Here is a 70,774-nt window from a genome sequence, read left to right as displayed (position 1 = left end):
TGACGCTATAGGCGCGTCTGCTAAGTCATGCTGTATAGAGCCCAGCGTAACCTAGGCCCTTTCGGCTCTGATCCTCCACGAGGAGCAGAAACCACCCCCTTTCCCCATGCCACCCCCACGGTGCAAAATGAAAGCGAGCTGTGGAGAGCGCCAGGTTCACCCCATTCCCGAACCCACTCAGCCCCATCTCTAGTGACTCAGAGTGGAAGCCGCGCTGCTACAGTATGAGAGAGAACGAGACCAAACCACAAGCCAGCAGTGCGGTTTCACCGCTTTTGTGCGAGCTGCCGAGGAGAAGGAGTTGCAGCGGGGTCAGAGGAAGCAGGCCGCAGAGCTGCCGATGCCTCCCTCCCTCCGCCCCGCATTGGGGTAGGCGGGACAGGCCCGCACAAGAAAGTCAAGATGGGGTGGGGGTGGGGGTGGGGGTGGGCGGGTAAGGCAGGGTTGGGAAGCATGAGATCAGAGAGGTTTGCATTTGGTTTGGGATTCACAAAAGTGGTTCTGATTATGCAAAAACTGAAAAACCCTGTGAGATCTCATGGTTTCTCCCACTTGAGTAGAACTTTTTTGGAGGTGAAACAAAAAAAACCACCTATGATAGATTTGGGGCAAAACTTTAGTTTGTTGGAGGTTTGAAATTTCACTCCGTTGAAGCTCAAGGTTTAGCTGGAATTAGAGGGGTGGTGCAAATCGCTCCTCTCCCCTCCCCCAGCCCCCTTTCAATAAGGTTATAAAAAAGGACCAACACACCTAGTGCTTTGCACCCACCGATAAAGCACTTTACAAGGGGGTGTCATTATCCCCCTTTTACAGGTGGGAAAACTGAGGCAAGGAACTGACTGGCCCAAGTCATCCAGCAAGTCAGTGGCAGACCCAGGAATAGAACCTCAAGCTGAGGCCGGTGCCCAGCACTGTATGTGTCTCTCCGCACACAACAAGCAGCTTGCTTTCTAACTTTGGCATATTGGGTCCAGAGTCACATCCCAGCTGCAGCAGGCCTTGCTGCCTGTCGTGTTGGTCACGCGGACCCTTGCTGACTGTAGTGATTAAGAACTGCCGGCAGATTGCGATGCAGCTGCTCAACCGAGAACGGTTTGGTGTGGAACTGAAAAGCCAAGTCTCCAAAGCTATCACACGGTGCCGAGATGCAAATCTGCGGCTAGCAGCATCTTGGAAAGGTCCCTTTGACATATCAGAGCAGGATCATGAAAGGATCCGATGAGATAGACAAGTAACATCACCAGCTAGCACGGACGTTTTGATCACCAGCTGGGGGTTCAACTAGGATGATCGGACTGACAGCCACCTGGGGCAAGACGTGCATGGACCATTACTCTCCCAAGAAAGAGCAATGCTCTAGCAACTTTTGGAAGATGCTCCCAAGGACATCCCCTAAAGAAAGCATTCGGCCATGCTGGGCCTGGTGGAGAAGAACATGCCCAGTGGGGTGCACTGGAAGAGGATGGCATTAGGAAGGTCTTGGCTTTGTTCATGGCATAGACAAGGGGGAGGTGGGACATGGAGAAAAGCCCATGCTCAACAAGAGGCGGCACTTAGCCACATTCGAGCTAGAGATGGGTTGACGGAGGATGTTCGCTGCTTGACCAGTCTGCAAAGGCTGCCCCTGACTGCCCTCCTCTCAATCGTTTTTGCTAAGAGAATCACAACTGACACAGTCTTGTGTGTCAGTGGTGTCATTGTCACGCTATACAGAAGCCTAGTCCCTCCTGAACTGGAGGCGTTTCATAAACAACTACAACTGTCGCCAAATGTACAAGCTTCCACACAGCTTGAGTTCCTGCTTTATCACGCTTGTTTACCGGGGCCACACCCTGCCTGGAATGCTACAGCAGAGACATCAAGCAGTTGAAGAATTCAGCAAGTAAACAGTCACGCAGTCACCATTTGGTTACAGCATATTAGCTAAGTCAGCCGTATGTGGTTTAGGGGCTCTGATAATAAAGGGCAGATACATATGCTTCCTTTCAGGAGAGCTGGTTCCCCAAGACTCTGATCAAGATATCCAGATCTCCCAGAAAAGTGTTTGGATTTGGATCAACCATGAAATTCACGTCTGGATTAAATATCGCCCCCCTCCCCATACGTAATCTCCAAATCTGAGTAGAACATTTGGGATCCCAGGTTCTGGTGCAAGGCCATTGCTACTTCATATCGTTTTATTTAGAGCTAGGTATGAAACGCATGCAAAGGGTACTCCACGTCCTCACCCAGCTGAGGGATGGGAGCAGCAACATGCAATCTGACTAGCGGACTAGTCCATTCGCTTAAATAGTGGCAGTGTGTGCTGGGGAGATGGAGGTCCTGGATTCAGTCCCTCCGAGCAGGGGCTGTTACGTAAACAGAGAGGAAATATACTGATTTAGGGCTTGTCTACGCTGGTGTAGACGCAGCCTGGGGGCTCAGGTCATTTGCGGGTTTAAACTAATGTAAATGGTGGATTCTCTGTAACGTGACGTCTTTAAACCATGATTTGAGGACGTCAGTAACTCAGCCAGAGATTATGGGTCTATTACAGGAGCGGGTGGGTGAGGGTCAGTGTCCTTCAAATGTGCAGGAGTAGATGGTCATGATGGTCCCTTCTGGCCTTAAAGTCTCTGAGAAGCCAGCTGCTATGGGAAGAGAAAACTCAAAGATAAGCCACCCTAAGGCCCAGCAGCAACATCTTGGCTTGGACTGAGAATCCAGAGCTGGGGAGAGTCGTTCTGGAACAAGAAACAGGTTGAGAGGCCTGAGTGAGGTTCTCCCTTCATCACCAGGCGTTGCTGGCTCACCCCAGTGCAGAAGTCTCGGCTCTGTAGTGTTTTGCACCTGTCGCTGAAGAGGATCAAAGTGCTCTAAGCACGTGCAGCAGTTTGGAGGAAGATCCAGGAACAGAACCCAGGTCACCAAACTCTCACGCCATGGCCCTACCCACTGGAGCATGGCACCCACTTCTAGCCAGCAGCAGCTTCCCCTAGCCAAGAGCGGGGAAAGCTGACGAGGCAGATTCTGGCTAGCGACAGAGTGTGCCTCCAGAGACACCGCCTGCCCCAGAGCCCTGATCCTCCCCCGGGGGGACAGAGGGAAGTTCAGGAGTGACCACGCTGGAGCCATCATCAGAGAGTTCGGCCCAGTGTCTCTGGGACTTTGAAGTGGGGCAAGTGCAGGAGTGGGTCTCTCCTCCCCCCTCCCCAAATAACACCTCGTCAGGTATGTTTATGAGCATCCTGACTCATCGGCCCCACCCCCGATGGAAACCCTCTCTGACTCGGCCCCCGGCAGGCAAGGGATGAGTAACAGCGGCTCAAACAGCAACAGCCCTGGGTGTTTGAAATTTATCATGTGATTTAGAAAAAGAGAGGAGCCTCGGGTGAATCAGGGGTGTGGGGGAGGGAGGGAAGGGGGGGGGGAGGGTGTCCAGATCGGGGGTGGTGCAAATAGTGGTTTAAAAAGTTAAGACACATGGGAGCTAATTCAGCTCTAGGGTAACTCCACCATCATGGGGGTGGGGAAAGGGGAAGAAATCAGCTACCGGGGTCCCAGTGTACTTGGCACTGTACATACACATTGCCAGGGATGACCCCCCCTTGCCCTGGAGAGCTTACAAGCTCCGGGGACAAGAGAAACAAAGAGGCAGGAACAGAACCAGCGTCTCCCAACCAGGCCAGTGTCCTACCCTTAGGCCATGCTGTCCGGGCGCCCTCGTAACCAGAGCAAAGCTGTGATCTATCTAACCCGTGTTCCCGTCCCAGTGGCTAATGTTGGTGAGCCATAGGTATGCAACCCCCCCACCATGCTATCATATGATTGAGGGGGTGAATTTCTTACCCTTCCTGGGAGGGTCTCCCCTCCTCCTCACCCTGCACTCAGTGGGGCTCGCTCGGTTCCATTTTTCTGCAGGTCAGTTGCTACCAGAGCATGGAGGGGAAAGAAAGACTAACCACTGATCTGAGGGAAACACAACCCAAACGAGCCAAGCCATCTTCCCTTCCAGTTGAGCACAGCACCCCCTTCCCCCTGCCCCGGGCTGGGCCAGGAGCTCATTCCAGATGGATACAGGCCAAGACTTGTGAACTGCGTCTCCTCACTCCCAACTTGGGCCACCTTAAAGGGCCAAAGTCGGGCCTCCAGCGTCACCTGTGACTTGAGAAAGTCCCACCTCTTTGGCTGTCCATGTCCATTCAGTGCAGCCCTCGGGCGAGTTTGCAGCGCACGTGAGAACAGCCCGGGCGGGATATGCCCGGATCCGGATCACAGGGCATCGCACACCTCCAGCCCACTCACCTGTGCCCACGTGGCCTGGCACCACCCTTCCCCTTGTATGTTTCCCTGCAGGCGAGGGACAAACCCTGATGTCTTTCCCATCCCTTATCTCTGACAGACAAGCGCCGGGCTCCCCCCTCCCCTCCCACGCATCCCGCTCCCCTTCCCCCTGCAGAGAGTTGCAGCCCCACTCAGCCCTGTGGGTTCTGGGTTGTTGGTTTTTTTTTTTTAGGCTCTCTCAAGATAGAAAGATTAGTTTCTGGTAAAGGGTGTTGTGCAGCTGCCGCTGTTGTTTCTTCAAAGACGGAGCCTTTATCCTTCACACCATCTCACTGGCCCTTTTCTCCCACCCCACTTGGCAGCCTCCCCGGAGAATCTCACAGGGTGGCCTTGCGCAATGAGTGGTGGGGGCGGGGAGACAGAGCGAGCAAATTAGCAATGCAGGGACATTTCCTAGCATGGAAACCAGCTCAGTGTGTTGTGTGGGGAGGAAGAAGCCCAGTGTTCCTCTGTACCAGCCCTTATTTCTTATGGTCCTGGGTCTCCAGATCTGCTTTGGTCTCCTTGGCTGGGATTCGAGAGAGCCTCTACCAGAGCACGAGGCCTGGGAGGGATTTCCCAGGGGATAATCGAGGTGGGTAGTCCAGCTGTGTTAGGGACAGAGACAGGCCCAAGATGCAACTGGCTACATACAGGGTGTGATGCCCCTTCCTCTCTAGTAGCTGGTGCCACCCACTGTTGGAGATGGGATATGGAGCACAGGGGGCCCACCTGCCTTACCTGGGCCAGGTCGATCTGTCCCACTGGATCAGATATGCCCAAGGTAGGAAGCAAGCAGCTTGTTTTGGGTGGGGAGGCCTGGGTCGTGGGCTTCCGGGTTCTATCTAGCCTGATGGATGACGTAGCCAGAGTCACTCATAAGCCCCATCTGTTGAGACGAGGCACTCCATGGCAGCAGGTACACACAACAAGCTTTGTATGAGATGCAGATGAGTTGATGGAAGCAGCAGAGATGTGGGAAGTCCACACCATCCTGGTGCCCCCAAACACTACCATGGGGCACAGACTTGGGCCTGGGGGGAGTGGGCAAAGGGGGCCGGCGCAGTCCCCAGCTAGCTTGGAAGAAGTGATCTGGTCCAATCAGAACAAATGGGGAAGTTTCAGTTTTGGAGGAAGAAGTGGCTTGAACGTGTTTCCGCTTGTTGGGGTTCCACTGATGGGGGGGGAGAAGGGGGGGGTTATCCACAGCACAGAAAGCAACACCAGCGAAGCAACAGCATGGGGATGCCAATGCAGATACACAACAGCCATGCAACGTAGTTTGGTCATGGACCAGATTGGGTAGGTGACTTCCGACCAGCTCGGTACTGACCTGTATTATAGTAGTGCCTAGAGCCTCAGTCCAGGATCAGGGTTCCGTTGTACAAGATGCTGTATGTCCCTGCCCGGAGGAACTTACGAACTCTAAAAGTGATAGTATCCGAGTTCCTCACAGTCACGGATGGATTTTATCCTGGCCAGAACACTCCTTGATGTAGGGAGGCGTTATCTCCTTTTTACAGATGGGAGCCAACAAGAGAGCTAGAGACAGGCAGAGACCCGTTCTCCCGTTCCGTGAAAACTTGAGATTTTGGACGTGTGTGTCCTGAATGGGGACAAAGTCAACCACGGTGAACAGTTTTTATTTCAGCCAAACTGTTGCAATGTCAGCCCATGTTGTTGGGGGGGGGGGTTAAATATTGTACTAGAATGGGCTTAAGTTTCACCATGAAACGTCATTTCAAACCAGAACGTGGAAATGTTTGCTTCAAAAATGGGACATTTCAACAATTTTGCCATTTCAGCCTCCTCCCCTCCAGCTCCCGCCCCGCCTCCAAAAAATTTTTTCTCCAGTCGAGAAATGCAGCTAAACTGACCCTTTCCGAGAAAGGGAGTTTTGGTTTCAACTAATCAGCTTTTTTTTGATGAAAAAAAAGAAGTGTTTCATCAAAAAAAAAAAAAAAAAATCCCGGTCAGCTTTCTAGAGTGCTCTGCTCCTATCTGATTTAGGTCAACAAAGTAAGGAGTCAATATCATCATTTTCACTAGGGTTACACATGGGGTGGCTGAGCAGTCCCTCGACCAGTGAGTGTACGTGACGTGGCTAGCATCACACAGCGATTGAAGCCACACACACAACCCACAGCTCCATCCTCCAATCGCTAGAGCATGCGCCATCCCACAGGGCATGCTGTACTTTGATTAAGCAGAAAATGGGCCTCATCCTGAGACCTAACCTCCCCACCCCATCCTTACTTGGCAGTCATAGAATATCAGGGTTGGAAGGGACCTTAGGAGATATCTAGTCCAACCCCCTGCTCAAAGCAGGACCAATCCCCAGACAGATTTTTGCCCCAGATCCCTAAATGGCCCCCTCAAGGATTGAACTCACACCCCTGGGTTTAGCAGGCCAATGCTCAAACCACTGAGCTATCCCCCCCACCCCCAAAAAAAATAAATAAAGGGGAGGGGTGTGGCACTCTATGTATTAAATCATAGACTATTAGGGTTGGAAGGGACCTCATCTAGTCCAACCCCCTGCTCAAAGCAGGACCAATCCCCAGACAGATTTTTGCCCCAGATCCCTAAATGGCCCCCTCAAGGATTGAGCTCACAAGACGGGGTGTAGCAGGCCAATGCTCAAACCACTAAGCTATCCCTCCCTCCACCATCATTGTGGTTGATGCCCAAGGAAGGGCTCCAGGAGCCAACCTAGTAGGAGTAACTGTTTCTAAGGCACAGGCGCCTACCACGTGTCTGTTACGCTCTTTCCTGTCCCGTTCCTCTAGTGTTAGCCCCTGTCTGGATTGCATTTGCTCAGGCTTGCTCTGTGCAAATAGCATTGGGTCCCAACGGAATCAAAGCCGCACAAAGCTGTCTCCTCTGGGAGAACTCTCCTGTGCGAAAGAGACTGGAGAGAAGATGGGAGCCTGGAGAGAACCAGGTGCAAAAAGAAAAAGAAGAACAAGGAAGAGCTGAAGAGGCCCTTTTATTGAACATCTGTCCCCTGGGTCTCAGCCCTCCGCAGCCGAAGGAAGTGAGAATTCTTTATGAAGTGGAGCTGGTCTATTTAAAAGTCACTTTCATTTTGTTCTGTGATCCTTTCAGAAACCGCAATGGCTCATTTGCCGGAAGGGTCATCGTTGGTTTTCTTGCTACCTGGCTGACAGCGCACGACGGATGTGCTCGTGACATGCCGCCGCGACGCTAGTCGGGTAGGAGGGAGCTCCCAGAAAACTGCTGGGGCCTGCAGCTAGAATCAGCCGCGGCAGGTTGGGTCTGATGCTGCTGCTATCCTTCCGTAACACCACTCCCGGGGGTGGGTCAGCCCCGGACCACTGCGTCTTGAAGCATCAGTTTAGGCAGCAGCGGATTAATCAACTGCTGTACGTGGTCCCGCTACCACTAGAGGGAGCGTAACACTGAGTGGGTCACAGGTCTACGGGCATTTCATTGGCCGCTAGAGGTCCGGAGGGAGGGCACAAAAGGGGAGGAGCCAGAACTTTCTCTGCAGCTCATACGGTTCATTAAACTCGGTTGTTGTTTTTTCCCCCACCCAGCCTGCAAACTGCCATTGCTGTAAGATCCAAACGCAGCCAGCGCCAGGTACATCTTCCCTTCATTTCACTTTGGCCCCTCGAATGACATAGCAGGTCTTACCTTTCCGGCCTCAGCCGCTGCTCCTCCGGAACTGGGCCACATTTCCCTCCCGGGCTGCCGGCTCTCAGGGAGGGCGAATAGCTTGGTCCTGCCGCCCTTCCCTTCCGGGACAAACGAAGAGAGTCCAAAACATAAAACAGATCTTCTGCCTTCCCAGTGCTCTCTAGTCCTTCAGCCCCATCAATGCAGGGTGTGGGAACCGCCCTTCAGTGCCGCAGCCAGCTACAGCTTTCTCCTCCTGGGGACGAAGTCATCCCCCCTCCCCAGGCTGATCAGCTCCATAGACCTCCCCCCCAGGGTCTGCCCTGGTGCACTGCCAGCTCATGCACGGATGCCGCTCTGCCAGGGCCAGCCAGCAGCCCTCTCCAAGAAGCCAGCACTCACTTCCCTCCCAAGCCCCGTCTAGGCTCCCTTTGCCCACCTCACCCCAATACAAGGTCTGCTACATCAGTGGTTCTCAACCAGAGCTCTGGGGCCATGAGCAGGTTTCAGGGGGGTCCGCCAAGCAAGGCCAGCATTAGACTTGCTGGAGCCCAGGGCAGGAAGCCAAAGCCCCACTGCACGGGGCTGAAGTCCGGGGCCCTGAGCATGGGGCTCCAGGTAAATGCCTGGCTTGCTACCCCCTAACACCAGCCCTGGCTTTTAGATGCAGCAAAACAGCTGTTGTGGCAGAGGTGGGCCATGGAGTTTTTATAGCACGTTGGGGGCGGGGGGGTCAGAAAGAAAAAGGTCGAGAACCCCTGTTCTAGATCCTGCCTGGCTTTTAGGAAAAGCCCAATCCAGAATTCCAGATCTGAGTCCATTCTCTTACGCTCTCAAACTATCTGGCCCAAGAAAGCATTTGCATTATATAGTCCTGCAATCACCTGATCGCAGTCACATGTGCGCTGAACTACACTTCCCATCAGCCCCTCCAGACTACAGCCCCCAAAATGCCCTTGCTCTGGGCTGCACAAAGGGTGCAGTCCCAGCCATCCTTGGGCGCCAATAGGTCATTTTTAATGGCCAGTCACACCCAATGGCTACACGTACACCAATGTGCCTCTCCTCCAGGGGGTGGAGACAAGGCAACGCCCTTCCCCCTGGGCAAAGCAAAACAACCCACGTTCCTCCAAAGGTGCCTCCTCTGTCCTTTATAGCAGGGCCATCACAACCCTGCCCCTGGCTTGCTTTGGAGGGAGCTCCTAGTTAGCTGCATTGCCCAGTGAGGAGCCCACCGGGCAACTCAGGAGCCCTGGGTTCTCTCCCCTGCTCTGCTGGGTGACCCACGGCAAGTCACATCCCTGCTCTGTGACTCAGTTTCCCCTCCCACCTTTTGTCTGTCGCAAGCTCTTCAGGGCAGGGGGCTCCAGGCCCTACCGTAACAGAAATAATAGCAGGGTCGGAACCCAGCTGAGACTCACCAACCAGCCCTGGCTTTAAGCCGCTACCCCTCTTAGGCTGGGTTTGAACTGGTGCACTGATAGCTCTGAGCCAGCCACCCCCCTCCTCAAAGGCTTAGAACAGGTTCCGTTCTGGTGTCAGTCCTTATTCTAGCCAAACTGCGTCCCAGATCCCCCTTGGTTAATCAAAAACAACGAGGAGTCCTTGTGGCACCTTAGAGACTAACACATTTATTTGGGCCTAAGCTTTCGTGGGCTAGAACCCACTTCATCAGGAACTCAACCTGAGAGAGCACGTGGGGGTGCGGGGGGAGCAGCACCATCTTCCCCAAAGAAGGAATAAGCTGATTAACACGTCCCCTCTCCCTTGCAATGCGCTCAGCCTCGTGTTCTGTGAGGCTGGGCTCCTTTTTCTCCCCTCCGAGCATGTACCAGCCACTAATGAAGTTCTAATTAGCCCGGCGAAGTGATTTCCATTAGCACGTCTGATTCACAACCCTGGGCCCCCCCGAAAGAAAAACTTCATTAACGCAGCTCTCACCTGCCTCCGGAGGCGGCAAGGTGTTGGCTGGTGGGAGGAAAAGATCCTGCCATCAATCTGCCTTGATGCCACGTGCGGCTCTGCTGATGGTTCAGCCTGGACCTACCATCGCATACTATGACCAGTAACAGGGGCGGGGGTGTTCTTTGAGTTCAGTGGGTGTCAGGAGGTCAGCCAAGCTGATCATGACGGGCCTTAAAAGCTCTGAGTCAGGCCCCTACAAGCTCTGGAGGCGCTGTGCTGCAAGGGCATTGGGAGGCCTGATGCGTTAAAGAGCGGGAGGCGCTCAGACGATGGGCGTATTGTTCCCAGCGAAGGGGGGAGGGGGATCCCCTGGAGGATAGCCAGACGTCCGAGCGACCACAGGAGCTAGCTGCTTTGTAAATCCCCCTCCCACGCACACACCCAGTTGCTGGTAGCAGGGGGCTGATACCTTTCTCCCTTTGGAGGAGGTTTTATTACAAGCTCTGTATTGCAGTAAGACTGGGCTATATGGACTCCCCTAGTGTGGGGCGGGGGGGTCCAGCCATAGCCCTGGTGCTCAACACTTACCGCACTGTGAGCCCACGGTACAATAGAAAGAAACCCCTCCAATCACAGAAAGGAGGTGGAGCAGGAGGGGGTCATGCCCCCCCCCCAAAAAAAACCTGTTTGTGACCTGTAGGCTGAGAACTGATTCATAGAATATCAGGGCTGGAAGGGACCTCAGGAGGTTATCTAGTCCAACCCCCTGCTCAAAGCAGGACCAATCCCCAGACAGATTTTTGCCCCAGATCCCTAAATGGCCCCCTCAAAGATTGAACTCACAACCCTGAGCTTAGCAGACCCATGCTCAAACCACTGAGCTATCCCTCCGTCCTAGAAGGGGATAATAAGCATGCTGTAGCATGGTCTGGCTTGCTGCGGGATCCCCAGCCTGGCCAGCCACACTGACCAGCTAAGGACCAGGGCACCACGAACAGCCTGCTGGCGGGGGGGCAATTCTAGGCTCAGAGCTGTTCCTAGAGGCCGCTTGTGGCGCACGGACTCTTTGCAGGATTTAGCGAGGGCTTGTCCACAGTGAGATTCCCCTGCTGGGGCAGCACCAGTGGTGCCAGCAATGCAGCCGTGTGGCCCGCCCCGTGATAAACCCCCCAGCACCACCACACGCTGCGGTTTCCGCAAATCTCTCCCTCAACTTGCCTGGCTCCCAGGTGGGGACTGGACCTGGGACTCTGAAAAAGCCCCAGCTGCTACTGCTTGAGCTAAAGGAGTCACTCTCTGATGCCAGGCAGCTAGCAAATATCTTATGTAGGGGTCCAGCCACCAGAAGGAGACAGCAGCCCACGCAAGTGCAGGCAGGTGGTGCTACCACTGTGCTTAGAGCAACACCGAGATGATTTCAGTCTGGCAGAGGCCTCTAGATCAGTGGTTCTCAAACTATCGTACGGGTGACCCCTTTCACACAGCAAGCCTCTGAGTGCGACCCCCCTTATAAATTAAGAACACTTGGTCATATATTTAACACCATTATAAATGCTGGAGGCAAAGCAGGGTTCAGGGAGGAGGCTGACAGCTCGTAACCTCCTATGTAATAACCTCACGACCCCCTGAGGGGTCCCGACCCCCCAGTTTGAGGACCCCTGCTCTAGATCCTTTCTCACAGCACCTTTTCCCTCCCACAGTAGGAGGCGCTAGAGGAGAATCAGCCGGGCTTCCTTCTTAAAGGGACAGTACACCCCATCCCTGGTCCTCCTGGGGTGGGGGGTGGGCACCTCCTTGTTGCAGTCACACAGAGAGATGGGAGATTGAGCGATCGACTGCCTTACGTTTGGAGAAGGCCAGGTAGCCACACGTGCAGCCGGGGGCGAGCGCAGACAGGCTTGAGAGCTGCAGGTTTCCCAGCAGAGGTGCCAGGTCCGAAGGGGCTTCTCCCAGCTGCAGGAGGAATGGGGCTAACTGGCCAGCCTTGAGCATCGGCAGCGTTAAGTGTTAAGTGTTAAGCATCGTCCCGTGGGGCACAAGGACTCGCCCCAATGAACCAACCCAAACAGACGGGAAGCTTGTCTGTTTCGGCCCTGCCTGGGGCAGACCGATGGGGCGCATGCCGCCAGCCGCGCCCTGCAGCGGTCCATAGCGACGGCCAGCTGGGGATCTCAAAGCTCTTTAGGGTGACCAGACAGCAAATGTGAAAAACTGGGATGGGAGTGGGGGGTAATATGATCCTAAATAAGAAAAAGACCCCAAAATCGGGACTGTCCCTATAAAATCGGGTCACCTTAAAGCTCTTCCTTAGCTTTAAGGAACTCACCCAACACCCCTCAGCAGCTAACCCATTGGACAGAGCGAGGGAGGGAGGCACGGGGTAGTGGAGTGATCGGACTGAGGTCATATAGCGAGCGAGCGACAGAGCCAGGAACAGAACCCAGGCGTCCTGACTCCCCGGGGCGGGGCCTGTCCAGCCCTGCTGTGGTGCAGGCGTTTGTGCCTCCCCTATTCAGAAACTGCATGGGCCCAGTTCAACCCCAACGTGCATCTAATTTGCTGCCGAACCTCGGAGGAGGCGTTGCAAAGACGCAGGATGCCAGGGTGCAGACTGGCCCTGGCCACACCCCTCCCTCCTCTAGCCCACCCATGCCCCCTAACCGCTCCGCCCCCTGCTCTCTGGGGCTGCTGTGCCCTCTGACCAGGCTGTCACAGCTGGGGGGGGAAGCCAGCCTGTGGATCCCCTGGTGATTTTAAGCGGGAGCCTCCTTTGCACCGACTCTGCCTCCCGTCTCTATAAAGGGACCGATGAAAAATTGGCTCCCCAATACCTCCCCCCCCCCCCCGACCACCTAACCACCAGACTCTGGCGATCTCTGCGGCACACATCAGCGCCCGCACCTGGGGAGTTTGCTGATTGCACCAGCTCTGCTCGGGAGCTGGCCGAGGAGGTGCCTGTGTGGCTCGCTGCACGCTCCCCGCTTTCAGCTAGCTCCCCTGCCACGGCGGCACATTACTTCCAGTGGTTACACCACAAGCCCCGAGGCCAGCTGGCTTCACGAGCTCGCAGGTGTGGGGGACCCAGCGGCTTTGGGGTTTTTTTCCAAGGGGCGAGCGATCCGAGGCCCGGCTGACCTGCCCCTCCACTGAGGTAGCTGCTTGCGGCCGTGCAGAGAAGGTTCATGGTGGCACCTTTCGCCCTGCCTGTGATCAAAGCAGGGAGGGTGCAGAGCACAGGGGAAGGGACTGCGGGCTGCACTGTAATTAGCACCGTGTAATTAGCACATCTGCCGGCTGCCCTCTTGGCCGAGGCATCAGGAGCTAACCCAGGGCTCACCAGACCTAGGAGCATGAGCTGATGGGGGAGCTAGACCAGATTCCTATCCTCAGGGGGGTGGCACAGAGGGGGGAAATAACACAATGCAGCCAGAGGAAACATCTGCCTTTTCAATCCCACCGGAATCCCACCTCCTAACCATAGCCCCTGTGGTCTTCCCATTGTGCGGCCAACCTCTAGGGGACGAACTTCCATACCAGAGGCCGGGCTTTTCAACGGAGCCCTAGGGAGCTGGGACACCTCCTTCTCCCAGCCACGGCGCTCAGGCCCGACACGCAGTGCTCGCCGTCACCGCGGGGCACCGTGGCTGTGTGGTGTATAGCTAATGAGAGAGGGTTTGGTAGAATACGGTGGTGCTTTCTTTGTAAGTGTCCTTTCAAGCAGGAGGGAATATGTCATGTATAGAATTGGGTAGTGTTCCTTTAAATAGTGTGGGAGCTAAAAAAGTCTCTCCTCTTTCCCTCGCTCCAGCTAGCTAGATGGGCCCCTTTCCCCCAGTGTCTGAGCACCTTGCAAGCTTTCCCGTATTAACTCATAGCCCACTATGGGGCCGGGCAGCGCTGTTATCCCCATTGTACGGGGGGGGGGGAGGGGAACTGAGGCACAGAGAGGCTAAATGATGTCCCCAAGGTCGCACAGGACCTTGTGGCTGGGCCTCCCTGTCTTCTACTGCAGAAGCCACCAGCCCGACCAGAGAGGCAGGGTGGATACGCAGCCAGGCTTTGCGTGTCCGTGAATAGTTTTAGTAGAGTTATTTGGAACCCAGCTGCGTCCATGTGGTTTCTTTGTAGCCTCAGGGCTGTGTTGAGAGCAATGGCCCAGCTCTGAGAAAATGCTTGGAAGTGGTTTCGGGGTTCCCCCCGCCTGACGCTTTCTCGGGGCGTCCGGCACTACAAGGCACCTTGTTACCCTTCTCCCTCAGCAAGAGATTTGCTGCTGCTAAACAGGGAAAGCGTAGCAGGGACGTAGTCAGCAGGGTTGACACCCAGCTTCCTGGGTGGCTCAGATTCACGCTACGGGCACTGAAAAACTGGATTGTGACGTGATTCCCCAGCGAGAAGGTGGGAAACAAACCAACAAAGCAAAGGTTACAGGTTTTTTTCCCTTGTTTATTTTGGGTGAAGGGACTAGAACAAAGGAAAGCATAAGGTAAACAGAACAGCATTAAGGGCAGAGTTTTGAGAAGTTGATTTGGGGTAGCTAACAGATCGGGGGTGACAGGGAGTTGTCACCCCCAGTTTGGCACTGGCAAATCTCTCTCTCGCTGAGGCAGGGCGGCGACACAGCAAGCTAAGGTTTTGGGTGCCGCCAAGAAAGTGTCACCCCCTATTTCTGATGTCGCCGTTAGGGAGTGTTAACCTAGAATGCTTCGCAGGTTTAGCTTCTCGTGTGGGGGTTGAAAAAAAGACAGCACAAACTGAGGGGGGAAAAGAGTGGAAAGTTATCATCCACATGATGCTCTGTTTTGCAAAGAGCTCAAGGCCGGACGTAGCACTGCTCAGCACCCAGAATCGGGGCCAGAGTTTCAGAAGAGCTCAGCTCCCATTCAAGCACGGAGGGGACAGTTTTCTAATGCACCAAAGGCCCTGTTAACGCTGCACTGTGATTGCAGCTTTTGTAGCCAGACCTGAGCTAGCTTTCATCTAAGTAACTCAGACACCAATAGCAGTGAAGCTGTGGCAACATGACCTGTAGCCTGGGCGAGCTGCCAGACTATTGCCTACCCCGGAGCCTGGGCAGGAACTCGGTTGGCTAGCCCAGGTTGCCATGGCTTCACTCCTCTTGGTATTTCAGCTAGCTAGCTCCAGTATCTACCTTCCCACTGCCATGTAGACAGGCCCTACGTCACTTAGGAGCGTGAAGTCCCATTGACTTTCCATTTGACCAAACCGAAGTAAGAGCCAGATTTTCAATAGCGTCAGGACTAGAGCTGGTCAAAATGCAGAACTCCCATTCTGTGGGAAATTCTAACTTTTCCTTTCGTCCCGAATCAGAATGAAAAATGGAAATTTCCAAATTTCCTGCGACACGAAATTCACAAGTTTGTTCAGACCGCATCCAGGAGTTCACTTCTGTTTGTAATTTCTGCTCAGGCATCGTTCCTAAAGAAACTTTTATTAACCCATTGGGTATTTCCATCTTCTTGTGGTTCCTTCAGACTTACCTGGATGCTCCCGACCTGCCCAATTCAAAGCCCACTGAAGTCAACGGAGTCTCTAAATTGGCGGCCGTAGACTTTGGCTAAACTTGATATTGTTATGGACGAGAGTGGAAAGCCTCAACAGTTTTCCCATTGAATTCAACAGCATGAGGCTTTCACCCAGATCCCCAGCTGGAATCGGTGTCACTCCATTGACTTCAAGGCAGCAACACCGATTTATACTAACTGGGGATGTGGTCCATTGACTTAAATAGTGCTACTTTGGTTTACACCAGCTGGGGATCTGGCTTTCTCTCTCCATGTTCTTTCTTCAGGCATATTCTCTCCTCCATCGCCTCTGTTTCGCTCGGTATTTTGCTTACCAAACATCTTGTTTGCTACACGCTTCCTCTGTGGTTTCAACCACTATGTGCTTTGTAGCCTCATATCTCCCCTGGTCTTGGGGCTTGTGTTTTTACGCTTATCTCCTCTTCAGCTGCAGACCAAAGTGCTTTATTCTCCCCAAAAGAGGACAGGAATTCATTTGCACCATTGTTCCGTGGGTTCAGATTCATAGATCTGAAGGCCGGAACCTTTCCTGTCCCCCCCCGCCCAGTCTAGATTTCCAACACCCTTTCCAAAAAACATGCCCGCCCAATTTGCAATCCATTTTGAAATGCTGCATCCCTGCAGGTACCACAGCTATTTGTTTGCTGGAATCAGGTAGCCGGGGCCGAGCGTACCTGATTCGTGCAAACGATGCGTGCAAAAAGCGGGTTTCATTCCGCCGCCCGTGTGAAGTGATGCACAAGCAAATGCTGAGGGTGCACTATCGTGCGGCTGGCAGTTGCACAGTCGGCATTTTGCAAGTGGACGTGACCACTGAGCTGTGCTATAAATAGTAGCTTGTTTCTTTGTTGTGGTGGGTCAGTCTCTCCTCTTTGCACCTTAAAAGGCCAAATCCCAAGCCAAGGTACGGGGCTGTAACTAGGGCACTGGCAAAGAGTCAAACCACCTGAGCGCTATCTACTGTGGGATTTTAGTCACTTCTCCAGCCTGGGCCTCTGTCCCCCTCCCACCCTTTGTCGGTCTTGTCTATTTAGACTGTAAGCATTTGGGGGGCAGAGACTCTCTCTTACTATGTGCTGGTACAACACCTGGCATCCTGAGGCCCTGATCTCCACCCCTGCCTCTAGCTGCTACTGTGATACAAGTAATAATAATATCCCTGCTTGGAAGTGGATAGGCCCCTAGGTAAGTACCCTGACGACCACACTTCCGTCTTGAAAAGCAGCAGCGATTTACGATGGATCTGGCTGCGTTTCTTAAAGCACAGCAGTACCCCGGCTTCCTGAATTGTAACCCCGAGCACCAAAAATGTGACATGCTGCAGTTCCCTCAATCAACTCCAGGGGGCGCCGCCGTGCCCTGATTCAGCCCCATTCTCCCCCCCCCCCCCCCCCCGCCCGCCATGGGGAGTGGGGTTCCATTGAAGGGGCTGGAAAAGCCGGGCTGTGTAACGTGGGAGGGGGAATCTACCGCCCAGCAGCTTTTCCCGTCATTGACTTCAGTGGGCTTTGGATCAATGCCTCACGCTAGTATGGAAGTGAGATCGGGGGAGGGGGTGTGTGTGTGGAGTAGTCAGCATGTTTATTTATCGTGCTCTTCCCGCTCTCCCCCGGGGATGTGAAAGGTTCCAATCCAGCGGTGAGGGCGCATGGCAGGGTCAGGGCCGGAGGAGGTAACGCAGGGAGCATTCTCACACAGGCTTCCCACCTAACTGCCCGGGGACTTGCAAAGCTTTTGCTTTTGCTTTTGATTGTCCTATTTCCCTCCCACCCCCCCGCCGCCGTGGTTTTAATCTTACTGTTGTGAAAACACCGCAGTAAATCTGAAACAATCCAGCTCTGTAGGGCCCGGTTACAAGGTCGCTTCAACTCATTCACCTTCCCCGGCCTGCGCTACTAACATCAGGTCTTTGTAGAGGCGCAAACACATGAGCTGGTCCACTCCCCAGCACTGGGTGAGAGGGAAGCGGTGTGGATTCGATTCCCACCTCTGCCACTCCACTCACCTGCTGTGTGAATTTGAGCCTCATTTCGGTGCCTCTGTTTCCCACACCCACACCAAGACTGGTCTGCAGGGTTCTTCCCCATGATCCACGACACTGCCAAGCAGGGAGGTTATTAGGTTACGTCGACACTTAAACTGCTATATAGGCCCCGCTGTTGCGTGTCACTGTAGACGTCATTACAGTGATGGGAGAACCTAGCGCTGTCTGTACCGGAGCAACGTAGCTGGGTCGAGCTAACTTTTTAGTGAAGACCGGCCTTGTTGTTTGTATTAGGGTGGTACCTGAGATCAGGGTTGTTGTACTAAGGCAGAACATGTCAATGTTGCTGAAAATTTTTTGAGTTTCTCTGGTGGAAAACTGAAAAGAGGGATCCCCTGGAAGACGCTTGTCAATTTCACATGCCGCCTGCTGGGGGAAAGTGAAATTGACAACAGCCTTCCAAGCAAGCCTCGGGGAAGCCAAAAGATTCCATTGTGGTTCTCCCCATGCAGATTTTATCTGGAAATCCCTCCCTTCCTGCAAAATTTTTACATTTTTGACTTTTTTCATTCGGGACAGAAAATTAAACAAAAAAAAAAAGTCAACTTTTTCTCAGGAAGGGATTTCCATTTTCTGGCCAGCTCTTGCTCAGTCCCGGAGACCATCAGAGTCACCCCACTCTAACATAGCCAAGACAGACCCTCATGAACCAGCTGTTCTCACACAGTGAATCAGGTTCCAGCCCACCCAGCTGAAGCCTGATCCAGTGCTCACTTGGTGTGACTCCACGGACCTCTGTGGGGTTAGTAGTTTGACTCCAGTGTAAGCTAGGAGCGAATCAGACCCATTCCCTTTCCCTCTCCCTGGGAGACATGCTGTCGGTGATATAACTTCCCTGCCAGCTAGAGATGGGCTTGAGCTGGAAGCAGAACCCAGGAGTCCTGTGCCCGGCTCTGTCCATTAGACCATATGCTCTCGCCCCCACAAGTTAAAAATAGAACCCAGGAGTCCTGGCACCCAGTCTTCTGTTCTAACCACTAGACCACACTCCCTCCAAAAGCCAGGAATAGAACCCAGGAGTCCTGACTCCCAATCCTCTACTCCAAGTACTAGATCAACACTTTGTCCCCGACCAAGCAGATTACGTTATCCTGGGGAATTTAACTGCAAAAGCGAACAAGCCAGCGCTGACCCACACAGCCCAAAAGAGAAGAGATTTTGGCTGCCAATTGATGTTTCAGTCTATAGGTAACTTTTATTCGACTTATTCTGTTTCACAGAGCACAGGATCTCTTCAAAGAGAACATACACAAAAGGAAGATACATAAAGACCAATGTCTCTCCACGTTCCCCTGAGCTGGGGATCTCAGGGGCTCGTGTTTGCTGGGTCAGTCAAGAGCATGCAGCACAGAACAATGACTGACAGGCCGCTTGGATCTCCCGATTGGGTGCTCGGTTGGGAGAGGGGCGGAGATTATACCACATCACATATTTCTGCTTTGGATTGTTGGACTAGAACGGGGGTTGGGGGGGTTTGAAGTAACAGGCCCGGAGCAGCCTACAATAAATGACACACCGAGAGCTCGCTGCAGACCACGCATGGGGAAGGGGTCGCTCTGGGCTCTTCAGACAGAGCCGTGCGTTGTCGCATCAGGCTTTGCGCCACAATGCAGAACGCATCAGACCCCTGGAGACGGACCTGGGCGGCCCAGCCCAATCTCCCCGCTCCATCATTTCTGCTTCTCGTTGGCTCTGAGGTAGATTTCATGTGGATGTGGGACAAGTGGTGTCAGTAGTGGGGAAATTAAATTGCTCGCGGGCACTTCTCTAGCCCTTGACTCCTCCCCCCCAAGTGCTGGCCCCTCCCCCAACCTTAAAGTGACATGACTTCAATATGGCTGGAATCCTCCGCCTGCTGAAAATGCTTGTCTTGCCTGTGATCCACAGCTTGTGGGCGAGCGTGTTATCAGAGCATGGAAAGGAGTGATGCATCAGCCAAGGAGGACGGGGCCAGCTCCTCTGTCTGTGTAAATTGGCGAGGCCCCATTGACGCCAGAGGGGCTACACCGATTTTTGCCAGCTGGCCTTCCAAGGAGACCCAAGCCCTTTCAGCCCCCGCTGACTTCTGTGGGACTTGAGGGTGCTCAGAGCCTACTTGGAATTTTTCTGCAATCTCGCAGGATTGGGCCCTGTTTGCCCAATGCCACGACTTCCGGCCACAGATGCAGCACGACATGAGATATGGGGGGTGAGCCATGAGTGGCGGGGTGTTAGCCCCCACCTCCCCAGAATGCACAAAACCGGTTTGAATGCGTTTTCCCAAAGGCCCGCGTCCCCTTTAGACTCGGGCACCTTACACGGGGGCACCGGCGTCAGTGCTGCTTGGAAGCGTCTGGAATTGCTCTCTGATTCATAGGCTTTGGGTACGTCTACACTGCGACGAAACACCCGGGGCTCAGGCTGCAGGGCTGTAAGACTGCACTGTACATGGCTGGCGTTAGGCTGGGGCGCAGGCTCCGGGACCCCACCGAGGGTGGAGGATCCCAGGTGTCGACACTGCAGCTTTATAGTCCCACAGCCCAAGCCCGAGTCAGGTGACATGGGTCAGCCACGGAAGTTTCTCTGCGGTGCAGACACACCCATTAAGGCCAGAAGGGACCAAAATGATCCAAGCTCCTGCGTGGACCTACCCCTGGGTGGCTTATGTGTCAGTTACACATAACTCAGGCCAGAGCGCCGCACCCAGTGATTTCCACATCAAGCCCATCAGTAAATTCCTGGTCCTATAATTCTGGCATCCGTCCACCCTGGATCGCCAGCACCATCAGTCGGTAACGAACCCCTCGGCCACCCAGCATGTGGGGTCAGAAGCTCATCATCACACCAGCCAGCCCCCAGGGCACCCGAGCCACAGGTTGGCCCTGCTCTGATCCCTGTTAAATCACAAACTCTTCTTATGGCAATTTGGAAACCTCTAAATTCCAGGGGTCTCTCGGTTCCACGGACAAACCCCACAATCCAGGGCTCAGCTAGCCGTGGAATTGTTCCATTTGTGGATCCTCGTATTCCAGCCTTGTCCCCGGTCAGCTTAACGCGCCGTAGTGAAACTAAACGAGAACGGGGCACTCTTGTTGTGGAATAAAAGGGTCCAGGCATGGGGGTTAATCGGGAACAACTAATACACTTTCCGTTTACACTGTGCTTTAATCCGCACTAACTTTCAAGTATGGACAAGTCCTCCCCTTCTGAGAGTTTCCTCAGACAAGGAGCTCGGGATTCCCCTTGGGCCCGGAGAATCCTCACCCTAAGTAAACCAATTTCACACCACACCCACCCCCCAGCACACTTCGAGAGTGGGGCCCAAACCCTGCATCTGAATACCCCTTGAAATGCCAGGGATCTGGTCGCTCCAGATTAACGGTTAGTGGTTTGGGCCCACCTCTAGGCCGAGCATTGGGGTGAAAGGGCCGGTTCGTTCTGAATTACATTTTCCACTCCAATGCCGGAGGGCGAACGCCACCTCCCAGCCCACGGCGCGGCCAAGAGCAAGCGAGATTCTCTTCCTTCCCTTCCCCGCCCCAGAGTTTGGACGAATGACACCAGCCAGAGGAACAGCCGATGCCTACCCAGAGAAGTACTGCTACAGCTGCTAGCGTCATCAGCACCCTGGTAAATGACAAAGGAGCAGGGGTTTGCCCAGCACAAAAACTATCTCTGGGTCCTGCTAGGAGATGCGGGGCTACTTTCCAAAGCATCTTCACTGTACGGGCACTTCTGATGAACGAATGACCCCATGTAGTTCCATTGAGACAGTCCCCATGGGGGAAATGGGGACAGCTGGCCAGTCTGAATGGGCTTGGCGTAGATCAGTACAACGCAAAGATGCTTAGTAAGGCCGGAGAGAGACAGTGGATCTTGGACCCACGCAGGTGACCGCTGCGGAACTAACACGATGTCGTCACGCCAGTGTCACAGGCCGTCACGAGACTGCGGGCAAGGTGAGGGCGTGACCACTATGCGGGACACAGAGAGGATCCTTGATACACGGTAACTAGCTACTCAAAGCAATGAAGGAGGAGTAAACGGTACATCGAAGAGAATATAACTACACCAGGGACGTATCTAGGCGCCGCCGGAGTCGATGACAAAACCAGCCGTTGACTTTGAGGAGACCAGGATACGGCCCCTAGCCGACATTAAGTTCAGTGCAATATTATGGGATGTCCATGCTACACCTCTAGAAAGTGGGTTTCGTTTCTCAACAGCGTCACTGAGAGAAGGGGTGGTGGGATTTTAATGTAAAAGACTGGAAAGATGCTTGAACTAGCAGCCAAAGGCCAAGGCAGGTTGGTTTGAAAGCTCTCGGGGGCCCAACAGTGACCAAAGCTGAAGAGAACCAACCGCCCTGGAACAATTAAACCCCTGGGGAGAGAGACTCAAATGGCACCGAGATTCCCGCAGACAGGTGCATGGAAACTCTGTGCCTCTCACGGAAGCAGCTTTCAGAGTGGGGGTGTGGGCGGTGTGGGGGGGGGATCCATCCTCCATCAATCCTCCCTGAGATCATCCAGAGAAACCAAATGACACAGCAAGAGCTGTAAAGGAAGCAGCAGTAAAAGGCAAGCGACACCCTCTGTAAGAAGCCACTACCGACGGGTCTGCCCTCCCCCAGTGCCTGGACCAGAGCGTCCCCCCGGCTGGCACAAGCATCACCAGGTATTGCAGATCCTGGGGGCACGGGGGGGGGTGGGGGGGAAGAAACCCACTTAAAACCAAGGTGAGGGAGAGGTGAGTCTCTTACAGTTCAGTCTTTCCTGCAGCTACTGAAGACTTGGAGGTATTTAGGGAGCCGTGTCGCTCCCCGCGTTTTCATGCAGCATCCAAAGGGGGCCAGGGCTGTAAGGAAGTCAGGACGAGGAGGAGAAGCCTCAGATCTTACTGTTCTCCAGGTGCGAATCAATGTGCTTTATCAAAGCATCGTCCGGGTAGCCGATAGGGAACGCCAGCTGGCAGAGGGGGCAGCTTCGGATGTCGGAATCCACCGTCTCCATCAGCAGCTGCGGGGCGAGAAGGGGCAAGAAATGACCTTTCTGCAGAAAGGAGGGTCCCAGCTTCCTCCCCAGAGCTGCAGGGCTGGGAGCCCAGCTGATGATGATCAGCGGAGTTCCGCTGAAGTCGATGGAGCAGCCCCAATTCGCAGCAGCCGGGGCCCAGGACTTCCCGCTGAACTGCTTCCCGCCCCCAGGAGACTGTTCTGCAGCCCACCCGGCCTCCCCCTCAGCAGGCTTTCCTGGGATCTTCAGCCTGAATTTCCCTCTCATTAATTTCAACCCACTCCTTGGGGGGTTATGCCCCACCCTCCCCCTCCTGGCAGCTTTCAAGGACGCAGGTGTCAGCTCCCCTCAGTCACTAGGGGGTGCCTCTCCCAGCACTTGCTGTCCACCGCTGGGGTCCACCAGGCACAGCTCAGCTCAAGGTTGGAAGCCAAAGTTCCCCACATTTCTTATCTGGTTACAGGCTTTCCTGAGGCCTCCAGCACCACAGTAACCAACTGCCTCAGCCATGGACTGGACTGATCCTCACAAGGTAGGAAAGTATCACAGCCCATTTTACTGATGGGGAAACTGAGGCACGCAGTGGTTAAGTGACTTCCCCAAGGTCGCGCAGCTCGGCGGCGGCACAGCCAGGACCCGAACACAGCTCTCCCCGTCCTTAGCCACAGGACCGCCACTCCTCTTCCTCCCTGGGTCCTACATTCTGGGTCAGACCCATTACTGAGAAAAGGGGCCAAACGTCCCCGAGTCTGGGGGTTCGGCTAGGCCGTCTCAGACCAGGCTGGAGGTGGCACTGCTGCGAAGAAGCTCGCAGCGGGATAAGCAGTGGGTTCGGTAGTAACGGGGGCTATCGCTTACGTTGATCGACGGCCAGGACTGCGCGTGCTCGGCCCTGGAGTAGGAGGCAGCTGTCCGGTGCGCGGCGGGGTCAGGGATGGGGAAGCCGGCGCAGAAAGAGGCGCAGCGGATGGTGCCCGCCTCGGGACTGGGGGGGCTGGGGACACCCCACTCGTCTTCGTCCGAGGACTGCTTCTCGAAGCGCAGATGCTCCTCGAAGGCGTACCTGGCGCTCCCGGGCCCGCCGGCCCCCCCGATGTAAACCTCGCCGTAGGGACGGTGCTTAGGCAGCGTGGAGGCTTCGGGCTGCAGCCACAGGGAGTGGCCCTGCCGGTAGACGGCAGCGTCGCTCACCTCCGAGTAGCTGCGACGCCCCTGGAAGCTGGCTTTGATGTGGTGGCTTGGGGGCTTTGAGTACCCCAGATCCATCATGTTCCTCTCGCTGGCGGGGGGCGCCCGGTGCTGGGAGGCGGGGGACGGGCAGGAGGGGGCTGGGGAGCGGCGCTGCTGGGCGGGGGACTGGCTCGGGGGGGGCGCCGGGGAGCAGCGCTGCTGGGCAGGGGACTGGCACGGGGGGGGCGCCGGGGAGCGGCGCTGCTGGGCGGGGGACTGGCTGGGGGGGACGGGAGACCGCCGCTGCAGCGCGGGAGACTGGCACTGGGGGGCCGGGGGCCGGCCTTGCTGAGCTGGGGGCGGGCAGGACGGCGCCGGGGAGCGGCGCTGCGAGAGCGGGGAGTGCCTCTGGCCTGCAAAGCAACAGGACAAAGACAAGCATGTCAGCAAGGGGACACCCCCTCATGTGCACGCGCAGCACGGAGACCAGTGCCCTGGGGGTGGTACTACCGGGAAGGGACCAGCTCAGCCTACGCGGGTACCGGGACCATCTTGATCACGGAAAGAGGCCAAGGGTGGAATCCAGGCCCGAGAGCCATCTCCCCTTCCGCCCCTAGAGGGCGCCCTTCTGGGCCTGAGGCGCACGGGAAGGGTAGCAGGGACGTCCCAGGGAGCGGGTGACGGGGTGACAGCCTGACCTCGGGGCTCTGCATCCCTCCCCAGCCCCTCTTCCCTTTCAGATCCCAAACTCCTGGCCCTTCAGGTCAAGGGGGACAGTGCCGATCTCCCTTCGGAGAACCGAACCCGCCCAAACCCCCGCTGCCCCCGGGAACGTGCTCACCGCCGTTGATGGCCTGCTCCTGCAGCAGCGTCCGGAGGATCTGGCTCTGCAGGGAGCTGAGGGTCCTCAACTGGCACAGCTCCTCGGTCAGCTCGGTGTAGGCCAGCGCCAGGTTCACCCTAACACAGGGCGAGACAGCAGGGCAAGGCGTAAAGCGACCCCCATGGAGACGGGCCCGGCTCGGGGACAGGGAGACACCCCCCCCCCCCCCGGCTCTGCTGAACCGCTGCGCCCCCTAGATTGTGAGGGGCGACTGTAGGGGTGGGGGCATGGCCAGGGCAGATCAGAGCCAACTGCCATGGGAGACGGGGGTAGGTGCTGGACCCTGGGAGTCTGGGGAAGGCCCCTAGCTCAACGGGGTCCACTCCCAGGCAGTACCATAACCCACATTAGAAATCGTAGTACAGGATAGGGCCAGACAAAAGCAGACAGCGGTTTTTTCACCCTTTACAAACTAAGACCGGGGCTCTAAGAAGGGCGAGCGACTTGCCCAAGGTCACCTAGCGAGCCAAGGGTGGAACCCAGGCGTCCTGGCTTTCCAATCAAACAAACAACAATGCAACAGAAAAACAACGACTCTTTCCTCCCGCCGGGCTGCCGTCGCCATCAACGCCTTTCCCGCGGCCCTGCCAAAGTCGTCAACACATGGAAGTCTCCCCAACAACTTTAAAAAGCCCAGCTTCGCTACGTTGATGTGAAGGGAGAACCTGTCTCATGAGGTTATCGAGGGGCTGTCAGGCCGGGTGCGAGAGAGCGGCCACGTTGAGCTGAGTGACTGTGACACGGAGGGGACCTGGGAGATGGCTCACGTAACAGCAGCGGACAGGTCCCCCCCTCCCGCCACCCCTAAAGAATCGGGGGTTGTTTTCACGTTGGCGTTCACAGGACAGATCCCCCTGTGAGGGGGCGATTGTTTGTTCTGACGGGCGGCCGGCGGGAGTGACAGGCGACGAAGGATTCTGTGAACAATGGGCACGAGGCGCACACAGAGGAAGCCCTCGGGAGCCCTACAAGGCAGCAGGGAACCATCTATAGCTCTCCTCCGTCAGCCACTGCAGCAGCTACACCTCCTGGAGCTCCCCGGTGTCCTGAAACTCACATGCTCCCCGGTTCTTCTAGGGGGTGGGGAACTCGGCATCGATCCCAGCTGGCATCCAGTCCCTTGCCAAGCTCACGGAGAGAGCCCTGAACATGGGCCTTGCCGTGGGTACGGATCGCTAGGGACAAACAGCCAGCCCTGATGTTTCCTGAAGATGACCAGTCATACACACTCCTGCCCAGAGGTGGACGCCTTTGGGATCCATAAAGCCTGCAGCCCCTCAGTTTGGGTGGGGGGGGAAGAGATCTGTGCTGTCTGAGCTATGGCCGGTGGCGCTAGGGCTGTTGCGAGCTGAGCTTGCTCCTCTGGCCCCACCAGGGTCAGCTCATGGGAGCAGCAGCAGCCCCCTTCTCCCCCAAAGAAGCCTCCCATTGATTTCAACAGGCGCTGGAGTCAGGCCCTGAATAACCTCATTAAGGGACCACTGATCCCACCGCTGGCAGCAGCAGTCTCTGGGGCCTTGGTCATGTCACTTAATCTTTCCGCCTTCCCTTCCCTTCTGCAAAATGAGGAAACTAATCCCCTGCCCGCAGCAGGACAAGGCAACATCATTGTCCCCACTCGGCAGATGGGGGCTCTGAGGTTCGCTGCTGTGGAGACATACCCCTTGTCGACTTGCCCAAGGTCACAGAGCGAACCAGTGGCAGAGCTGGGGATCCATCCCCCTAAAGCCATCCCTACTCTCTAAGCCAGGGGGTGACCGCGGTGCATAGGAGCCTGTGACATACAGCAGGACAGAGACGGGCGCAGTAACTCTTTTGCGGGCTCACTCTGAAGATGCAACAAGCTGGGTGTGAAGGAAAGAGACCCACGAATAACAAATAATCCTCACCCCTAGCTCTTCTCATCCCTAGATCTCCAAGCACTTTACAGAGGGGGGTCAGGTATATTCTCCCCATTTTAAAGTCTGGGAAACTGAGGCCCGGCATGCCCAAAGTCACCCAGCAGCCAAGCCAAGAAGAGAACCCAGGTCTCCAGTACCCCACTACACAGCTTCACAAACTCTAAAGTCAGTAGGGACCGCTGTGATCATCTGGCTTGACGTCCTCGCCATCATAGGCCACGGGACTTCTCCGAAGTCCCAGTCGCTCCAACCACGAGGCCACGCTGCAGTGGAAGGCAAGGTGAGGTGGAGAGGGGATTTCTAGGTTGGCTGATCTCACCCAGGCCAGGAAGGTGCCAGCACTTTGTCCTCTCTCACTGAGGCCCGAACAGCCGCCTGGATGCCCGACATTCGCCCGCAGCCCCATGAATATTTCAGACCTGAAATATTGTGACCGTTCAGAGCCCGTGTTTTAGCACAGGGCGGGAACCTGCCATGCCCTCGCTCTTCTGCTGCCTTCCAAAACAAAAAAACCCAACCCAGCCCACCAGGCCCTGCTGGGGCGGGTCCCGCATTGGCAACGGCAGGTGAGCCAGTCAGAAAAAGCGCTGCCCTGTGTGTAACCTCCCTTCCTCCAAACTAACCTTCTGCCCCTCAGAGATCAAAGAGTGGAAACTTTCTTCTCCAGCTCAATCAGCTCCGGGCCTGGCAAAGCAGGACTCGTCCCTGCCCTCCCCCCGCACTGCCTGGCATGACATAACAGACTGGCGCTGTCCCAAGCCGTGGCACCGGGATTTTGGCCTCGCAAACGTCAGGGAAGAAACGAACCGGTTCCTGTAAGGGGAGGCGAAGGCCGGGGCTGAGAGTGGGGGCACATGTTGGCGGCGGCAGAAGAGAGCTGTGTGAGGTTTGTGCTTCTGAAGACAGGAAAAGTGAGTGTTTCAAATAAAGGCTGGTTAAGAAGAAAAGGCCCCCCCTGGGAGGGTGTGTGGCTGCAAGCGGAGACTTATTTTAGAAGCAAGAGCGAAAAGAAAAAAAAATCCCCCACCGCCTAACCAGGGTGACCAACCTCTCGGGGCGCCCGCTCGGTGCAGGCGGCTCAGAAAGGCGTGCGGTTCTTGAACCTGCGAGGTGGGTGCCACACCTCCGGCGACGATGCCCAGAAGCTGTGCAGGGAGGGAGCTGAGGCGCCTCCTTCCCGTCTTCCCCCCTCGCCGGAGTGTTCCGCTGCAGATTGAGGGCGGCAAGGGGTCCCCAGAGCCCCCGTGCCTGGATCTGGGACACTCAGACCCCAATACTTGGCTTATTGCAGTGGCCCAAGAAACACCCCCTCGCCCCAGCCCCCCTTCCTTCCAGCACCCCAGGCTCCCCGCTGGGCCTCTCTCCAAGCGGACTCTTCCTCCCAGTTCCCACCCCAAGGCATGCACTTCCTTCCCGAACACCCCGTCCTACACGGACGCTGATCTTCCTCCGCCCAGTCCCCGGATAGACCTCGGGAGCCAATCTGGCTTTCAGCTACTCCCATGCAAACTCAGCGCTTTCTCTGGATCAAAACGGGGGTAGTTCAGCCCTGGGCTTCTCGCTGACTGGCCGCTACAATGGGCCGGCGTCACCGCTGGGCCCGGATCCATCCCCAATTCTCCTCTGCATCCTCGCCCCTGTGACCGATCCTCCCGCTCTCAGCTGGGTGCCGGCGTCTGAGCTGCCCTCTTGAAACAGCCTCCCCAGCAACACCCAGCCGACCCCAAGCCCGCCCTGCAGTGACCTTCATGCCCTCTCTCCCCTTGTGCCTGAACCATCTTCCCATCCGATCTTGGTGCCCTACAGATTCACCTGGGCCCCCTGCAGCCTGCTCCCGAAAGCTGCTGTGCACAGGGGCTCAGACCTCCCCCAAACCAAATCCTACGTGGTTCTGAGCACCTATTGCAGGCTGCAGAACGCACTCAGCACCTCGCACCATCGGCATCGGGTGCCCTTAACAACGCTCCGTAAACGATCATCAATAACGACACGGCCTGCCAAGACCCCAAACTGCCCAGGCCAGCGCTAGGGCCAAGTTTCTGAGCCCGAGCTCCCAGCACAGAGAACCTCGAAGGCAAAGGGGGAGACGGGAATTAAGTTTTCTAGGTGACACCTTCCAAGCAGCTGCTCCCGGGAAGGGGGAAAGGTTTTCTCTTTTTGAAGGCAGCTGCAGTGGAGCAGCCATGCATGAGGTTTCCGAAACCCATGTAGTGTCGGATTAGTTCTAGCACCGATCAATGTCAGGCATCTGGATCAAGCTTGGAATTTTTTTTTAAACCACCGGAAACCAGAGGAAGCCGGGTGCGCCGTAAAAAAGAGAGCGGGCTAGTGCTGAAACCCTGGCCTGGGTGGGATCTGCCCTGCATTGCCTTGCCGTTAAGACACTCTGGGTACGTCTACACGGCAACTAGACACCCGTGGCTGGCCTGTGCCGGCTGACTTGGGCTGCGGGGCAGTTTCGTCGCTGTGTAGACTTCCTGGCTCAGGCTGCAGGACCCTGCGAGGTGGGAGGGTCTCAGAGCTTGTCTACACAGCAGTGAAACGGTCCCGCAGCCTGAGCCCCGCGAGCCCAGGTCAGCTGGCCCAGGCCAGCCGCTGGCGTCTAGGTGCTGTGTAGACGCACCCTAAATTGGGACTCCGGAGGCTCCTTGATCGAGTTACATGGCCGAGTTTTCAAGAAATCGCTGCCCAACGGAAGGGCCAGATTCTCAAGAGATGAGTGGCCTTAATCCGTGTCAGCGGATAACAATACCTTGGTCTGTCTTGTCCATTTAGCTCTTACTAGGAGTATGTACAGCACCTGGCGCTGTGCAGCCTCTCTGCACCACTGTATCAAAAATAATGAATAGGCCCTGCAGGATTTATACCTATTGCATGTTGATTCCTTGTATATTCCATCCCAAGGGTCAGGTGGTGGGAGTTAATTACTGGCCTGTGTTGGGCTAGAGATGACCTGGATTTCTGCCTCAGGAGACAATGGGTTTTGAGGCACTTGTAGCAGACCAGATTCTGTCCCAAAGATGCACGTATTCAAAGGTACTGCAGCTCCCACCAGGACGCCTGTGGCCGGATATTCCAGAGCTCAGCTCCCCGAGCTCCTTCCGGAGCGGTCCCTGCCTTGCACACCTGTTCCCTTCCCCCAGCGAATCAGAAGTCAAGCTGAAATTAACAAAGGAACTGCCAAAACCACAAAGCCTGCGCATGCTGAGGCAGGGAGGCGAGCTGTGCACCGAAAGCTGACGAGGTGCAGGAGGCAACCGGTGGACACGCTGCTGCATTTTCAGCACCATCTCGCTGAACGGCCGCGCTGGGCTCAACCCGCTACAGCAAAAGGGAACTTTTACGTGCATAAGGTGCGATCCGTTCTCCACCTCGCCCTGTGTTCACAAGGCACGGTCTATTGATGGCATTACCCCCGGCAACAGCTAATTGCAGGGACGGGGCGGGAGGGGGAATAACGTGTTAGCTCCCTCCCCGAACAGATGGTAATGGCAGAAAGAAACAGCACCGAGATCTATTTTTCCACCCCAAATATTTCACAGCCTTTCAGGAAGTCTGATGCAGCCGAAAAGCTGTTTGTAATTAATCTCCTCCCCAACAGGAACCTTGCTTGGAAAACGGAAAATCTCGACAGTTTCTGAACGAGACCCCCCCCCAAATATATTCATTTCAAAATAAAATGTGGGTTTTGATAAGTAGCTGAAGACAAGAGATCTCAGAACAAACCAGCTCCAAAAGACCAACCAGCTCCAAGCTCTGTATTCATGTCCAGTGACAGGTAGAGGGCTATGACCATTTGTACTGAGGTAGCGCCTAGAGGCCCGACCTGAAATTGGAGCCCCGCTGCGCCAGGCGCTGTACAGACACATAGCGCTGACATTCTAAAGAGGCAATCACCCCATTTTACAGATGGAGGAACTGAGAGAAATCAAGGGACAGATTTGCCAAAGAGGGCAGCCTATTGTGTGTCACAACGGCAGCTCTCGGGCATTGTTAATTCTCTGGCCCCAAAGGGAAGAGCTGAGGACTTGAAAATCTGGCCCTAAATAACTCTGCAGTCAGTAGCAGCGTTCAGCATTGAACCTCAATCTTCCGAGTATGCGCCTCCTGCCTTAACCACAAGACCATCTTCTTCCAATTGTTTGCTGCTTACAAAAGTACTTGTTGCTTCACAACAGAATGAGATGTGACACCTTCTTTCCTCGGGCGAGCAGACAGCAGCACCGTACAACTATAGGAACAGCAAAATGGGGTCTAGCAGTTAGCTGAGAAAGGGGTTGCCAGGGCTCCTGGTTTCTAGTCCCAGCTCCGCTGCTAATTTGTCATGTCCACTTTGAGTGCGTTATTTAAGATCTCTCGACTTCAGCTTCTCCCAGGGTCAAATAGGGGCGATAATAAATAAGTGATTGTTACTCATCTCACCGGGGGGAGGGATGAATCCTCATGCAAATTCCCACTGATTGCAGTAAAAGTTCTCAGCCCATTCTGAGTCAGAGCAATGGGCGATTATCTCCTGTCCCTCAGCACTAGCAGCTTCAGAGGAAAGTCTATAAACCCCATACTGAAAAATCACACAGTACTTTCCCATAAGAGAAAAGGTCTTCCTGACCCCAGTTTGTGATTGACTCATGCCCTGAAGCATGTGGATTTATTACTCCTATGAAGCGTTTACCCCGTGTAATGGAACTGTGGCTATGCTCATTCTCCATGTAAATGGCCAAATTCTTTTGGAATCCTTCTAAGCTCTTGGCTACGATAAATATCCGGAAACAGGAAGTTCCCTGGGTATAAAAACCAAAACGTTGCATTTCACTGTCCCTGGACATCCCTTTTCCACATATTATAGGAAAGGATAAATAGGAGCGCCTGATCTACCGTCTCGCTTCCATTCTTCATTTTCTCTCTCTCTCATGCCTCTTGTTTGTCCCCTCTCTAAATTAAACAGTCCAAAGCTTTTCATTCTCGCTTTCCCAGCCTCCGAACCACTGCCATGGACCTTTATACCACTTGTATGTCTGTCCCATTAAAGCAGGACCTCAAGGGCTAGCCAAGTTCAGGGACCCATTGTGGTAGGCACCGTCTGTACACCTGGCAAGAAAAAGTCCCCATCCCCAAAGAATTTACAGTGTAAACAGACAAAGGGTGTGAGGGGAAACTGAGGCACCGAGCAGGAAAGTGATTTGCCTAAAGTCACACAACAAATTAGTTGCAGAGGCGGGAACAGAACACAAGTCTTCTAAATCCTAGCCCTATGCACTAAACCACATTGTCTTACTTGAAAAGTGATTTATCCTGGTGTCGAAGTACCTTCACAGGGTGAAAATACCAGGTACTAAAGGACTCTAATCTAGGGGAGAAAGGCATAAACGGGAACCCATGGCTGGAAGCTGATGCTGGACAAATTCAAATTAGAAATAGGGCACCAATGCTTAACAATGAAGGTGATTAACCCTTAGAACAAATTCCCAAGGAGAGTGGTAGATGCTCCATTTCTTGATGTTGTCAGATCAAGACCACGTGCCTTGCTGGAAGGTATTTTCCACTGGTGTTTGCAGTGTTGTTGTAGCCGCGTGTGTCCCAGAGTATTAGAGAGACAAAGTGGGGGAGGTGATCCCTACTTTTCAAGATCTAGGGGTCCCAAACATGCCTATCACAATGTATGGTGTACCTCATTCTACTGCATTAAACGCCCCAATAACTATGTGGGTGAAACCAGACAATCACTACACTCTCAAAAGAACTCGCCCAGAAAAAGGACCAGAAACAAAAAACACCCCCGTCCCCTGTGGGTGAACACTTTCCCCAAAGTGCTCATCCTCAAAGGAAACCTGCACAACACCTTGAAAAGGTGAGCCTGGGAACTTAAAATTCATAGTTTTACTAGACACTAAAAACCACGGCCTTAATAAAGACACTGGAGTTACGGCTTATTACAATAAACAATCTGTAACTAACTAACTCCTCCCTTTTTTTGTCCTATGTCTGCAGAGGTGTTAACTTAGCCACTTCCCCTTGAATAGTCCCTTAGAATATGTGCTAACTACTTATGCTAAACAATCCTTCTGTCTTGGATTTCCCAGTGACACTGAGTACCTTTCCCAGATCTGAAGAAGAGCTCTGTGTAAGCTCGAAAGCTTGTCTCTTGGCGATAAAAGATATCGCCTCGTCCCCTTGTCTTCCTGAAAGATATGCTTCAGGGTATGTCCACACTACGCACCTTTTAGCGATAGGCGCGGAGTGTAGCCACTGTATGCTGGCAGGAGAGAGCTCTCCCGCCAATAAAAAACTTCCACCTCCAACGAGCTGCGGTAGCTTTGTCAGCAGGAGAGCGCTCCTGCCAACAAAGCGCTGTTCGCACCGGCGCTTTTCATCAGCAAAACTTTTGTCGTTCGGGGGAGTGTTTTTTTCACACCTCTGAACGACCGAAGTTTCGTCGTTCCGGTTCCAGTGTAGACAAAGCCTCAGAGTCCAGCGGTACTCAGACCTCAGGGGTTCAGGAGCCAAATTAGTGATCAACATTCCCCAAAAAAGTCAGTCGTGTGATCATTGTTTCATCTACTATTATATATATATATATATATATATATATATATATATATATATATATATATATATATACACACACACACTCACAGCAAAATGACTGACCAAGCATTATTATTTTATCAACTACAATTGGTTAATAACAGAGGAAAAGCATCCTGATTAGTTAATAACTTAGATCAGTTAATCATTAAATCACACGGTGTTTTAATACCATGTGCTGCAAAGAGCTGCAGGTGACACATTGAAGAGCCACTTGCAGCTCAGGAGACTCAGCCTGAGTATCTCTGCTTTAGTCGAAGGCCTGGTCGACGCTAGGGAAATTAGGCGGGTGTAACATGTCTCTCACACCTCTGAGCGGCGCAGTTAACCTGACCCAAGCCCTGGTGTAGACAGCGCTACGTGGACGGGAGAATTCTCCCGTCGACCTGCTACCGCCTCTTGGGGAGGCGGATCACTTCCGCCGACGGGGGCTTCTCCTGTCGGCGTAGGCAACGTCTTCACTGAAGTGCTTCGGCAGCGTCGCTGCAGCGTTTTAAGTGTAGACAAACCCAAAGAAGTTATTGGACTCAACAGAGGGGAATCTGGGTGAAACGTGAGGGCCCGGTCAGCCTAGATGACCTCACAGTCCCCTCTGCCCCTAAAATCGACAAATCTATGAACGCAGAGGCCACGTCCTTTCAAAAACAATCCCCCACGATCTAGCACACCCGGGCCTCCTGAATACCACAATTCGAGTCACCGGGAGTTCAAGTCAAATTATTTTTTCTCGGATCGCAAGATACAAATCAGCGGGAAGCAGTGCGCTGCCGATAAGCTGTGGCAAGTTTCTCAATACAATGATTTGCCTCCCCGCTCCTCTTCCTCCCCCCCGCCCCCCCGCCATTCTCTCTTTCGCACACACGGGCAGCATCTCACGGGGTTTGCACGCTGCCGGGCTGAGATGGGAAATCAGGCAGAGGCTGCAGCTGCGCTGGCTCCTACGCGCTCGTTTTTACTCTTTTGTTATTTTGCTTCTGCTTCCTCCCCCAGTCCCACAAGCCTCAACCCTTTTAATAAAATGCTGTGGTCAGCCCTTCCCCGGCCCCCACTCCCACACGTCCCCCTCCCCCACGCCTCATGCTCTCCGTCAGCAGAGAGCACAGCGGTGGCCTGTGGGCGTGGGTGGCGGAGGTGGGGGGGAAGGGGACGAGATGTTTAGCGAGGAGGCCTGGTTTCATGGGAGCGTCTGGGATCCTGGGGGGCCAGAAGGGTCTGCATGTGCCATTTACACCCTGAACAGCTGTGAAATAAACAGAAAGGCGAGATGAAGGGGATCCAGCCCTGCTGGGTTTGCCAGCAGGGGGCGCCGCAGGGCCTGGCTACTGATCAGCCGCCAAGTGGCTACCACAACACTAAGGCCCGTGGTTATAGCAGATTAAAAGGGGAGGGGGCGCTCTCAGCGTGTCGGAGAAGGAGAAGCGCTGCTCACCCAGCCCAGGGAGTCCTAAAGTTTAAGGCCAGAAGTGACTCCCCAGACCATCTAGTCTGACCTGTGCATCACAGGCCACCAACGCCAGCCAGCCCCCCACCCACCAAACGCAACAACCGCCAGGAGATGAAAGCACTACACAGGAGACGAGACCGTTTTGTGCCGCGGGCAGAGAATAGGAGGGGCCGAGGCCCGCGCAGTGGTAGAGAAATGATTATGTGAGATAAACCTGCCAAGTGACCCACACGCTGGAGAGGAAGGTGAAAAAAAAACCCACCAAGGTCGCTGCCAATCTGATCTGGGGGAAAACTCCTTCCCGACCCCACATGTGGCGATCAGGGAGACCCTCAGCATGGGAGCAAGACCCAGACAGTCAAGCCCCTGAGAGAGAAAATGCTCAGTGCCATCTCAGAGCCCTGGCCCACCCCGTCCCAGGTCCCATCTCCAGCTGTGGCCATCTCTGATGCTTCAGGGGAGGGAGATAAAAAAAAATCCCACCCAGAATACATTGGGAGGAGGGAGGTATTCCTTCCTGACCTCTGCCAGCAGCTGGCTGAAACCCTGAAGCATGAGCTTTAGATATGTAAGACATCAACTGGAAGTGAGCCCTGGCCCCCAGCATCACCAGGGCCACCCGGGGGGGGGGGGGACAAGTCCCGGGCCCCACAGGGGCCCCCACGAGAATATAGTATTCTATAGTATTGCAATTTTTTTTTATGGATGGGGCCCCCGAAATTGCTTTGCCCCAGGCCCCCTGAATCCTCTGGGCAGCCCTGAGCATCACAAGCAACCTCATCATACAATCTGTCCAGCTTTCTCTTAAAACTAATGAAGTGGTTTCTCCCCACAACTCCCAGTGGGAGGCTATTCCAGACCCTCACTCTGATGGTTAAAAAGGGGAGCAACCCTCAGCTTTTAGCAGAGGTGAGGGGCCTGTGCTCCTTACTTTTAGCCCCATCCTAGGGGAGGAGGAGTTGACGAAGAACCTACTGTTTTAGCAGGGAATGGGGAAGGAAGATCTGGGCGTTTGGTGGGCCCATTGTAAAGATTGGGAGGGGAGGTTTGCAAATTTTAGTCCAGGGTTTGGGTTTTAACCCCTTCCCTCCCACACTCAGAGCCAAGGATTTGCCAGGCCCGTCCCCAACCCAAACCACCTTAGGAAGCGCCCGCAATAGCGACTGACGCGTGAATGAGCAACCGATGCTCCCAGCTGCCTTCCTGACGGAGCATGCACAGTTACAATCACCAGCCCCCAAGCACTGCAGGGAGGGAAACAGGAGCTGAGAGGCAAACACATGAGGTCATTGGAATGGGCTCCCCTATAGGTGGAGGGATAGCTCAGTGGTTTGAGCCTTGGCCTGCTAAACCCAAGGTTGTGAGTTCAGTCCTTGAGGGGGCCACTTAGGAATCTGGGGCAAAATCAGTATTTGGTCCTGCTAGAGAAGGCAGGGGGCTGGACTTGATGACCTTTCAAGGTCCCTTCCAGTTCTAGGAGATGGGATATCTTCATTATTTATTTATTTATGCCCAGTGCGAGCGCATTGAGAGTGGGTTGGAAGGATTTCATGAGAGAAGAAAATGCTGAGCCATCATTTAAGAGGCACTTTTTGGAGCGGGTGGCAGGGTTGCACTAGTGTCCTGGATTAAAAAAATGACACCCCACCCCTCACTCTCCTTTTATACAATGCCTATCTCAGTGTTATCAATTCTCCAGCTTCTATCATGAATCTCACCATACCTAGGTGTTTGCCTGACAGCCCCAGCTTCTGGAGTCATGTGAATACGCAAGAATCTCAGCCTTCATTTATTTTGCTTGGAGTTGGCACTCTGGCTCTCTTCTACCCCAGAGGTGGCTGCATTTCAGTGGTGCATGTCTACACAACAGAGACGCTAATGTGTAGCGCACCGAACAGGGATTCAAGAAACCTGGGTTCTAGTCCCATCTCTGCCACTGACTTGCTGTTGGGCAAGAGACTTCACTTATGCTTCCCCTCCCACTCTCCACCTGCCTTGTCTATTTAGACTGCCAGCGCTTTGGGGCAGGGACTGTCTCTCACGCTCTGTTATGTACAGGGCCCTGATATCAATCGGGTGCAACTGAAATTGATGTACAGTCTGCGAAGTGCTTTGGGTTGGAAGGTGCTGTGTGTATAGAAAATATGTGCAAGGAAGTTACTTATTTTGGAGTTTTTTTTTAACTGCTGTGATTGTGATGAATATCTGCAGTGCGATATTGCACTGTCAGAGGTTCCTGAAGCTCTGCCTATGAGACTGAAATGAGGAAACCACCGAATTAAATGCTGGTTGCCTCTAAGGCTTGCAAAGGAAAAAAACCCCAATTTAAAAAAAGAGTCTCTCTTATTAAAAACAAAACTGTTGGCTATTTCGAGGGCTAATGCTTCCTTCTGCAAAACGCGGATCACCTTCCGAGGAAATTAGAGGAGGTTGCTAACTAAGGCCAGGGAGAAGTTTATGTGCTAATTTGAAACCCATCTCTCATCAATAAACTTGCCCCTTTTAGGGGCCAAATTAACAGCTGGGGTCAATGGAGTTACACTGATTTATATCAGCGGAGGACCTGGCCCAGTCTTCTGAATGCATGTCAAGAGAAACAGCCCCTGAACGAGAAACACCAGCTCCAAAGATCCTTCATGCTTTGAGCCCCAGATCTGCCTCCAGGGCTAATAGACAGGGCTAGGATTTAGGTGACCTGGATTCTAGTCCTGGCTCTGCTACTGGTTTTCTAGGTGAACCTGGGCAAGTCACTTCGCCGCTCTATGCCTCAGTTTCCCCTTCTGCTACTGACCTCCTTTGTAAAGCGCTGTGAGATCTGATGATGAAAAGAGGTAGTTAGGAATTATTATCTGACGGATGTTGCCCAATCACATGGCATCTCTAATGAGAGATGGGCCCAAACACGTGTTTCATCTCCAGAATTCTGCTCTGTCGTCATTTCATTGATTTTGCAACTAAAGACCCATTCCCTGAGCGCTTGTTTTGCTCAGTCCAGGATTATGGCTGGAGCTCAGTCCCGCTGCAGCATCACCAACCCCAAGCATTCAAAACCTGTGGACCCCCCCCCCAAAAAAATCAGGAGACTGGCTTAAAAATCATGAGATTTTTTAAAAAAATAAAAGTTTTGAGTTCTTTTTCTTTGCCTGCTGCTTTGAGCCTTCAGTGTGTCTCCTTGGGTCAAGTACTTCAGATTCTTCCATAACCATAAGTGTTAGAAATTTGCTGGGGGGTGGGGGATTGCTGGCATGTATTAAGATTCACACTCCACTGGCGCGCACCGCGTGGACAAGCCCCTGGGTTCTATTTGCATCTCTGCCACTGGCCTGCGGGGTGAGTCTGGGGAAGTCACTTCCCCTCCCCAGGCCTCAGTTTCCCCTTCTGTAAAACGATGTTAACCTCTTTTGTAAAGGGCTTTGAGAGCCACCGATGAAAAGTGTTATAATAAGAGCGAGGGGTTATTATTTTACTGGCATAGCGACATCGGCAAAATAGTCACACCTTTTACCAACGTAGTTAGGCGGGTCAAACGTCTTCAGTGCAGATCAGGCCCAATAAACTGAAGCAGAGGAGGGGCAAACCAGCGGCAGAACCGCAGGTAGAACCCAGGAGTCCTGGAGCGAAGCCCTGGCTCCCACTAAATCTGGGAGTTTTGCCATTTTCTGGTGGGACCAGAGCAGCGCAACCTCTGCTATTGTACTCTGCTCCCTCTCTCGTCATCGAGAAAACAAGGGGGGGGGGGAGAGGGGAAGGGATTGGAGAGGACTTTCTGCCTTCCTGGAGAGGATGACTGGAATTAGATCAAAAGTATTACAAGCACTGACCCGACTTTCGCAGTGCATGCCAAGGGGATGCTCTATCCCTATCTTGCAGAGGGACAGTGGAGCCTGCGTGATGCCCGTGGCTGGGAGCGCCAGGCGGCTGGCCCCTGTGGACACAGACCCAGGTTCGTCATGCTAAGGGCAGGTGGTAACGTGGCGTCTCACAGCCCCGGGTACACCGGCAGCGTCAACAGCGATGGTTTCACCTTCTAAGCGCTGTAATACTTTGGTCTCGTTCCAGTTGTTGATCTTGGTGCGGGGGGCAGCTGGGTGGGATTTAGTGGCCTGTCCTATACAGGAGGTCAGGCGAGAACCCTTCTGACCTTAAGCTCTATGACCTTTACCCCTTGACCTCAAGACAGCATGCACCACTAAAACCCACCTTGCTTTTGCTGGCTGAGGTGATGCCTCGGCCAGACCAGGGCAGGTCGGGGAGACATTTCCACTCTCCCCTGCAGGCCGGCCTGCAGCAAGACCCATCTCCGATTCCCCATCCTATGCAGCATTATCGGGGGGCAGAGGGGAAGATGACCTACTCAAGAACTGCCAAAAAGCCGAGATGGCGTGAGTGAACAGCACTCCTGCTAAACAGCACAAACCCGAGCAAAAATAAAAGCACAAACCACAGTCTTATCTACCATCTCCACGTAGGGGGTGGGCAAAGCAGCAGCGTAAGCCAGAGCCACTGGGGTAGGGTGGGGAGGGAAATGGCCGAGAACAGTTAACCCCACCCCAATGGGATCGGGAAGCAGAAAGTGCCATGGGGCTCTGTGTGCCTGCCAGATGGAATAATATAATTATTTTTCATTATGTTAGGTGCTGTACAAGCACAGGGTAGCCAAACCAACAGCTCTGCCGCAACCCACGCTAGGATTTCAAAGTGCTCAAGAGACATTTGTGAAGGCAGGCTTGGCGGGTTCAGAGATTTTAAAGCCAGAAGGGACTGTCTGATCATCTCTTCTGACCTCCTGTACAATGCAGGCCAGAGAATCTCACCTGGTGATTCCTGCGTCCAGCCTATTGCACATGGAGAGTCGGTATCAATTCTCCCCATTTCATAGACAGAGGAAACCGAGGCCCAGAGCAATTTAAGTGATTTGCCCAAGGTCTCACAGTCTGGACTCCTGGGTTCTCCTCCCAGCTCTGAACTCATTTAGTGACTCCAGGAGAGTTGCTTCCGGCGGCCTCGATTTCCCCGTCTGTAAAAATAGGATGATGCTAACAAGCCACCAAACTGTGGGTGCTGGGAGGGTTAATTCGCTAATTAGGGACTTGTGAAATGCGCGGAGATCCCTGCGGGGTGAAATGTAGCATTCTGCCCATCATCAGCATCCATGCGAGTTTCATGTGAACAGCGGCAGGAGAACAGAACCATCTTCAGGGAGAGCTTCCAGTTCTACGGCTGACACTAACTGGCGTCTAGACCGCAGCTTCCACCTGGAAGGAACTTTGTAATCAGTTCCTAACCCACCGCTGAATGGCAGCTAGCCCTGGACTGAAACACGGTGACCCTGCCCAAGAGTTTAGGACAGGAAGTGCAGAATACCGTATCCAACACAGGAATTCAGGGAGGCGGAATGCTATTCCGCAAGGCAGGACATCCGTGTTTAACATCCCCTCCCTTGGAAGAGCCACAAGCAGTTGGGATGTTGGTGTAACCTCACGTCTGAAAGACAGGGACCGTCCTTAACCCCAGACGGTGGCCCTGCCTCGCTGCCCATTCACAGCGAAGAGTATCCCATGCTGAACTGCAATGATCTTTCCTACGCCGCGCCAGAGGTCTCCTATCTGAGTTCTGTCTCTATCTCTGCCTGCTTAACTTGGGAGATATACCAGACTCCCAGCACATGATGGTTCAGGTGCAGCATGTATTCCTGGTCTCTCTTCCATTGCAAAAAAAAAAAAAAAATTGCATTACTCAAATCCTCTTGTATCTCCCCAATCCAGCCCAGTGCCTCTCCCCATGCAAATGAACCTGGGTACACTTATTTACTTACCGATTATTTTATGCCCCTCTCTCGTGTTTGTTTTTGCAAATGGATTTCCTTTGCTGCACTTAGAGCAAGAAAACCAACTACAAAATGAAAACGTACAAGAAATTAAAACGGAAGAAAGCACCCAGCATTTCCCAGCAAGAGAGTCTGAAATCAAACAGACCTCTGCGGAAGGCCAGTCAGTCAGAATCAAAGAGTGCGGTTCAGGGGAGTTGGGACAGATCTTATTTTAAACATAATAATACTAAGGTACAAGGTCTGATTTAGCTCCCATTGAAGTCAATGAGATAAAAACAAAAACAAACAATCATGGACTTCAATGGAGCAATGTCGATTTATACCAGCTGAGGATCTGGCCCATTGATGCCGCAGATAAACTCCTATAAGCACCGGTGCCCACGAGTAGCTTTACTCACGTGAGAAACCCAATTGACTTCAGTGTTTTTCACCAGGGTGATGTCTGCAGGAGCCTGTAATTGTAAAATTTACTTCTGAAGGTGCACTATTTTTCCATCAGTAACTTTTCTATAACCTGTAAAAAGCCTGTTTTGATATTCACGACGTGCCTTGCATTTTGAGGGGGCCATATTCTGCTCTCAGTGAAATTCACGTCTATGGAGACAGCGCCCAGGTGCACCAGGGTAACTGACAACAGATCTAGAACTGAGCCCACACAAGAACATACTTAGCCGTAACACGACTCGTCCTCTGGAAATAAATGGGACACTTAAGCACGTGCTTAAAGGCTTCTTTGGCTCAGAGCCTTTGAAGGAAAAGTTACAATTTAATCATTGCTACTATTTTCCATCTCTGCTACTTTTTAACCGCGTGGCTCAGAGCGACCTCAACCTGGGTTCTACATTTGGAACAAGTTACGTCCCTTACGTTTTCGAATAAACCCAACTGCCTGTCCAAACTCTGAACCACCTTTTGTCCAAACTAGAAAAGAAATCAGGCTAGAAGAAAGACAACAAACCCAAACAAAACACGACAGCTTTCGGGAGTGTTCAAATTTTAGGCAGGGATAGAACATTCTGTTTGTAGTTTAAGTGACATTAAAAAATGTGTTTCCATTTACATCAGCTGTAGCTCTCAACACTGGGGGTTTGATTTGCCATTTCTTGTGCCTTTACGTGAGTGCAAAGGAAGGGTAAAAGCTTTACACTTTTGCACTGATACAAATGACAACGCAAGGTGCTCAGGAACGGACAGGAATAAAGATTTTCTCAGAGTAGATATGCAATCTTGTCAATTTCTTTGATTAGCGTGTATTGCTCCCTAAGATCCTTAGCCTCGCCAAACAAATTAATAAAGAAAAGACTGGATTTTTAGCTGGAATAAACTGATGTAGCTCTGTTGACCTCAACAGGAGCTGAGGATCTTCAATGCAGCGCTGCCAATTTACAAGATTTGAGGATTGGACTCAAAATATCATTCTTTTACACAGGTATTCTGTTTGGGGGAGATTTCAGAAAGCCAATGGAAGTTGTGTTCCTATATCCCGTAAGGGTTTTGGAAATCTTCTCAATCTTCCATTCAAAGAAAAATATTGAAACAGGAGAGTGATGCAAATCTAAAACTCTCTCTGCCCCTACACTAGAGAGGCAGAATGACTAAGTCGGCTAAAAGAAAGAAAGAAAGAAAAAGTCAGCCAAAGATTAAAAATACAGATACTGTACAGTTCACACCCAAAAGAGGTGGAAAAGAACAGGTTACAAAAATGAGCCTTATTTACAAGAAAAGAGAACTCTGAGGAGGTAAATTTTTGTTCCAAAATTAAAACCGAATCTGATTTTTCTTTGCGGGGGAGTGTGAGTGGGCGTGTGTGGCTTCTAAAAATAATGTTGATTTATTTCTCTTAAAGAAAAAACAAAATAGTCGAATTTTGGTTGCTTGCACTCATCATGCAAGGGGGAAGCGGGGGGGGGGCTCGCTGCACAGTCAAAAATTCTGGAAATTTAGCAAGTGACCTGACACGAAGGGGAAAAAAAAAAAAAAAAGTACTGCATTGCAAAATGTAGGACATCTTTCTCAAGCATATTGCCAGGGAGGAAGGAAGGCATAGTGGTTAAAACCCCATTCTGGGAGTCCTGAGATGTGGATTCTATTTTTAGCTCGCTGAATGACCTTGGGTCACCTATCTGTACCTCTGCTTCCCCATCTGCTAAACAGAAAGGATATATTGATCTACCTCCCAAGGGAGTTAGGGGTGGGGGTGGCGAGGGTTAATCAGTATTGACAACCCCCTATGTTCCAAAAAACATGAGTCAGGCCTCAAAATTCATGACTGGCATAAAAATCACGAGATTTAAAAATAATAATAAACATGGGATTCATTTTTATTTGCCTTCTGGCTTTTGAGCCTTTAAGATAAACTGCGGCCACAATTTCAAGCTTTGCCCTGCAACCCACAAGGGCTAGACGCTTACTTTTATTTAAATGAATGTCAAGAGGCTCACCAAATCATAGGACTCGGGGAGCTGGGGCTTTAAGAAAAAACACCAAGTGGGGCTGGCTACTCTGCTTAATTTATTAATATTTATTACATAATTTGACATCCTTGCATGGAAAGGAATGAGGAAACTTAGGCATAGTTATTTCTCTTAGGCCTTGAAGAGCCGTCAGTTGGAACTGACTTTGGGCTGCTGCTAACCACGGTAGATCTGAATTGATGGCTTAAAAATAAAAAGCTCTGTGGCTCATGCTCCGTCCTCTGAGCAATCGGTATACAATCACACGTGGACAAAGGCACTCCATGGATCTAAACCCCTTTACAACTGGGGTTCCAGGTTAGATGCAGAACTAGATGATGCCCAGTTACTACTGGTTTGGATGCAACTGAAATCTCCCAAACCCAGCCAGTCTCATGAGATTTTGACCCGAAACAGCAAAAATCGCATCAGAGCAGGCGATCCAGAAAAATGTATGTGCCCAAGAGGAGAAAGAGCGGACGTCACAAGAACAGACTGCACGATCTCAAGTGTCGTCAAACTGAATCCAGCCCTCAGCCATTGTTTCGGCCTCCCACGCTAAACCACAGACCTAAAATTTAATCCACATCCAGAGGACACCAACTGTGCAGCCTCAGCCTATTGCTATATACACCAGAGGGCCAAAAACTGTCATGAGGAGAGAGATGCTGGTGGAGGAGGAAGGATGGCATGGTGGCTCAAGCGCGACTCCAGCCATCAGAAGACCAGCCTCTGCCAGAGACTTCCTGGGTGACAGAACAAGGAGTAATGGTCTCAAGTTGCAGTGGGGGAGGTTTAGGTTGGATATTAGGAAAAACTTTTTTACCAGGAGGGTGGTGAAGCACTGGAATGGGTTCCCTAGGGAGGTGGTGGAATCTCCTTCCTTAGAGGTTTTTAAGGTCAGGCTTGACAAAGCCTTGGCTGGGATGATTTAGTTGGGGTTGGTCCTGCTTTGAGCAGGGGGTTGGACTAGATGACCTCCTGAGGTCCCTTCCAACCCTGAGATTCTATGACCTTGGGCAAGTCCCTTCACCTCTCTGTGCCTCAGCTCCCCATCTGTAAAACGCGGATAATACATTTAGATTTGGACGTACAGCACCTTGCACAACAGGGCCCTGATCTCAGTTGTGGCCTCTACTAACAGGCCTTATCCTCAGCTCAGTGTACATGAGCATACTTCACTGAAGCCAGTGGGTGGAGCTGGATAATGGGATTGCCTGCGATTCCGGGGGAGGAGGGGAGGACTCGATCACCCAGGAGGTCCCTTCCACTCCTGTGTCCCTAGCAGCTAATCTGATTTATACCAGATGAAGATCTCATCCAATAATAAGTGAACAGGCGGATCAGGCCCTGTTCTTTCATGTATTATTGGGCCAGATTCCCAGCTGGCCTAACCCTGGCTAGCTCCCCTGAAGACAATGCAGCAACACCGCTTTACACGGCTGAGGATCTGAGGGAATGGAGAAACGGGCCCTTCGCTTCAGAAGAAGAAAGTTGGCTCTGACTCCCGTGACCTACATTGACTTTAGTTCGGCTGCCGCGTGGAACTCCGTCGCTTACTTTTCTACCTCTGCTCACAACCTCGCCTATAGATCGCATTCTTTTACTGGCCGTGAAACCAAACCGAACCAAACAGACCCTGGAGCCCCGCTAGCACCTTTCCCATCTACACTCCGCCACATTAGAATTAGCCCTTGTGCTGCATGTCATCTTTTATCTGTCCACAAAGCAGAGGCGGCGTGCTTGCTAATCTGAGCAGCGCCGAGTTAATCTGGTCTGTGAAAACTCGCTCTGTTCTGTTTAATAATACATCACTGTCAGGCCCCCCTCGCCGGCATTGTCCTGTCCCTTTGGACGAGGTTCGCTTTGACATGCCAAGAACAGACAACTTGACTTTCCTTGTGCTCCTCTAACCATGTAGGATTCCGATTAATGTTACCGAGGGGGTGGGGGAAGATTGCTGGCTACTTCTCCAAGCTACACAAGGCTCCCTCTTAGACCCATGTGGGGCTAGCCCCCTCCGGACGCAGATCCAGCGGTGGGAAACCAACATGAATGTAGAAACCACAGGACGGATGATCTGAGCAATTGGTTTCACTGCAAAGCTTAAAGGATGATTGATGAGTGATCGTGGGGAAAGAAACCCATAGCCTCAAACGCATGAAAGGATTATTTTTCTCAACCTCATGAGAAAGCACTCAGCTGCATCTGGGGCAGAAATTTGCTCTCGGTTAGACCAGCATCAATATGGAGTCACTCCATTTACACTGCTGTGTGGAATGACTTTGGCTTGATCCTGGTGGGACCAAGACCCTAATTTGACTCTAAATCCTTCAAGCAAAGTCCAGGATCTGATCCCCAGTCAGAGGGGGGAAAAGGAAGGGCCCATATCTTCAATGATGCTGAGTAGCAAGAGCTCCTATCGACCATGGTGGGAATCCACATCACATATTTGTCTTTAGGCAGAACTCTTAGTTGGTTTCAATGGGAATTATGGCGTAAAATCCAGCACAGCAAAGGATCTGACCCGCTGCAACTGTCCAAAGCAGCATTGCCAACTCTTGCAATGTTACCATGAGTCTTGTGGTATTTTGGGGTATTAAAGACCCAGCTCCTGCAGACATGTGAATATGGGAAAAGCTCGGCTTTCATTCAAAACAAAAAAAAATGTTTCTAGCCCTTATGGCTGCAGATAAAAGCCAGAAAATGTGACCTGAGCATGGAGGAAAGGCTCAGAAATCCGAAAGCAAAAAAACAAACCCAAATTCGTTATATTGTTTTTTAAAAAATCTCATGATTTTAAAGCCAATCTCACCATTTTCTGGGGCTGGGACTCGCGACTCTGGAACGGTTGGGGTCGGCAATACTGAAGAAATTCTAGTAAATCAACATTCTTCCTGATATTTGGGGGTTACTTCATAAGCGAGGAGAAATGTAAACATTTTATTAAGATGAGGTTAAAAAAAGAAAAGAGTGAAAGGTACAGAGTTTAGGCGTAGAAGTTTCTGGTGATCAGGGAATAACGTACAGATTATCGAGGGGGTGCAAAGTTCAGTTTAAGATCAGGTGGCGTAAGAAATACATAATCTGCAATAGCCCCGATTGGGGGTAAAAGGGTGAGTGAAATCTCCTATGGAGAGTGTGAAAGAGGGGGATTCCTGGCTAAAATGCTTCCACCCATCCATCCCCGCCCACAGGGACCTCACATTACACTCCACTGCCTTCAGTGGCGCTTCTCCGGCGGGGGATCAGAATCAGGCCCACCGTTTTTTTAGAAAACAAAGCGTTACTTGGAAAACCGGGTCAGCCTCTGAGATTTTTACCCTGTCAAACTCCTCGATTGAGTCAGTTTCTGTATCAGAGACTTATCCTCTCAAACCGAGAGAGGAGCAGGGGCAGGACAGGAAGTCTTACAAACCCGCTCAGAGGGCATGCTCCCTGGCCCCACTTGCAAGAATCCCCAAGGACATGCAGCCACAAGCTAATCATGCCTTCTCCACGCATCGGTTTCAGGGCTTGATGTTCAGAGGCGATGCCCACCCGCGGCTCCCACTGACTTCAACATGGCGTGGTGGATTACACAGCGTCTCTGAACATCAGGCTCTGCTTCGGCTCTCACTTGAGTCAATCGGCATAAAGGTGGCATGAGAACCAGAATCGGGCCCCACAGGGGGCTCAGAATCAGGCCATTCAGGAGTCACAGGGGGCTCAAAATGCCCTGCCCCCCTGGGAGACAATCCCACACCCCAGCAGAGCTCACTGTCTACCAGCCTTTCCTGCTATTCAGGCCCTCCTTAAAAATCAGTCCCTGAATCCTATCCCAAATCATCTCTGCTCCATCCCCTCACTCCACAGAGCCAGGATTTTTCCCTTTGGTAGAGCAGCGTAACTCCACACAACGCTTTCCCAACAGCACGCTGGAGCAGAGACTCAGCCCGGGGGGAAATCAGTGAGCGTGGTGCAGCGTTACACAGAAGAAAGGACCTTAACTGCTCTTTGTTTGTTTGTTTAACTATGGCCATTTTTCTCAGCACCGTTATTTCCTTCAAAACTCTGGAGGGCTTTTGTTGATTCCTTTTTAATTTTCCAAGGTGATTTCTGAAGTCAGGGCAAGTCGGAGGGACTGTGTGGCGGAATTACACATAAGAGTTTCGCAAACTAAAGGCCTGATTATCTTCAGCGGCATTTTTACCATCAGGCTTTCTTCAAGGCTAGCTCTCCCTCAGCAATCCTGACTAACATGGAGCTACTCCAACGGATACCAGCCGAGGATCTGATCCAAATGTAGGACCTGGAGATCCTGCCATTTAACCTCAGTGGGAGTAAGACCAGGACTAAAGGCTCACGTGTTTCATCTCCAGAATTCTGCTCTGTCGTCATTTCATTGATTTTGCAACTAAAGACCCATTCCCTGAGCAGCCAGTGCAATGAACTGGCTAGTGTAGCTGAGTCATCGCTGCCCTCTGCTGGATACCATCGGAACTGCATAACTGCCTGCCATAGGCCTTGTACTGCAGCTAGAGCTGGTTCAGAATGTTTCAACTCAACTTTTTGGGGGGAGAGACGGGGTCAGAAAGGGTCAATTTGTTGAAACCAAAACTTTTTGTAGGAAAAGCTTTGGCAGGAAGGCGTTGCAGGTGCAGGATGGACTTTCTCGTCAAAGCAAGAACGATATTTCCCAATCGCAAATGGCTTGGATGCTCCCCTGCGATGTCGGAGGGACAGGTTCAGGTCCCCGTTCTGCCTGGTTTGGAGCAGGTAGATCCTGCACATGCCATGCTCTGGGGTGGGAAGGTCGGTCAGTCTCTCATTTTTCAAAAAATGAGCAACGGTCTTGGTTTTGTCCCCAGTGTGGAACGGGCCATTTATTTTACTCTCAAAGTTTTTTGCAGGATGGGGCAGTCGTTTCCTACCCAGCTCTAACTGCACGTAGCTGAAGGAGGGTCTCCTTCGGTTCTGAAGCAGGAGGATCCAGATCTTACTCTATTGTCAATTTCTAAGAGGCCATAGACACGTTACAATATTAGATATAGGAGAGGAATCCTGCAATTAGCGGATACAAGCTAGGACAGGGGGCATTCCATATCTGTTATTTCAGTTACATGTGGTTTGTTTCTTTTTTTTTTTTTTTTTTTACTTGTGATTATATTTTTCACAAAGGTTCCTTAATGCCCCAGAACTGAAATAAAGCAAGATGCTATCTTCTTGTGGCATTTCCTACCATCGCGTGGTAATAACGCCCCATGGACAGCAGATCCAGTTTATTTTCGGCACCGTAAACTGGCAAAATTAAAAAAAAACCACGGCCAATGAGAAACCAAGATGAATACCAGCACTGAGCTAGTCAAAGTAAATCCAGGTTCCACCCTCGGGAAAGATCAAACCACGCAAGTCCCGACTAAAGCAAAAGTCACCCCTGAAGCCAGTTTAGGACCACACAATGGGCTCCGGAGTATCTGCTTGTGCTAGTGTAAATCTCCAGTGAACTCTACTGACCTCCATGAAATCCACTCCATGGACACCTGGGCCGAATCAAGCCCAGACAGATTAAGTGGCTTGCCCAATTTTAAACCTTTCAAGGCTTGGGTGGCAATTACACCTGGTGCTGGGCTCTCTGGTGCACAGGGGTAAGTTTCACCCCAAACAAGTCAGAAATAGAACCTCTGGGTGCTACCGCAAAGAACACTTGCCAAAGGCCAGGCAGAATAGCTGGGAGCAGAACCCACATGCTTTGCCTCTAGTGTCACAGTGCCTCTCTCGCACTGAGCGGATCTCTGCCGCGAACTCTTGCCATGGTTAGGGCCAAGGGGAGCACCGAGCAAAGCTGAAGACACTCAGCGAAGAGTTCACAGCAGCCGAGCCTCGCAGACACTGCACTTGGGTCTCCGCAAACAACGAGAGACCATATACGTCCCGCTGGACGCGGGAGGGCCACATACACTCAAACACTCTTCAAAATCTTCGGAGGAAGGGGAGGGGAGTTCATTTAGCCACAAGAGGCACTCACGGCTACGTCCCAGCACAGCCAGGCTGGCAAGCAAGCCCCATCTGTCTTTTGCAGAGGAGGCGATCAATGGGAGTATGTACTTACAGTTCATTCAAAATCTTTACTCTCCTCTCCCTGCGTCTAGCTGCAGAGGCATCCTGGCTCTCTGCTAAGGGCTTTCATTGCTCAGCACAAACAGCTAGAGAATGCCAGTGGTGTTTTGCTTTTCACACATTTGATTCGCGCTCACTTTTAGAATGAGCTCATGCAAATGCAGCGGGCCTCCCGGAGATCAAAAGCTCACATCACACCTCTCTGAGCTAGGGTGTGTTGCAAAGAAAAAAAAAACAAAAAACACACCGCTGCAAACGTCCCCATGGCAGTGTCCGGCCAATGCCACTTACAGTGAAACAAACAAAAAATACCCCGGCGTTAAATGAACGGGCAGCAAGGCCCAGACCAGACTTTAATGAAGGCATTATTAAGCACAAGAGTGAGATAAAGAAATGGTTATTGTCTCTGCCAGTAAAGCAGCAGCAATCAGACACATGACTGGATGGTCCAAACACATCGAGTCTAGCAGGGTGTAAAATACAGTGCTCTCAGCTGGGAACTTTTCATGCCATCGTGTCTTCTAAATTAAGGACCCAGGAGAGCTGAATTTCATTAGCTGGATGACACATTCAAGGTGCAAAGATCTTTCCTTCCTTCCTGGAGGGGATGGGGGGGGGGGGCGGTTATCGCTGGCGTTCTCAGAGTATAGATTTTGATGCGACAGATTTAGATGACATGCATTCTTCACCAACAATTTAATAGGCTTGTGCGTCAGTGCTGGGGGGCGGCAGGGAGGGCATGCGTCTGTGCGAGCCGCGTATGATGCGTTAATGATTCCGACTCTGAGGCCCAGAAAAACCCAAGAGGTTCACGCTGGCAGGTGGGGGAAGCGTCGGCTAGTAGACCCCAGGACTACGTCCACGTACCCGCGCTCATAGGCGCTGGAACTGGGGGCGCGGGGGGGGGCTGCAGCCACCCGAGTATGTCCTGTCCAGACCCCCGGGGTACGTACTCCGGGAGCTAGCCCAAACTGCCGCCCGGGCTGTCCCGGCTATGCTGCTGTTTTCAGCGTGCTAGCTCTGTTCGAGCGAACACGGGTTCACGGACACGAGCTGGGAATCGCACCTCTCCTCCCGGCTCAAACGCAGACTGAGAACCAGGACTCCAGTTACAGTCCCTGCTCCGCCACTAACTCACTGCTCGGCAGTTTCCTTGTCAGCAAAACAGGCGAAGGAAAGAAGAATCACTGGGACTCTTACAACAACGCACCTGGCAAGCGTTAATGGAGTCAGTGTCTGGATGCTTTATACCACCATCCCCCGCCCTCTTTTACAAATGGGGAAACTGAGGCACAGAGCAGGGTTGCACAAGAGAAGGCAGAACCCAGACGGCCTAGTCCTGGCCCATCCCCCAACTCGGAGCGGTGCGGAGAGGCTTCGTTAATTAGCGCTCGTTAAAAGCACTTTTGGAGCCTGGCGTGAAAAGCGCCCCGGAAGTGCAAAGCATCACAAGGTAGAAATCCCTCCCGGAACAGCAAGCAGCTGGAATAATGGCGGTGCTGGTACCCGCTGATCTCTTACACGCACCTGCCACGTGGGAGCACAGGATGGGCTCACTGGCTACCGACTTCCAGGCAAGCTAGGAGGTCAGAAGGGACAGGGAGCAGGCATCCTAGCAGTTAGCACCGACCCAGAACCACCACCTGCTGCTGTCTATCACTCTCTCCTCCCCATCAGGCCTCACTGACACCAGCTCCAAAGGAGAAGCTCGTTAGTATGACGGTCGAGGGGAGGGGTGCTCCATGAGGGACCCCCCCACACACAGTTTGGAAGGTGCATCTCCCCTCCCCCACTTCCTTTAGAACCTGCCCCGGCTTCTGCCTGATTATCTGCAACAGCAGCCCTGGCACGGCCCTTGTGTGCAGGAAATGAGCCAGGCGATCCCCTGGGGAGGGATTCCCAGCAGAGCAGAGATAATGAAAGAGGGAATCCAGTAATCAGCTTCATGAGCGGAGGAGCCGACTTGGAAACACACCAAATGTTTACCCAGCTGATAATCAGGGACGCGCAGGGGGCGGCGGAATCCCAGACGCTGGAGCAGGCAGGCCGGCGTGGGCTGACTCTGCAATAGTTTAATTACGGAGGTGTCCTCCCAGGGCGGATGGCTGCGCCTTGCATGGTTCAGAGGCCAATTCCCGTACTCGGGCAGACTTGAAACCAGCTGCCAACGGCGAGGAGCTCCATCGAAGCCCATGGAGCCGCGCCAGCGCGCGACCAGGATCGGATGGGAGCCCTGAAACTTTCTCTCGGCCGCTCGAGGTGAAGAGCACTGAAATCAGGAGTCCCTGCTCTGCAGTTCAGGGCCAGGCCGAGCATCACACCCGCTGTCCCAGAGACACCACTGCCAAGGGCAAGTATGGAGATCCGACCACCCCTCCTTTCGATCCACAGCCTCTCCGGCGAGACTGCCAGCTAATGGGACTGAGACACACACCCCAACTCATTTCACGGAGGCTTCCGAACAGCTTCCAGCCATCCCAGCTGTTCCCCACGTTTCTCAGATACCCAGCTGCCTCGCAGGCGCTGTTTTCCCAGGCCCTGTTACAGCCTGGAGCACCCAGTCCCTGGGTGACACTGGCTCGATGGAAGGATTGGAGGGTGTCCTGATGGAGCAAGCGTCACATGAGTCCTTCGCTGCCGGGCCCGTCTCCGCTGTGGCCTCCAGCAGGAACCACGGGCCCAATTCTCCACTTTGGGGCCCGATTCTCAGTGACTCTGTTCTTTCCATAGAATCACAGAATATCAGGGTTGGAAGGGACCTCAGGGGGTCATCTAGTCCAACCCCCTGCTCAAAGCAGGACCAATCCCCAGACAGATTTTTACCCCAGTTCCCTAAATGGCCCCCTCAAGGATTGAACTCACAACCCTGGGTTTAGCAGGCCAATGCTCAAACCACTGAGCTATCCCTCCCCCAGACAGAGAGGGCGAAGGTGACTCAGGGCTGCTCTAACTGACCTCCATCCAGTCCCTACTTGGGATGGGGGGAGCTGGAAGGGGGATTCTGAGGGGCTGTTTACAGCCAATTCCAGTCCTCTTTAAGCCGAGGGAGCAGCCTGACCAAGCCTCCATGGAACAGAATCAGGGCCTCAGTATGACCCCAGTGCCACAGTTCAGGGCAACCGTGCCTGTATCACCCTTCCAGGGCACCCGCCATCAGGCTGCCAGCTCCCCAGCTGTTGCATCTCTCTCCCTTCAGGCCGGGGTGTTCCCAGGCTGCCCAGTTCCCTGCCTTTCACTGTGCATTTCCCAGCACAGACAGGCTGTCCGAGACTGACAATAGAGCGATTGTCAACAATTAGAAGTCACCACGCGGCACTTCCCAGGCAAGCCTACTTTGCTCTGAAGGTAAAAAGCATTACAGAGAAAACATTATGAATAACGAAAGAACACATGTGCATGCTAATGAGCTCACCAGAATTCGCCCCGACCCTAGCAGAGATTCGGGCGGGATACGTCCTTCAACCCTCCCCCACCCACCCAAGGGAAGTCCTTGAGGTTACCAGTTCATCACAGCTTCAGCTCCGAACAAGCCTCAGTCCTTCCAACCCTCCCTAAGGTTCGGGGCCCTCTCTGGACCTGTCCGTTTGCTGGATCAGGAAGAAGGCCGGTTTAAAACCAGGCTCCTTATCCAAATCCCCTTGCTTTGTCTGTTGGTCCCTGGAGAATCCATGCTCCTTTCCAGGGGGCCCTTTCTGCGGAGATGTTACAACCTGAGGGAATTTGCCCTGTCAGTCGCCCCCTGCTGTTCTCCTATTCACCCTTCGTCAGTGTCAGTCGCCCACCTGCTGTTCTCCTATTCCCCCTTCGTCAGTCGCCCCCTGCTGTTCTCCTATTCACCCTTCCTGTGGAAACACAGACAGTCCCACAAGGGACACACACACACACACACACACACACACACACACACACACACACACACACACACACACACACACACACACACACACACACACACACACACACACACACACACTGGCATTTTTAAGACAATGGACCCCAAAGGCATTAACCTAATTCAGCGAAGTCCGTTCAGGATATTGCAGGAAATTGCCAGTCTATGTCACCACCAGCGCACATGGCTGGTCTGCTAGTGCCTTCCCCTTGTGTGAGACACATCAGGGACTGAACCGGGGAACTCCAGAGCTAAAAGCAGGAGCTGCTACCGCTTGAGCGAAACAGCCAAGCGCCCCCAGCTGGCTCATATCCTCAGGCACGGCGGGGGCGCTCACCAGCACCGGTATGACCACCACCATAAGGGGCAAGGCAACGGGCAGCTGGGAGACAGACACCCAAAAGCCCCTGTAAGCACGCAGCCCCCCTGCGTTCTGCCCTCAACTTCCCAGCGATCGTCACAAAACCGACCATCAGTTCAACAGCAGGAGGGAGGCGAGAAATACGTCAGCAGCAGTTCTCCATTTTCACAGCCATGGCAGGTATTTTTCAACGGAAGCAGACGGTGCCAGTAATACAGTGTCTCTCTCTCTCTCTCTCACACACACACACACACACACACAGTCTGGCACAAGTGATTCGGACATTGGCGAGAAAGGGGGATGTTTTTAAAAGCCTCTCCCCCTTCTCCTCCCCATCCCCTCCTCCACACAGCACGCCCAGCTCGTTAGAGTTCGGACAGTCTATTGGCTTCCAGGGCCTCGGGAATAGGACGTAAGCCGAGTGGCTTTGAACTGTTTATTTTCAACTCTTCAGCAGCTGATGTGCGATCGGGAGTCACAGGCGCTCCCGAGATGGGGGTGGCTGACTGGGGACAACCCGTTCAGTAACCACACCGGGGCGTTAGCAGGGCTCAGTGTAATATTCCCACCTTTCTGTTGCCACACTCAACAGGAGATAATCCTTTGCGAGTGACAGAAAAGCCACCAGGTAGGCTTGAGTCTCTCCAGTGCCCCAAGAGCAAGAGAGATCGGGCATCTAGAACTCGCTAGGACACTCATTACGAGTGGCATGACATGACAGTAGCACCTAGAATCCTCCACCGAGATTGGGACCCCCATGGTGCTAGGCACTGTACAAATACAGGAGAGACAGTCCCTACCCCAAGGAAGCCACAGGGTGGGGAAGGGAGAGAGAAGCACTGAAAGGGGAAGGGACTGACTTAAGGTTGCACAGTAGGTTAGTGGCAGAGGCAGAAACAGCCCCCAGGGTCTACTAAATGCTATCCATTGCCCTACCCACCAGACCAATGATCCACATTGTGGGCTAGTGGTTAGAGCAGAGGCCTGCTGGGTTCTGTCCCTGCCCAAATACTGAGCTCCCGCAGCAGCCAATGGGATCTTTGGTAAGGCAATGTCTCACTCGGTGCCTCAGTTTACCCCTCTATGCACTGGACAGAAGAGTAGCTACCGCCCTCACCGGGTATTGCGAGGTTTAACCCTTTAGGGCCAGGGGCACAAGGTGGGGAAGGGAGGGTCAAACATGTCACCCGCCTGTCACTCGTCATGCCAGGTACCAGGACAAGCTCGCTGCTGCCCCCTGGAGTACACCCACCCAGCCGCTTCACCTCGGCTGCCCTCCTCAGCGCAGGCAGCTCCGCCGTGCAGGGGCCGCTCACGCGCCTCGCCTGTCGGCCTGTGACAGCTCTCCCGGAAGACACTCCCCGACGGGTTGACAAGAAGTGTCAGCTGGGTGATATGTGATACCAGGCGCTGGGGTGGCACGCTGGGCGAGGGCACTCGGGGAGAAACCGTGCGGGAGAAGGACCCTAGGAGCTGAACCCATTGGGCTTTTCTCACAGGGTTTGCTATGCCAGCCATCGGGCATGCATGTCGTCATGGAGCCCTGGGGGCACGTGCACAAAACCTAGCACAAGGAGATCCGGATCCCTGAACGGGCCGGACTCCCTACACCGGCCCCCTGGGGCGGCCAGGCAGTGCCGCGCTGCAGCCACCAGGGATGGTTCAGAGCTAGGTCCAGTGGAAACAGAGTCAGGGCCTGATCCCGCAGCCCCCCCGCTCTCCGACGCCAATGGAAGGGAGGGCTGGCAGCTCGGGCCCACGGGCGTTATTGATCCGGAGACTCAGAGCAGGCAAACAGCTGGGGGAAAGGGCCCTTGCGCCGTGCCTCTCATCGTCTCTCTCCCACTAAGGGCCAGTTCAGACCAAGGCTCCTGGGCCACCTCAAGGGCAAGAGAAGCATCCAGCTGCCAAGGCATTCGCCTCGCAGCTCTGGCCACCCACATCCTGCATGGGGCGGGGCGGGGCAGGATTCTCCCTCCCTCCCCCCCCCGGGTTGCGCAGAAGCATGTCCGTCATGCTGATGGGCACTCACTGGTCATCACCGACTTTCTTCACCCAGGCCATGTCCCGCTCCGACTGACTAGTCGCCAGGTCCTAGGGAACATCAGACAACCCCCCATTACCATCAGCAAGGGGCCGGGGCGGTTCTCATCCCGGTGGATTTCCCAGTCTCCCCAGCTGGTAACCCAGCCATCCCCTCTCGCCCCTGCTGTTGCTCTCTCAGGATAGACCGAGAGCCACACCCCCTATCAAGCCGCCACAGGTAATCCCTTCCCCGGGAGAGACACAGCTGGGGTCAGCTGCAGGGGTTGGACCAAGGGCTTCTAGCCCCAGAGAACCGGTGTCTGGCATTTGAGCGACAGGACTTGGCCGGCTAGCAGAGGGCGGTGGCAGGCTATCATCTGTGGATCAGTCACAGAAAGGGCACAGCCATCTCCCCCAATGTCTGCAGCCTAAGTAAGGGCCAGCAGAGCAAACCTTGCACAAGTCCTACCGGCCCCACGTCTCTGCACCAGAGACGGGATCCTGGGGGCACGAAGCCAAGTGCCAGCCCCCTGCCAGAAGGATCAGGCAGAGCCAATAATCCCTGCGCGCTTGGAGATCTCAGTTCCGGTCGACAGGCAGCTGCCCCCTCTGCCAGGGAAAGAGTCTCTGTCCGTCACCCGGCCCAAGGGGATGCTCCGGAGTTACAGCAGTGGGGCCGAGAGCGGGACCCGCCCCTGCCTGAGCTCTCAGCTTGGGGGGGGAGGGGCACAGGTTTGCCACCATCCCTGGGAGCTCCCGGCAAACAGAAGCCCCGATTCCAAATGCCAGCAAGGCCCCAGTACAGGACCGGGCCTCTGTTCTTTCACAAGGCCTGATCCTGCAAGGAGTCCGGGGCATGACCGGGCCCAGACGAACCCCCGCAGCGGCCCGACTGCCCCCTCACCTGCGCCCGGGTCTCCTGGAGCTGCTTCAGCTCAGACTGCAGCCTCTCGCACTCTGCCTTCAGCTGCTCCTCCCGGCGCTGCGAGCTCTGGGCTTCGTGCCGGGTCTCCTCCAGCTCGGCCTCCAGCCTGTGCACCTCCAGCTCGCTGGGCTGCTCCAGGCTGCGGGAGCTCTGCCAGCTCATCGAGCGATCCAGCACTGGGGGGGGATGGGATAATGCCAGTGAAGGGAGGCGCTGGGGGGAGGCAGACCCACCCCAATTGGCACAGCCTGGCTCTCTCTACCTCCCTCCCTCCCGCCAGCATCCCTCTCCCGGCGGGAGGTCAGAGCACAAAAGCCTTATCGGGGTCAGCCCCACAGAAAGAAGCGAACAACCGGCCCCGTCTCTGTAACAAACCAAAGCAAGAACTGCCCAGGGAACAGAAGCCACATACAAACGGGCACTCCAGTCTGCAGCTAGGGGCAAACCAGGACCCTGCACCTCCAAGGCACTGCCTGCTGCCTCTAGGGCCAGTAGCCAGGCCCCTCTCCTAGCCGGGGCTGGCCATTAGGAGGAGACGTGACCAGATACACTAAGCAGCCCCATGTCTGTGTTACACGTGGTCCAGGCAGCCCAGGCGCATTCCCAATAAGAAGAACCTGCCTGAGAGCTCTGGCTTGACAGCCCCAGGGCCTGATCCCTCGCTGGGGTAAACCAGCGTCAGTCCACTGGAGTCAAGGGGCCAGAGCCCCAGCGGGCATCAATCGATCCAGCTCCACGGACAGCAACGCCTGAGCTGAGGAACCGGCCAGCAGCCCACGTCTGGTGCCCAGACACCCAAGGTGGCAGCTTCCTCTTTGGTTTTCAATGATCCCTTCCTTTAATTATATTTAACGGCAGGTTTCACGCTCGCCCCAATGACTCGCGCTGCTCGGTAATTAGCCGCCGTGATTCGAGCATCTTTATTCTGCTGCAGCTCATCCCGTAAGTGCCTGTGCCAGACGGATGAGGCTGGCGGCTGTGGCTCTCAGGGGTGAAGAAGTCACAGGGGGTGGCCGGGGTTCCCTTTTCTATGGCAGGGGGATCATTCGAGTCTTGGGCACCTTTAACACGAGTCAAGCCACAAGCAGCATGGGGGGGATCAGCCATTCTCCCACCACCACTGAAGACCCCCTCGGCACTCGTTAGTGAAGCCACCACTAGGAGAAGCAGCTGGTGATCAAAGAGCCGGTGGGTTTGCTTTGCGGTCTGCTTTACGCCAGCTCACAGAGGGATGGGGTCCAGGCACGGAACCGGGAGGCCCGAGCTCGCTTCCCCCCCGCCCATCCGGTGACTCTGGAGAAGAACAGTGTCTCGCTCCCAGAGCGCGGCACAGCTTGGCCGGCGTCCCCAGAGCTACCCTCCCGCTCGGAGATCCAGGTGCTCTCAGAGTGCCGACGGCTGTTACTTCTCCAGGAGCTACCCCCCAGTTGTGAACAGCTGCCCTGTGCCGTCTCCCTCACTAAAGCCATGGAAACAGACTCGGTCGGTGTTTCCGGGTGGCAGGGAGTCTGAAACGGGCCATTAACCGGGCTTGTGGCAGACTTCAGAAACAGATTCATTGCAAGTTCAGAAACAGAAGCGACAAAGGGAGGGGCTGCAGTGCCCTCTGCTGGCCGGAACGGGGACCCTGCGTGGTTTGATCCCCGTCCCTTCGAGCGGCCCAGCAAACCAGGAGCTGTGCCATAGAGCTGTTCTTTTCAGCAGAGTGACAGAAATATACCAAAAGGAACAACAGCCCACAGTACTCTACAAGCTAACAGGCCGGACTCAGAACCGCCCCTGAATAGGTCCATCAATGGCTATTAGCCAGGATGGGCAGGGATGGTGTCCCCGGCCTCTGGTTGCCAGAAGCTGGGAATGAGCGACAGAGGATGGATCACTTGATGAGTCCCTGTTCTGTTCATTCCCTCTGAAGCACCTGGCAGTAGCCACTGTGGGAAGACAGGATTCTGGGCTAGATGGACCTTTGGTCTGACCCAGTCTGGCCGTTCTTATGTAGGGTATAATTTCACAGCCTGTATTGTGCGGGAGGTCAGATTAGCCCAGTGGCTTTCAACCTATTTACCAATGTGGGCTGCATATGCAGCTCTCGATGTGTTATGTGGGCCGCATGCACACAATATATATACTACCTATATGGCCCTGAGGATGTCACATGGGCCGCAGCTGTGTGCTGATTGGGCCACAAACAGCCCGTGGGCCTTGGGTTGAGAACCACTCATAATGATGCCTTTTGGTGCTAAAATCTAGAAACCCTATAAAATATTCATTGGGCTAAAGAACACCTCATAGCAGGACTCCATTCTGGGGGCTGCGATGAGGAGGGAAAGGGCAGCGCACTCCAACTATTCTCTGCTTCCCAGGGCCCGTACAGCACCATGCAAAGCAGAGTGTAAGTTAGAGCAACCCTCAGGCTGCTCTAAACACCAATGACTGGGCAGGCCCTCTACAACGGCCAACATTACGCAGGGTCCACGCTGGGGAAGACCAAACATCTTCCCAGGGCAGAAACGAAAGACTCACCATGTGTCAGGCCAGGGCTGCCGTGGAGCGACAGGTATTGGACCTCCTGGTTCTGCAGCTGGGAGTTGAGGTTTTGGAAGGAGTTGCCATCTCTCTGTCGCAGCTGCTGCTCCAGGCTCCGGATCCGATTCAGATGAGTCTCCACCAAAGCTCTCTGGGGAGGAGGGGGAAAAAAGGGGGTGCAGAAAGAGAGGGTGAAGGGAAGAGATCTGTGCTGCAAATATATCCCCCCCTCTCTACACACACAACCCTTTGCACACCACGTGGTTTGTGGGCAGGGCCGGCTCCAGGCACCAGGCAACCAAGCTGGTGCTTGGGGCGGCACCTGGAGGGGGGCGGCGCGGCGCTCGGGCCGCCGGGGAGAGCGGGGCCACAGCCGGGCTCACCACCCTCCCCCCGGCGCTCTGGCCGCCCTCCCCCCCCGCGCCCTCCCCCCGGCTGCCGGGGGGAGAGCGGCGAGCCCCTGCGCTCTGGCCGCCGGGGGGAGAGCCGAGCCCCCGCCGGGGCTCGCCGCCCTGCCCCCGGCACTCTGGCCGCCGGGGCTCGCCGCCCTGCCCCCGCCGGGGCTCGCCGCCCTGCCTCCGGCGCTCTGGCCGCCGGGGGGGGGGGGAGAGCCGAGCCCCCGCCGGGGCTCACCGCCCTCCTCCCAGGGCTCCGGCCGCCCTCCCCTCCGGCGCCCTCCCCCCGGCCACCGGGGGGAGAGCGGAGCCCCCGCCGGGGCTCGCCACCCTCGCCCCGGGGCTCCGGCCGCCCTCCCCCCGGCGGAAGAGCGAAGCCCCCGCCGGGGCTCACCGCCCCCCCCGGGCTCCGCCCCCCCCCCCCCCACCTGGGGCGGCAAAAAAGCCAGAGCCGGCCCTGTTTGTGGGCCCTTTCTGCATGGGGCCCGGCCCCATGTGGTGCACGGGGCTGTACAATCTGAATTTACACGCCAGAGCCCGAGAGCTAATCCTATGGCCACTACTATGGTTGACACACTGGGGACCTCCTGAACTAAAACCAGGAGCCGTTACAGCTTGAGCGAAAGCTCTGCATCTGGCCTGTGTAACAGGCTCTGATCCCCCGCAGATCGGTACCCGTAACGCGCACTCACCAGGCGGTTACACAAACACCTAGGAGATTCAGTAGCTGAAATACACCCAGCGTGGGGGGCAGATTTTCAAATTACAATAGGAGTCAGGTGCCTGACTCCCTTAGACACTTCAGAAAAATCCCACTTTAGGAACATCCCAGCAATGGACAATCAACCGCAGCAAAAGCCACCAGCTCAATCGTCACACCTGAGTGCTGCCTAAACCACAGTCCCTGTGTCTCTCTCTTGTGCTGTTTGTCCCACCCACACAGACACAGCCTCACCCCAAAAACAACACTCAGCTGGATCCTCTTTGCCTGATCTTTTGAATTCCTGGATGGTCTTGGGTGCGCCTTTGTCTTGGAGACGGCTTTTGTTTCTTACATTCCACCAAAACTAAGGGCGGTTGTTAAACTAATGAACCTACGAGGTTTTTACCTAGCCCACATAACAATAAGGCTAAAAGCACTCGGGAGGACAGAACGAGACCTCAACAAGCCGGAGAATTGGTCTGAAATGAGCCAGATGAAATTCAATAAAGACAAGTGCAAAGTACGTAGGACCGGGGGGAGGAGGGAGGGGGGGGAATCAAATCTCTTTTGATCGAACAACTGGCTAGGTGTTCGTGCTGCAGAGAAGGATCTGGGGGTTACGGTGAATTACAAACGGCGTATGAGTCAGCAGTGGGATGCAGTTGTCAAAAAGGCGAATATCATTCTGGGGCGTGTTAACAAGGGGGTCAGACGTGAGGCTTGGTCTACACTAGGAAGTTAGGTTGGTGTAACTACATCGTTGGTGCAGGCAGAGCTAGATTGATGGGAGAATTCTGGCTATTGCCACACACGGAGGTCAACGGGAGAAGAAATCCCGTCAGCACAGGCAGCGTCTTTGGTGAAGCGCTGCAGCATTTTAAGTGTAGACGACAAGCCCTAAGACCTGGGAGGGGTTTATCACGCTCTGCTCGGCACTGGACGTGGACAAACTGGAGAGAATCCAGAGGAGAGCAACAGAAATGATCAAAGCTTTAGAAAACCCGACCCATGGGGAAAAAAGTTTTAAAAAACCTGGGTGTGTTTAGCCTTGAGAAAAGCAGACTGAGAGGCGGGACCTGAGAACAGTCTGCAATATGGTATGGGCTGTCACAAAGAGGACTGCGATTGACTATTCTGCATGCCCGCCATAGGCGCCGACTCCGTGGGTGCTCCGGGGTTGGAGCACCCCCAGAAAAAAATTGGTGGGTGCTCACCAGCAGCTCCCTGCCCCCCTCCGCTCCAGCTTACCTCCGCCTTCTCCGCGAGCACGCCGCCGCGTCCTGCTTCTCCCCCCTCCCTCCCAGCGCTTGCGCCGCAAAACAGCTGATTCGCGGGGCAGGGAGGGAGGGGAGAGGAGGGAGAACGTGGCGCGCTGGGGGAAGAGGCGGGGCCGGGGCGGGGATTTGGGGAAGGGATCCAATAGGGGCAGGGAGGGGGCGGAGTTAGGGCGGGGACTTTGGGGGATGGGGTTGGAATGGGGGTGGGGCCAGGAGCGGGGAAAGGGGTTGGGGGGCGCAGGCACCCACCAGCGCCGGAGAAAGTTGGCGCCTATGGTGCCCACGGAAGGTAAGACAAGAAGTAATGGGCTTAACCTGCAGCAAGAGAGATGTAGGTTAGATATTAGGAAAACTTTCTAACTCTCAGGGTAGTTACGCTCTAGGTTTCCGATGGAGGTTTGGATTCTAAATACCCCTGTGGATCTGGGCCCAAGTGACTAGCCGTGGAAGCATTTTCACAGTCTTCATGCAGCTCTGAGAGCCACGCGAGGCCGGGGGACAGCTGGAAGCAAAGAGGAGCTGCTGCCCGAGGGAGCGGAGAGCACTTCCAAAGCGAAGGAGAAGTGATAAGACACATTAATAAAAGTCATGTTCAAAGCCGCACTGCAGCGGGCTCGGATTCAGGCATTAACCGAGGTAAGTAATCGAGTTATACTGCCTGATGCATGAATTCAGCCATTATAATAATTGTGTCTTGGAGCACTCTGCATTCCCCTAGCACAGAGCTCAAACGAGCGAAGGGACAGGACAGCGGGTCAGGATCATCAGCCCCACTTGACAGATGCACCGAGAGGTGAAGCGATTTGCCCAGCAACGGTGAGTCAGCGGCAGACCTGGAAATAGAACCCAGGAGTCCTGGGAATAGAATCCTGACACTGGTTCCCTGCAAACAGGCCCAGAGCCACAAAAGGCATTTAGGCACCTAAACTTCCATGAAGTTAGGGGCTGAAATACCTTTGGGGATCTGGGCCATACTCCCTGTGAGGGCCAGGAATGGAACCCAGGAATCCTGTCTCTCAGTCCCCTGTTCTAGCCACCAGAGAGACTCCAAGATCAAAGGACAGAACAAACTACCTGATACCTTATGCCGCCTCCTATTACCACAGCATCTAAGTGCTTCAGTCTTTAATGCACTTGTCCTCACAACAGCGCTGTTACTCCACTGCACAGACACAAAGAGATTAAGGGTCTTGCCCAAGGGACGTCTGTGGCAGAGCAGGGAATCAAACCTGGGTCTTCTAAGTCCCAGGCCAGCCCCTTAGCCCCCTGACTACCCTTCCTTTTCCTAGCTACCTGCCTCCCACCAAAGGGTTATTCAATCTGGTTTCCTCTGGCCTATTTTTGAGTGGTTGAAGACTATCTCAGGCCGTGAGTTCGCGGCGCATGCAGGGCACTCGCTGGAACCTACCATCTCCCCCAGCTCCGACTCCAGATCAGCCTTCTCCACACATAGCTTCTCATATGCCTGGATCATCTCGTCCAGCTGCTCCTCCCTCTCTTTGCTCTTCTGCAGCTGGAAAGAAGCAAAGGGGGCTGTTCGCAGGGAGCCGAGAGACACGCCGCATCTATGGACACATGCTAAAGGTACTAAAGGCAGAGATCCGAGCCTCTCTGCCGTGGGGTCCTCGGATACTTGAGCAGCGGGGGAGACGCTGATCCTGCTCCAGCCAGAGAGAAGTGGACATAGGAACGATGATAGCAGATAATAAATAGCTTCCTTTTCCCCAGCCCCTTTAAGCCACAGTGCTTTACAAGAGTTATCTATGTAGAGACCACCTCTGAAATGCAGCCACCTCTGGGGTGCAACACAGCAGCTGTTTAACAGCACCCAGCAATGTTTCCGGCAGGAAGAGAAGGAAAACGGCACGCCTGGCTTAAATGGCTCGGGAAGGGGCTTTTTGGTTGGCCAAGTAGAATTACCGGAGCTGGAATTTGGCCAGGATGCCAGGCTTGACCCCCCTGCATCTGAGAATCCTCCTCCATGGGGGCCTGGAGATCCTTTTGTCCCAACGGTTGAGAAATTGTCTCTGTCGGGCTCTGCAAATCCCCACACACACAATCACTGGGGCTGAGAATCCCCCTCTATCGGGTCCTCCAAACCCCCTTAAAGCCACCGACACACTTACACCTCTGCAGCGCAGGGCCTGGCTAGCTCCATCTCCCTGACCTCGCCACGACCCTGACAACGGGCCCGGGCAAGCCAGCTGCGAGGTGCCAAGCCCCCTAAGCCACCCACCTCATGCTGGAACTGGTTCAGCTGCTGCTGGAGGCTGGCCTTCTCGCTCTTCAGCAGGGAGCACTCGTGGGTGTCGTAGACCGAGAAGAGGCGCTCCTCCCCGAACTCGCTGATCACCGGGTACTGCAGCCACGGGGCGAAAGCAGACACAGGCATCAAGGAACCCGTCGACAGCAGCACGGGGTGCCCCAACTCAGCAGCCCCGGCACCTCCCCAGGAGCCCGGGGGCTGCCCCCAGCTGGCATCCAATGGAGCAAGTCGCAGGCCGGCCCGGGAGAACAGCGCTCCGCTTGGCTCGGTTCACAGGGTCTCTCAGAGCTCCGCGGATGTGGCTGTCTCAGGGCGGGACCCGCGAGCGGCCTTCTGCTCAGGCCAGCGCCGAGCACAACAGAGACGCGCTCTGGTTAATCATCGTTGTGCTAGAGACACAGGAAACGGCACGCCCAGCGGTGTTTAATCCCGGGGACAAGCCCAGAGCTGCACACTGCGTATACAACCCACAGAAACGCGTGTGAGCCCAGAAACACCCCCCGCCCTGCCCCGGGGTGTCTAATCAAATCTACAACCCCAGAGGTGTTGCCCACGAAGCTGTAAACAGGCGTACAATCCCAGAGCTGCACGCCCGGCTGTGTATTACTGTGTGCGTGACCCCGCGCCTCACTGCGACAGCTGCTATTACAGTTATCCCGGATTCCTGGCGCCGGTCCCAGCGGTTCCATTCGCCTGGCCGGGGTCAGGTCCGCCCTGGATCTGGCTGCGTGGGGGGGGTGGGGAGGAGCGGACGCTCGCCCTCTCGCGCCTCACCTTGATCTCATACATCTTCAGCCTCCTCTTGAGGGTGGAGTTCTCCCTCTCCAGGCTGGTCAGACGGTTTTTGATGTCGTCGTAGGCCGTGATGAGGGCGAAGTGAGAGGCCGAGCACATCTCACTGGAGAGGTCCGTGTTGGGGCTGTCCAGCCACTCCTCATCCTGGCACAGGGCCTCCTGGGTGAGGATGCTGATGTCATCCTCAAACATGGAGTCCATCGCACGGCTCGGGACGGGCGTTCAGCGGGAATCGCCAGGGCACAGCGACTCCTGACTGCAAAAGAATGACAGGGGCCAGGGTGAAAAGAGGAAGCAGGGCCTAGTGGTTAATCATCAGTGCTCCAGTAGCACCTAGGGACCCTGTCATCTCCCCGCGGCAGCTGATCAACATACAAATGCACAGTGAGATGGTCCTGGCCCCAGAGTGCTTGCAACCCCCAGAAGCTGACCAAGGAAACATTATCCCCATTTTACAGGTGGGGGAACTGAGGCGCAGAGAGACTTGCCTCAAATCACCCAGGGAGTCTGCGGCAGAGGCAGGAATCAAACCCAAATCTCTCAAGTCCTGGCCCAGCCACAAGAACAAAGCACTCAGATGAGCCACTTAACCACAGCATTAGCCCCGGGGGAGAGACACCTGTGGTTGCTGGTGGATGGTGTCAGATTTTTTTTTAAGCAGACCAGGAAATGGGCAGTGAGGGGTGCCCATCTCATACTGGCAGGGAAACCGGCTTGTGTTTATTAATGAACTGCCATTTAAAAAAAAAATACCCAAAGCCCCCTGTCCTGGAACACAAGAGAAATCCGGGACACCCAGGCCTCCATTCTTCTGAGCACGGGAGGCGGATAAATAACAAACCCAGGTAATGGTGGAATTAAAAGGTCTCAGCGCGGTGATACCTCTGCCAATAGAATGGCTAAAAAGGGGAGGGAGCCTGGAAGAGGGACCAGATCTATCTAAATACCCCCCCCCCCCCGCACCCCCACCCAAACACACTAAAAGGTGGGAGATGGGGACATGACACAGCGATGCCAATTGCACAGTGAGTCACCGTGGCAAAGGGGGCGGATGAAGACAGAGCCCAATGAGCAAACTTTGTGCTGGCTTTAGCACCTTCCAGCCGAGAGGATGAAAGCAATTTAAGTCATCGCTCAGACCTGATCATAATGAATAGCTAGGCCTTCTCCTCGGTAGATCTCAAAGCACTACACAGGGATTTTGTCCCGGTATCACTATGTCAGTTAGGGGCGAGGTGGTTGTTTTTTTATGGCTACAGTTATCCCAGTACAATTTCTAGCGTGGATGCAGTTATCCTGGTAAAAAGATGCCTTATACTGGTAGAGCATATTCCCCTCCTCTAAGCTACACCAGGACAAGCACATGGATACCAGTAAACCTGCGGCCACTCTGGGAGGGGGATGCAGGATTTTAACTACACCGGTATAGTTAAAGCGACACTGCTCGTGTGTAGACAAGTTCTGAGCACCAGGATCCTGGTGGTATAGATAGAGCTACTACAGCAGCGAATTCAGACAGGAGGCTGCGAGAACTGAAGCTGGCACCAAGCCGTGCCCAATGTCGCAGGAGGCTCTCACAGCACGGGGGGGGGGGGGGGGGGAATGCGTGACGTGTCAGCCAGCGGGGGCGAGCTGAAGGAAGTCTGACTTGGTGTTATTTACGTGCTGAGTGGGCCAAAGGAAGGTGTAAATTACAGCAGCATAAGACTCCTCTCTGATTTGGGGCCGAGGGGGATTAAGTGACTTTCTCAAGGTTCCACGGGAAGTCTGTGGCTGAACCAGAAATCGATCCCTGTCCCGATGTTTCCCAGGCTGGCGCCTTAGCCACAAGGCTCCCCGTCCTCCCTAGAAATACAAGGCGGGAATCCAACTCGCCCTATAGAAAGACACGCTCATCACCAAGAGCGCAGCCGGCGCCGCCTGATTCCTGGCACCAACACCCCCATCCCCATCGCTTGCTTGCCATGTGCCGCAGACCTGCATTATACCTGCAGAGGAGGCGGGGGCACCCTCTTTTCTTCAGGTCACCAGTTCGAATCCAGCCCGGATCAGTAGGGCCTGAAGGTCCGGCCCAGCTGTTTATGGAACTAGGTGAATGAGACGGGGGCTGCAACCCAGAGCTTTAATGGACAGGTGCCTCTGACACTGCTGGCACCAGCTGACCCCCTTGTTGGCAGCCTCAGGAAAGGAACGGGCCGTTAAGACTCATCTCTCACCGCCAGGCGGGTCCCTCCAGGGAAAGGGCCAGGGTATGTGGGAATGTCTCTCTTCCACGCATAACTAACAGTGACACGAGGGGTTAAGGCACTGATCCAGCATGCAGGAGACCTGGGATCAATTCCCAGCTCTGCCACAGCCTCCCTGCATGACCTTGGGCAAGTCACTTAGACCCTCCAGGCCTCAGTTTCCCCCTCTGTAAAATGGGGGAGAATAACTCTGAGTAGATGTCTATGCAGCCTGACGAGCAGGGTGGGCTAGGAGTCAGGAAAGGTGGGTTCATCTAGCCCGAGCGCCACAATGTGACCTCAGGGGAGTCACACGTCCCCTCCCACTCTTTATCTGCTTAACTTGTCAGAGTAGACCTGGCTTTGTACTATGCGTATGGACAGTGCCCAGCGCCCAACCCGCTCTTGGGAGGGGCTTTAAGGCCCCCTTCAAACAGCTGTTTACCAAAGATCTTTCTGTTGCTTGTGCCAGAGGACGGCTACAGTGCCACTCTCTTTGCTGAGGGAATTAGTATTTAAATGCATTCAATTAAATAAAGCCTACAAAGAGCATGACATCATCACAACGTCAAACCCAGCCCAGAGGGCAAACGAACAAATCCAACCAACCACAGAAAACACACTATGAACCAACGTAGGGGGAAAAAACCCACAAATTCCCAGACCCAGCCTCACAACCCCCCAGATGCCACCCCCCGCCCCCCACTTCCCCAAAACTCAGGGGAAAGGCAGAGGACTTGCCTTCACTGCTAAGTTAACAGAGAAGTTATAACTCAGGGGTCGGCAACCTTTCAGAAGTGGTGTGCCGAGTCTTCATTTATTCACTCTGATTTAAGGTTTCGCGGGCCAGTCATACATTTTAACGTTTTTAGAAGGTCTCTTTCTATAAGTCTATAATATATAACTAAACTATTGTTGTATGTAAAGTACATGCGGTTTTTAAAATATTTAAGAAGCTTAGTTTAAAATTAAATTAAAATGCAGAGCCCCCCGGACTGGTGGCCAGGACCCAGGCAGTGAGAGTGCCACTGAAAATCAGCTCACGTGCCGCCTTCGGCACACATGCCATAGGTTGCCTACCCCTGTTATAACTCAAGCCCCATTCACACACAAACCCTTCCACTCAAATGCATGCTGCTTGTAACTGGAGTGGGGCCAGTCCCCTCGGCTGCTGCCCCAGACTCTCTGCAGCGTGAATGCCGGCTAGCGCAGGAGTTCTCCCAACACATTTTTCGGTGACCTCAGAGCACGGCCATCAACTCTTGCTGGTGGCCACTCTGACAATTTTTCCTGAAATACTTAATTAACTTTAGGAAAAACAGATAAATATGCACATATACACGTCCAAATCATTATAATTTATTTACGGAGAGGGTGGGGTTTTTTTGCAGACCCAATGATAAAAATAATGTACAGTTGTTTCTATTCTTTACTGGACCTAAACAGAACAGAAACACAAATAAGGTGCTTTGCACATTCTTGTCTTTTGTTGTGGTGGTGGTTTCTTTTGCTTTTTGGTTGCTTTTTAAAAAAAAAAAAAACCTGCTAGCTAGTAAGTCTGCTGTCGCGAAAAGTAATGTTTGTTAATATCACTTTTCACAGCAGACTTACTGGGAGGCTGTGAAAAGTGATATTAACAAACAGACTGAGATCAGTTTTCACAGCAGACTTACTCAGCCCTGGCAAACCAGAATTAAGCCCTGGATGGGGAGGCGGGTAGGGAGACAGGGGGGCCAGGGAGGATGGATAGGGGGCCGGGAAGGCAGTGGGGGCCAGGGATGATACGGGGGGGGGGGGGAGGGTGAGCCGAGGGCCGGCATCCACAGTCTGGATCCAGGGCCAGAGCCTGCTGCCTGCCACTACAGGGCTGAAGCCTGAAGCCAGAGCCTCACCCCACCCAGGGAGGTGGGGAACTCACTGGCTGCCTGCTTCTCTGATATTTGTGGCTCCAGAGGGGGGCAGGGGAGGGGCCACTGCTTTCCCCTCTCCCTCCCCCCCCCCCCCCAGTCACTGCCCAGGTGGCTGTGACCACAAGAAATGCCCCTGGTGGCCGCATGCAGCCACAGTAGCTACATTCAAGAAACACGGGGCTAGCCCCATCTGAGCACTGCCCGTCCTCCAACGCCTGCTCCCCCTTTTCCCCACGCGCCCAGAAAGGACAGACAAGTTGTCCCACACGTCCCCGGGAAAGAATCCCTCCTCCAGCGCTAAGAGCTGTGGGATGTGCCCCAGAAGTCTATGGGATACGGATGGCATTATGGGATGGAGAAAATTGCACAATGGGAACTTGACTCCTTGCTTCCAGGCATCCCTGCACGACTCATTTCTACCCCACAATGCATTGCGAACACGGCCCAAAGGGCACTGCCTGGGATGGCAGCCCGTGGCACGCCGGGTTAGCTACCCGCAGTGCGCCGCACTTTGCGTCGACGCAAGCACTCCGGGCAGGCAGACGCACGCAGCCAAGCTAGGGTGACCAGACAGCAAGTGTGAAAAATCGGGACGGGGGTGGGGGGTAATAGGAGTCTATATAAGAAAAAGCCCCAAATATCGGGACTGTCCCTATAAAATCGGGACATCTGGTCACCCTAAGCCAAGCGGGCAGGCACCCAAGCGATGTACTAACAGCGGCGGCTGGATGCCGAGGCAACTGGCGTCAACCAAAGCCTGGCCTTCGCAACATGGCCTTCGCGAGCGCAGCCCAAGCGCGGGGAGTTAACGCCGTGGTGAAGACAGGCCTTGAGAGTCAGGGGACCTGACCTGCCATGTGAATTCAGACACTCAGTTCTCTTTGTTAAACCTTGCTGATCCCTCCCTTTGCCTGTCTAGATTGCGAGCTCTCTGGGGCAGGGACTGTCTCTCACGCCGTGTTATTAACGAGAGAGGTCCCAAGCGAGCCCCATTGTGCCAGGCGCTGTACATGTCCAGACGATAACACCGGGCTTGCCAGCAATCTGAACAGAGCACGTGGGATCATACAAAGCATTAACACCACCAGCACAAGAGGGGAAGGGGTTTGCTCCAGGTGAGCGGCAGACGTGGGAACAGGACCCAGGGCTGTCGAGTCCCAGTGCTGTGTTCTAAGCACTGACCCGCACTGTCTCTGTAAGACCGAGCCCTCGCTGTCGAGGTCTGTATGTGCGACTGTAATACAAACAAGATAGAATCAGAGCCAACAGGCCGAATGACATTAAAAAAAAGGGGGTTGAAACAAGCCCATGAGATTGATTCCAAGCCCTTTTGACTCAAAATCCCTCCATCCACAATTGACGCTAATTGAGCTTTTCATAATCCCGGGTTCCGTTTCAAGCAGCACAGCTATTAAAATATTATGACTGCTCCACCACTGCCTCTCACAGCCGCCCCCCCCCCCCTCCCCCCGCGCCCAGCACCGATAAGAGGGCCAAAGGGCATCGCTGGGAACTGCAGGCCATTGCAGGAAAGGACAGCGCAAGCCGAGCCGGGCTGGAATAGCCGGTCACAGAGCAGGCGCTGGGGTTACAGAAAAAGCCATTACATTACATCCACTGGGACAAGGAAGGCTAAAAGAGAAGGCAACCTCGGGCACTACATGACCTTTACACGCTCCCGTAACACTTGTCTGTTCAGATGCTGTATTTACAGAGAGGACATAAAGCCAGCACAACACACAGCCTGTTAGGGGAGCAGGCATTAAGGGAGTTAGTAATAAACCCTGACATTTATACCGGACCCTGGAAAGAGTAATTAATCCTGAGACCACTGCCATGAGGTCCTGGGGGATGGAGGGGTTGTTCGAGCTGTTTTCCAGATGGGGAAACTGAGGCACGGGAAGGTTCAAGCCTAGCTTGTCCAAGAGTGGTCACAGATCCCCAGCGACTCCATCCTTGAGGGGCCTGACTTTTGGAGGGCGCTGAGTGACGGTTGCTCTAGCCAATGGGATCTGTAGGGGTTCGGCTCCTTTGAAAGCCGAGGCCCCCTTAAGGCATCTCAAGTTGGGCTCCCTAAAAATTGGACGCACCCAGAAATCACCAGCCACCTGAAACGTGGCTGTTAGTCACAAAGAGAATGTGGGTCAAAGCCAGGAAGAGACCCCAGAGCCCGGACTCCCAATCGCCTGTTCTATTAGACCTCCTTCCCTTCCAGAGCTGGCATGAGAAGCCAGGAGCCCCAAGTCCCATTCCCCTCCTCTGACCACTATCCCACACTTCCTCCAACACCAGATTCTTCCCTCTCCCTCCGCCCACATTTCCAGATCTAAATCTCCCCTCTGTGCCACCCGGGCCACATGCTGGCCTGGCTGACTCTCTGCCGGCACGGGGAGCAGCGGGCGATGAATCAACGGTCTGCAAGAAATCGCTAGGAGACACCGGGCACCCTTCAGAACGGTTCACTCACCATTCCGGAGTCCTTCATTTTTCAGTTATTTGTTCTGGCTTGTGCCCAGCCTGAGGTGGCACATTTGTTTCGTTCGCCATGTCGCAGGTTAATTCCTTAAGAGGCCTGAGCTTACCCCACAGGACTGGGCACAACAGACCTCGGAGAGGCTGGCATTAGAACATGCAGTTGTCCTAACCCAAGCTGAACAGGAAACCCTTATATGTGAG

The 70,774-nt window shown here is 54.0% G+C and overlaps 1 protein-coding gene across 1 annotated transcript; it reads right to left on the bottom strand.

Moving 5' to 3' along the window:
• Positions 1 to 22,307: 22,307 nt before the first annotated feature.
• On the bottom strand, positions 22,308 to 64,164 carry TBKBP1 (TBK1 binding protein 1). The gene is made up of 9 exons (XM_065422771.1): positions 63,943 to 64,164; positions 63,139 to 63,261; positions 62,311 to 62,415; positions 58,521 to 58,678; positions 55,981 to 56,158; positions 55,084 to 55,145; positions 24,445 to 24,563; positions 23,292 to 24,016; positions 22,308 to 22,436 (listed from the first exon to the last, which is right to left on the bottom strand). Exons 1-9 carry the CDS (start codon positions 64,162 to 64,164, stop codon positions 22,308 to 22,310), a joined length of 1,821 nt encoding a protein of 606 aa, XP_065278843.1.
• Between the last annotated feature and the right edge of the window lie 6,610 nt (positions 64,165 to 70,774).

This window comes from Emys orbicularis, chromosome 25 (assembly GCF_028017835.1).
Source record: "Emys orbicularis isolate rEmyOrb1 chromosome 25, rEmyOrb1.hap1, whole genome shotgun sequence".
In the NCBI taxonomy this organism is placed as follows: domain Eukaryota; kingdom Metazoa; phylum Chordata; order Testudines; family Emydidae; genus Emys; species Emys orbicularis.
Note: the sequence above shows the minus strand (reverse complement) of the source record. Positions and strands in the feature narration are given on the sequence as shown.

Excerpts from the sequence above, each read along its gene's own strand:
- TBKBP1 (XM_065422771.1), bottom strand. The coding sequence starts at position 64,164 with ATGGACTCCATGTTTGAGGATGACATCAGCATCCTCACCCAGGAGGCC. Across the intron at positions 58,679-62,310 it reads AGTCGGAGCTGGGGGAGATG|AGAGCTTTGGTGGAGACTCA; the intron begins GTAGGTTCCAGC and ends CCTCCTCCCCAG. Across the intron at positions 24,564-55,083 it reads AAGAAAGTCGGTGATGACCA|GGTGAACCTGGCGCTGGCCT; the intron begins GTGAGTGCCCAT and ends GCCCTGTGTTAG.